The sequence below is a fragment of the Rutidosis leptorrhynchoides genome, chromosome 7 (assembly GCF_046630445.1).
Source record: "Rutidosis leptorrhynchoides isolate AG116_Rl617_1_P2 chromosome 7, CSIRO_AGI_Rlap_v1, whole genome shotgun sequence".
In the NCBI taxonomy this organism is placed as follows: Eukaryota; Viridiplantae; Streptophyta; class Magnoliopsida; order Asterales; family Asteraceae; genus Rutidosis; species Rutidosis leptorrhynchoides.
The window spans coordinates 16,019,634-16,080,581 of record NC_092339.1 but is presented as its reverse complement, the minus strand read 5'-3'; the positions used below and the strand labels follow the sequence as shown (position 1 = coordinate 16,080,581).

Genomic DNA, 60,948 nt, shown 5'->3' with positions numbered 1-60,948 from the left:
CTTTATAGTAACACTCCTGGTATCAGAGCAACAACATCTAGTAATATTCAAACTAAGAATGAACAAGGATATGCAAACTAATTGTGTATTGATTGATGAAATGTTTACAACCTACACTTGCTTAAATACATCACAAATCACAAACATAATGATTAACACACCATAACACACCAACTAAGCCACAGTAGTAAAGCTACTTTACACCTATCATACATGTGGAAATGAATCACTCAACATGGGCAAAAGTGTGCCAACAATAAAGCAAAATACCAAATTAATTAAAAGCAAATGAATCAAGATGGACACTTTGAGTTGGCACCAATATTTTAACACTCCCCCTTGGTGCAAACTCCCGATCAACAATCCCTAACGCCTCTCGAAATTCTATGAACTTGGCCTTCATTAGAGCTTTAGTAAAGATATCGGCTACTTGAGCATTCGTCCTTACATTTGCTAGCTCGATCTCCCCGCTTAGAACCTTTTCACGAATAAAATGATATCTCATTTCAATATGCTTAGTACGAGCATGAAAAACTGGATTCGAAGCAAGCTTGATTGCACATTCGTTGTCACATCTCAGTTTGACAACATAATCTACTGTTTCAAGTATGTCACCAATCAACCTTCTTAACCAAGTACATTCTTGAGCCGCCATTGTTGCAGCTATGTATTCCGTTTCCGTGCTAGACAAAGCAACAACATCTTGCTTCTTGCTACACCATGAAATAACCGCGGAACCTATGTTAAAACAGTAACCCGAAGTTGAATGGCGATCATTTGCGTCTGCCATCCAATCTGCATCCACGAAACCATTTAACAAAACATTATCACACTTCTTATACCACAAGCCATGACCTATTGATCCTTTCACGTAACGAAGGATCCTTTTTGCTGCATCAAGATGAACATTAGTTGGACATTGCATAAATTGTGAAACAGTGCCAACCGAGTAAGCAATTTCCGGCCTTGTGATAGTTAGATAAATCAAACTTCCAACCATTTGTCGGAACAACTTCACATCCTTGAGCTCTTTTCCTTGATCTTTCTTCATTTTGAGGTTTGGTTCCATTGGAGTTGTCATAGGCTTTGACTCCCCCATGTTGAAACGTTCCAAGAGACTTCTTGCATAATCCCTTTGAGAGATAAAATACCCGTTTTCTAATTTATCAACTTCCAAGCCAAGAAATCATCCAATCTCCTCCAGATTCTTCATTTCAAAACGAACCGAAAGATCATCACGTAAACGAGAGATTTCTGACTCGTTTCCTCCGGTGATAATCATGTCATCAACATATAATAACACCAAAACATGGAAACCTGATTCTTTCTTTACAAAGAAACTAGAATCCGCATCAGAAATCTTAAAATCACAAAAGACAAGGTATTGTGCAACCTTACCATACCAAGCTCTCGGAGCTTGTTTCAAGCCATAGAGAGCTTTCTTCAACCGGCACACATATTCTGGAAATTGATTTGAAATGAACCCAATAGGTTGTTCCATGAACACCTCACGATCAAGCTCTCCATAGAGAAAAGCATTCTTCACATCAAGTTGCCACAATTTCCACCCTTTGTAAGCCTCTAGTGAGATTACTGTTCTCACCGTTACCATTTTAGCCACGGGGCTAAAAGTTTCCTCATAATCAAGCCATAACTTTAACAAAAGCCACGAGCCACCAACCGGGCCTTGAACCTATTAATGGTTCCATCCGAGTTCTTCTTCAAACGGTAGATGTGATGACCCGGAAATTTCTGACCAAATTTAAACTTAATCTTTGTATGATTAACATTTCCGATACGATAAGCAAAGTCTGTAAAACTGAATCTCAAAATTTTTGAACTACTTTCATATATTCAAATATCTTTCGGTTGTTCTTGATGATTTGCGAACAATTATATGTATATAGATACATATATATATATACTATAACTTGAAAACGTAACAATGTATTAATTGTTTGATACCGTACATTAAACTTATTGGTTTAAATATTTATTTGAATATATATGATAAGTTGGAATATTAATTGTATGAATAACTTGCGACGTATATTTAAAACGTGTTTATGAATGTTGAAAATATATATTAACTTGGTCATAAAATGATTTGTTATTATATATATATTAACAAATAGCGAGACAATGATTTATAGAAGTAAATGACCAAAACACTCGAAAGTTTAAGATACACTTTGAATGATATAGTTTATTGATAATTTAAGATTATATTTTGTCAAAGGTACGAGTCACAAAACGTAAATTGCGAGTTTTCTAAGCGTACGAAAATGCGTTCGAGAAACTGAAACCGGGACATAAGTCGAGTGACAACGTACGAGTCATCGGAATGAAAATTACAAGTCAACTATGCACATGAATTTAATATAATATATAATTAATTATTTAAATTATATATATTATATTTAAATATGTCGACAAACAAAACAACAAATGATTGTGAGCTGGATCAGAGGGTCATGCGATCGCATGAGAAATAGGCATAAAACCCATGCGATCGCATGGGGGTCAGAAATCAGAATTCTTCTATAAATTGGACAGTTTGTCGACACTCACACACATATATCTCTCCATCTATGCTCTCTATATTTATTATTATTATTATTATTTATTATTATTATTATTATTATTATTATTATTATTATTATTATAATTATTATAAATCTTATTATTATTATTATTAGTGTTAGTATTATTATTAGTATTATTATACATAAAATACTACGACGAGGTCATGAGCAAGTTATTTTCAAAACAAGCTTTTCGAGCGGGATAGAGCTAAGGAAACTATGGGCTATAGCTATGGAGGTTATGGGTAATGTACGTGGGTATTATTCGCAAGTCTAACCTAGTGTTTATCATCTCTGTTGCGTCTACATACTTTTCCTGCAATATTGAATCACAATATTGATACGTGAGCATTCATATCTTATCTTTTATATATTAATTATGTATCCATGTCTAGTGCTTGAGTATATATATTTATGCATGCTTGTATGCTAAATTTCGTCATTAAACAGTTTATAATGAATCACGAATTAAATACATATATTACTGTTAAAAGGTATATGATATACATGTTTTTGGAAAGCTGGCGAAAAATCAATAACTTTTCATTTAGAAATCGCGTAATTTTGATGAACGAATTAAAAGATATGGTCAACTGAATTATGATTGACGTTAATTGGAATTGCTTTTGAATCTGCAATTAATATTTAAACAACTTGTTTGTAAGATTGATAAATTGAATTTTTGAATATTACCAACCGAGTAAATGAATCCTTATATAAGGTACGTCTCGTTTTGTTGAACTATTGCCAAAATTAACTTTTTGAAACGACTTTGGATAACTTTTGTATGTCGATCTCGAGCATTAGGATTGTTGTAACATCCTCAATCGGGCCTAGATGTAAGATTACAAAATTGCCCTTAAGTTAGTATTGTGTTATTATATCTTTTATTTTTATTAAATGTTTATGATTAAATAATGATGTGGTTAGGACCAGTTTGTGACAAGGGTCACAGAACATGTTTGTTTATTTAATTTGGAATTCGTTTGGGTTGCTAAATGATGTACGAAAGATATCAGATAACTGATAAATACCCGTGTGTTGCACAGTGTGGGAATTAAACCCCTTTAGATGACTAGTGCAACTCATTTTCTTGCATTTTCTAGATTCTTCCCAAAACAACTCATTCTTCATCTTCTCACCTACACCAAAACCCTAATCTATAATCCTTGTTCTTGAGCTCGAATCTTTCTTACTATCTTGTTCCTTGTGTTTTACTGATTCTATCAAGGTAAGATTTGTAGCATTTCATGCTCTAATTTGTGAGAAATTTGAGTTTTTGTGTTAGTTTTCATAAATTGTGTATTTTAGGTCAAAGTGGTTAGATTTGATGTTGTTTGAGTCCAAATCTTGTGGGTTTATGTTTCTTAATGTATAGTGTCTTCGATTTGGTCAGTTTTGAGGTCTTAATCGAGCTCTAGAGCAAGAATTGGTCGATTTTGGGTGAAACCCGTCACTTTGCTGCTGTTGCAGCTGATGAACTACCTTCGGCCGATGGTCGTTGACCATCGACCGATGGTGAGGGACGATCGGCCGGTGGACAAGACCATCGACCGATGGTGTATGACTTCTGACCAGCGGATGTAATTTTGACCATCGACCGATCGGGGGAGACCATCGACCGATGGTGTGTTGACGATTGGCCGATGGATGGGACCATCGACCGATGGTCTTAGACAGTGAAAATATTATTAAGTGTTGAGTTTTAGCCGTTATGCTGCTATTTTGATGATTTTGATGGTGTTAAGCAAAAAAATTTTAGCGGACAGATTTTTCTGACAAAAATTTCAGTATTGTGTTGTTTTGTGCTGTTTTGTGCTATCGGATAGAAACTAACTTGTGTATATGTTTTTCTCAGGAGAAAAGGAGAAAGAGAAGGTTCAGTGATTAAATAGCTGAATACCTTCTCGTTTGCTGGTATTGGTGAGTCGGACTAACTGGAGAATATAGTATATAGAAGCATGTTATATTATGATTGCCATGCTTGTTAGATATACTTATTGTTGTGGATAGTTAGTACCTTGTGATGACTGCATGTTGGTTGATGCTTGTCTGCTGGAGCCCAGTGCGTCCCTATTGTGTGGTAGCCTCGGTAGGAGAGATCAACCTGCGGGTTGGGTTCCTCTGTGGTAGCCTAGACAGCCGTGGTGTATATATATGTGAATGACGTGTCCGTCGCGTGTGGATTATGTATATACATATGGTGGTGGAGGAACTTCTGGTAAGCCCCAGTCCAATCAGCTGGTGGTTAATGGTTTGGCCGAGCCGCCAGAGTCTCTGTAGATGGCACTTGGGTGATGTTTGTGTGTTAGACTATGTGACATGATTAGTATAACACTTGTGTATGCTATGGCCTGTAGTTAGTCGTACTCACTTAGCTTCGTGCTAATTCCCCTCCATCTCCTCCCTGCAGGTTATTAGCTTTTGTAGATGTCGCATTTTGGGGAGAAGACAGGCATGGCGATGTTATGTTTGACAGGGTTAACTCTGATGTGGTCTTTTAGAATATGAACCGTGTACTTTTGAAAACAGAATGTATTTACTTCTTTTCCTATTAATATGTAATTTGTTTTAATGACACGTGACATCGGTTTGTACAGATGCTGATATCGTATTTAATTAATATTATGCTTCCGCCACGTATATATAAAAAAAAAAAAATTAGCGGTGTCACAATTGTGATACACTATGACCTGACCTAGCTTGATAGACATTTATTGACCAACATATGTTCTCTAGGTTGAGATCTACGGTTATTTGGTAATCCGAGTTTCGGTCACATTTTGGTGAACGACTTTATATGCTGCTAAGGTGAGTTTCATTTGCTCCCTTTTTAATTGCTTTTGCAATCTATATTTTTGGGCTGAGAATACATGCACTTTATTTTAAACGCAATGGATACAAGTACATACTAAATTCTACACTGAATTTGAACCGAAAATCCCTTAGCTTTGGTAACTAGTAACTGCCGGTTATAAGAACTGGTGGGCGCGAGTACTTATATATGGATCCATAGGGCTTGACATCCCCGTCTGTTCCAGGTATAGAAACCCTAGCCTGAACTATAAAACAGACGTATGCTATTTGAGTTTAGTACACGTTGGTTTGCGTGTATTGTACATGTTGGTTGCATGTATGTTAAAACAGGGGTACTTATTATAACGTTAAAGCTTAGTTACCAGGGTGCTCAATCTTGTAGAATATTTTGATAAATGTTTCTGGATGAAACAACTGAAATCTTGTGATCCACCTTTATATACAGATTATGCGAAACACTAAAACTATGAACTCACCAACCTTTGTGTTGACACTTGTTAGCATGTTTATTCTCAGGTTCCCTATAAGTCTTCCGCTGTTTGCTTATATGTTAGACAAGCTATGTGCATGGAGTCTTACATGGCATATTTTTCAAGGAAACGTTGCATTCACCAAATCATCACCATGTATCTTATTTTGACTGCATTGTCAACGGAACTACTATTGTAAACTATTAATTACGGTGATTGTCTATATGTAGAAATTATCAGATGTCGAAAACTTTTGATTTAAATATTCATTTATGGTGTGCCTTTTCAAAAGAATGCAATTTTTACAAAACGTATCATATAGAGGTCAAATACCTCGCAATGAAATCGATGAATGACGTGTTCGTCCATATGGATTTGGAGCGATCGTCACAGTTGGTATCAGAGCGTTGGTCCTAGTGAACCAGGTCTTGCATGAGTGTGTCTAACTGATAGTTGTTAAGATGCACTAGTAAGTCTGGACTTCTGAAATGTCCCGTTCTTATTGATTAAAAACGTTCCATATTAATTGATTTCGTTGCGAGGTTTTGACCTCTATATGAGATGTTTTTCAAAGACTGCATTCATTTTTAAAACAAACCATAATCTTTATTTCATAAATAAAGGTTTAAAAAGCTTTACGTAGATTATCAAATAATGATAATCTAAAATATCCTGTTTACACACGACCATTACATAATGGTTTACAATACAAATATGTTACATCGAAATCAGTTTCTTGAATGCAGTTTTTACACAATATCATACAAACATGGACTCCAAATCTTGTCCTTATTTTAGTATGCAACAGCGGAAGCTCTTAGTATTCACCTGCGAATAAACATGCTTTAAACGTCAACAAAAATGTTGGTGAGTTATAGGTTTAACCTATATATATCAAATCGTAACAATAGACCACAAGATTTCATATTTCAATACACATCCCATACATAGAGATAAAAATCATTCATATGGTGAACACCTGGTAACCGACATTAACAAGATGCATATATAAGAATATCCCCATCATTCCGGGACACTCTTCGGATATGATATAAATTTCAAAGTACTAAAGCATCTGGTACTTTGGATGGGGTTTGTTAGGCCCAATAGATCTATCTTTAGGATTCGCGTCAATTAGGGTGTCTGTTCCCTAATTCGTAGATTACCAGACTTAATAAAAAGGGGCATATTCGATTTCGATAATTCAACCATAGAATGTAGTTTCACGTACTTGTGTCTATTTTGTAAATCATTTATAAAACCTGCATGTATTCTCATCCCAAAAATATTATATTTTAAAAGTGGGACTATAACTCACTTTCACAGATTTTTACTTCGTCGGGAAGTAAGACTTGGCCACTGGTTGATTCACGAACCTATAACAATATATACATATATATCAAAGTATGTTCAAAATATATTTACAACACTTTTAATATATTTTGATGTTTTAAGTTTATTAAGTCAGCTGTCCTCGTTAGTAACCTACAACTAGTTGTCCACAGTTAGATGTACAGAAATAAATCGATAAATATTATCTTGAATCAATCCACGACCCAGTGTATACGTATCTCAGTATTGATCACAACTCAAACTATATATATTTTGGAATCAACCTCAACCCTGTATAGCTAACTCCAACATTCACATATAGAGTGTCTATGGTTGTTCCGAAATATATATAGATGTGTCGACATGATAGGTTGAAACATTGTATGCGTGTCTATGGTATCTCAAGATTACATAATATACAATACAAGTTGATTAAGTTATGGTTGGAATAGATTTGTTACCAATTTTCACGTAGCTAAAATGAGAAAAATTATCCAATCTTGTTTTACCCATAACTTCTTCATTTTAAATCCGTTTTGAGTGAATCAAATTGCTATGGTTTCATATTGAACTCTATTTTATGAATCTAAACAGAAAAAGTATAGGTTTATAGTCGGAAAAATAAGTTACAAGTCATTTTTGTAAAGGTAGTCATTTCAGTCGAAAGAACGACGTCTAGATGACCATTTTAGAAAACATACTTCCACTTTGAGTTTAACCATAAATCAAAGTTTATCATAGTTTTTAATTAACTAACCCAAAACAGCCCGCGGTGTTACTACGACGGCGTAAATCCGATTTTACGGTGTTTTTCGTGTTTCCAGGTTTTAAATCATTAAGTTAGCATATCATATAGATATAGAACATGTGTTTAGTTGATTTTAAAATTCAAGTTAGAAGGATTAACTTTTATTTGCGAACAAGTTTAGAATTAACTAAACTATGTTCTAGTGATTACAAGTTTAAACCTTCGAATAAGATAGCTTTATATGTATGAATCGAATGATGTTATGAACATCATTACTACCTCAAGTTCCTTGGATAAACCTACTGGAAATGAGAAAAATAGATCTAGCTTCAAAGGATCATTGGATGGCTTGAAAGTTCTTGAAGCAGAATCATGACACGAAAACAATTTCAAGTAAGATTTCCACTCGAAATAAGATTGTTATAGTTATAGAAATTGAATTAAAGTTTGAATATGATTATTACCTTGTATTAGAAAGATAAACTACTGTAAGTAACAAAGGTTTCTTGATCTTGGATGATTACTTGGTATGGATTTAGAAAACTTGGAAGTAAACTTGCAATCTTGGAAATATTCTTGATTTTATGAAACTAGAACTTTTAGAATTTATGAAGAACACTTAGAACTTGAAGATAGAACTTGAGAGAGATCAATTAGATGAAGAAAATTGAAGAATGAAAGTGTTTTTAGGTGTTTTTGGTCGTTGGTGTATGGATTAGATATAAAGGATATGTAATTTTGTTTTCATGTAAATAAGTCATGAATGATTACTCATATTTTTGTAATTTTATGAGATATTTCATGCTAGTTGCCAAATGATGGTTCCCACATGTGTTAGGTGACTCACATGGGCTGCTAAAAGCTGATCATTGGAGTGTATATACCAAGAGTACATACATCTAAAAGCTGTGTTTTGTACGAGTACGAATACGGGTGCATACGAGTAGAACTGTTGATGAAACTGAACGAGGATGTAATTGTAAGCATTTTTGTTAAGTAGAAGTATTTTGATAAGTGTCTTGAAGTCTTTCAAAAGTGTATGAATACATATTAAAACACTACATGTATATACATTTTAACTGAGTCGTTAAGTCATCGTTAGTCGTTACATGTAAATGTTGTTTTGAAACCTTTAGGTTAACGATCTTGTTGAATGTTGTTAACCCATTGTTTATTATAACAAATGAGATGTTAAATTGTTATATTATCATGATATTATGATATATAATATATATTAGTATGATATATATATATACAGTTAAATTTCGTTACAACGATAATCGTTACATATATGTCTCGTTTCGAAATCATTAAGTTAGTAGTCTTATTTTTACATATGTATTTCATTGTTAATACACTTAATAATATATTTACTTATCATTTAACATAATTAACCAAGTGTATCAATATCTTAATATGATTCATATGTCCTAGTAAGACGTTGTTATAACGATAATCGTTATATATATCGTTTTCGAGTTTCTTAAATTAATAGTCTCATTTTTATGTATATAAATCATTGTTAAAATACCTAATGAGATACATACTTATAATAAAATCATGTTAACTATATATATAACCATATATATGTCATCGTATAGTTTTTACAAGCTTTAACGTTCGTGAATCACCGGTCAACTTGGGTGGTCAATTGTCTATATGAAACCTATTTCAATTAATCAAGTCTTAACAAGTTTGATTGCTTAACATGTTGGAAAAACTTAATCATGTAAATAACAATTTCATTTAATATATATATAAACATGGAAAAGTTCGGGTCACTACAGTACCTACCCGTTAAATAAATTTCGTCCCGAAATTTTAAGCAGTTGGAGGTGTTGACGTATCTTCTGGAAATAAATGCGGGTATTTCTTCTTCATCTGATCTTCACGCTCCCAGGTGAACTCGGGTCCTCTACGAGCATTCCATCGAACCTTAATAATCGGTATCTTATTTTGTTTAAGTCTCTTAACCTCACGATCCATTATTTCGACGGGTTCTTCAATGAATTGAAGTTTTTCATTGATTTGGATTTCATCCAACGGTATAGTGAGATCTTCTTTAGCAAAACATTTCTTCAAATTTGAGACGTGTAAAGTGTTATGTACAGCCGCGAGTTGTTGAGGTAGCTCCAGTTGGTAAGCTACTGGTCTGACACGATCTATAATCTTGAATGGTCCAATGTACCTTGGATTTAGTTTCCCCCGTTTACCAAATCCAACAACGCCTTTCCAAGGTGAAACCTTAAGCATGACCATTTCTCCAATTTCAAACTCTATATCTTTTCTTTTACTGTCCGCGTAGCTCTTTTGTCGACTCTGGGCGGTTTTCAATCTTTGTTGAATTTGGATGATTTTCTCGGTAGTTTCTTGTATTATCTCCGGACCCGTAATCTGTCTATCCCCCACTTCACTCCAACAAATCAGAGACCTGCACTTTCTACCATAAAGTGCTTCAAACGGCGCCATCTCAATGCTTGAATGGTAGTTGTTGTTGTAGGAAAATTCTGCTAACGGTAGATGTCGATCCCAACTGTTTCCGAAATCAATAACACATGCTCTTAGCATGTCTTCAAGCGTTTGTATCGTCCTTTCGCTCTGTCCATCAGTTTGTGGATGATAGGCAGTACTCATGTCTAGACGAGTTCCCAATGCTTGCTGTTATGTCTGCCATAATCTTGAAATAAATCTGCCATCCCTATCAGAGATAATAGAGATTGGTATTCCATGTCTGGAGACGACTTCCTTCAAATACAGTCGTGCTAACTTCTCCATCTTGTCATCTTCTCTTATTGGCAGGAAGTGTGCTGACTTGGTGAGACGATCAACTATTACCCAAATAGTATCATAACCACTTGCAGTCCTTGGCAATTTAGTAATGAAATCCATGGTAATGTTTTCCCATTTCCATTCCGGGATTTCAGGTTGTTGTAGTAGACCTGATGGTTTCTGATGTTCAGCTTTGACCTTAGAACACGTCAAACATTCTCCTACATATTTAGCAATATCGGCTTTCATACTTGGCCACCAAAAATGTTTCTTAAGATCCTTGTACATCTTCTCCGTTCCAGGATGTATTGAGTATATGGTTTTATGAGCTTCTCTAAGTACCATTTCTCTCATATCTCCAAATTTTGGTACCCAAATTCTTTCAGCCCTATACCGGGTTCCGTCTTCCCGAATATTAAGATGCTTCTCCGATCCTTTGGGTATTTCATCCTTTAAATTTTCCTCTTTTAAAACTCCTTGTTGCGCCTCCTTTATTTGAGTAGTAAGGTTAGTGTGAATCATTATATTCATAGATTTTACTCGAATGGGTTCTCTGTCCTTTCTGCTCAAGGCGTCGGCTACCACATTTGCCTTCCCCGGGTGGTAACGAATCTCAAAGTCATAATCATTCAACAATTCAATCCACCTACGCTGCCTCATATTCAGTTGTTTCTGATTAAATATGTGTTGAAGACTTTTGTGGTCGGTATATATAATACTTTTGACCCCATATAAGTAGTGCCTCCAAGTCTTTAATGCAAGAACAACCGCGCCTAATTCCAAATCATGCGTCGTATAATTTTGCTCGTGAATCTTCAATTGTCTAGACGCATAAGCAATCACCTTCGTCCGTTGCATTAATACACAACCGAGACCTTTCTTTGATGTGTCAAAATAAATCACAAGATCATCATTCCCTTCAGGCAATGACAATATAGGTGCCGTAGTTAGCTTTTTCTTCAATAATTGAAACGCCTTCTCATGTTCATCCTTCCATTCAAATTTCTTCCCTTTATGCGTTAATGCAGTCAAGGGTTTTGCTATTTTGGAGAAATCTTGGATGAATCTTCTGTAGTAACCAGCCAATCCTAAAAATTGACGTATATGCTTCAAAGTTTTTGGGGTTTCCCACTTTTTAACGGTTTCGATCTTTGCCGGGTCCACCTGGATACCTTCTTTGTTCAATATGTGACCGAGGAATTGAACTTCTTCCAACCAAAATGCACACTTTGAAAACTTAGCGTACAGTTTTTCTTTCCTCAATACTTCTAGCACTTTTCTCAAATGTTCTTCATGCTCTTGATCATTCTTTGAGTAAATAAGTATGTCATCGATGAAAACAATGATAAACTTGTCAAGATATGGCCCACACACTCGGTTCATAAGGTCCATAAATACAGCTGGTGCGTTAGTCAATCCAAACGGCATAACCATAAACTCGTAATGACCATAACGCGTCCTAAAAGCACTTTTTGGAATCTCATCCTCCTTTACTCGCATTTGATGATATCCAGAACGTAAATCGATCTTCGAATAAACCGACGAGCCTTGTAGTTGATCAAATAAGTCGTCATTTCTCGGCAGTGGATAACGGTTTTTGATGGTAAGTTTGTTCAACTCTCTGTAGTCAATACACAACCTAAATGTACCATCCTTCTTCTTGACAAACAAAACAGGAGCTCCCCATGGTGATGTGCTTGGTCGAATGAAACCACATTCTAATAGTTCTTGCAGTTGGCTTTGCAGTTCTTTCATCTCGCTGGGTGCGAGTCTATAAGGAGCACGAGCTATTGGTGCAGCTCCTGGTACAAGATCTATTTGAAATTCAACAGATCGATGTGGAGGTAGTCCCGGTAATTCTTTCAGAAATACATCAGGAAATTCTTTTGCGACGGGAACATCATTGATGCTCTTTTCTTCAGTTTGTACTTTCTCGACGTGTGCTAGAACAGCATAGCAATCTTTTCTTATTAGTTTTTGTGCCTTCAAATTACTAATAAGATGTAGCTTCATGTTGCCCCTTTCTCCGTACACCATTAAGGGTTCTCCTTCTTCTCGTACAATGCGAATTGCATTTTTATAACATACGATCTCTGCTTTCACCTTCTTCAGCCAGTCCATGCCAACTATTACATCAAAACTCCCTAACTCTACTGGTATCAAATCAATCTTAAATATTTTGCTACCCAGTTTAATTTCTCGATTCTGGCATATATTATCTGCTGAAATTAATTTACCGTTTGCTAATTCGAGTAAAAATTTACTATCCAACGGCGTCAATGGACAACTTAATTTAGCACAAAAATCTCTACTCATATAGCTTCTATCCGCACCCGAATCAAATAAAACGTAAGCAGATTTATTTTCAATAAGAAACGTACCCGTAACAAGCTCCGGGTCTTCTTGTGCCTCTGCCGCATTAATATTGAAAACTCTTTCGCGGCCTTGTCCATTTGTGTTCTCCTGGTTCGGGCAATTTCTAATAATGTGGCCCAGTTTTCCACATTTATAACAAACTACATTGGCATAACTTGCTCCGACACTACTTGCTCCGCCATTACTCGTTTCGACACCATTTGTTCCTTTCGTTCTGTTAACCCCTGGTCCGTAGACCTCACACTTCACCGCGCTATGACCATTTCTTTTACACTTGTTGCAAAATTTGGTGCAGAACCCCGAGTGATACTTTTCACACCTTTGGCATAGCTGCTTCTGATTGTTGTTGTTATTACGGTTGTTATTGTTGTTGGGATGATTGTTGTAGTTACTGTTGTTGTTGTTGTTGTTGTTGGGCCGTTTGTTGTAGTTGCGATTGGTGTTGCGATTGTTGGGATAATTGTTGCGATTATTATTGTAATTGCTGTTGTTGTTGTATTGGTGATTCTTATCACCGTTTTCCTCCCACTTTCTTTTGACTTGCTTCACATTGGCCTCTTCAGTCGTCTGTTCTTTAATTCTTTCCTCAATCTGGTTCACTAGTTTGTGAGCCATTCTACATGCCTGTTGTATGGAGGCGGGCTCGTGTGAACTTATATCTTCTTGGATTCTTTCCGGTAATCCTTTCACAAACGCGTCGATCTTCTCTTCCTCATCTTAGAACGCTCCCGGACACAATAGGCACAATTCTGTGAATCGTCTTTCGTATGTGGTAATATCAAATCCTTGGGTTCGTAACCCTCTAAGTTCTGTCTTGAGCTTATTCACCTCGGTTCTGGGACGGTACTTCTCGTTCATCAAGTGCTTGAATGCTGACCACTGTAGTGCGTACGCATCATCTTGTCCCACTTGCTCTAGATAGGTATTCCACCATGTTAACGCAGAACCTGTGAAGGTATGCGTAGCGTACTTCACTTTGTCCTCTTCAGTACACTTACTTATGGCAAACACCGATTCGACCTTCTCGGTCCACCGTTTCAATATGATCGGTCCTTCGGTTCCATCAAATTCCAAAGGTTTATAGGCAGTGAATTCTTTGTAGGTGCATCCTACACGATTTCCTGTACTGCTAGATCCAAGGTTATTGTTGGTATGTAGCGCAGCCTGTACTGCGGCTATGTTTGAAGCTAGAAAAGTACGGAATTCCTCTTCATTCATATTCACAGTGTGTCGAGTAGTCGGTGCCATTTCCTTCAAAATAGTCAAATGGAACAAGTTAATCATACAGAATATTATGAGTAGTTAATAGTATTTCGTAGCATAATATGAACTCATTTATAAAAGCTTTTTCTTCATATTAGCGTTTTATAAGTTTAAATTTGGGTAGTACCTACCCGTTAAGTTCATACTTAGTAGCTAATATACAATTCAACTACTACAATTCTATATGAAAAACTGATTATAATAATATTTCGCGTTCAAACTTTTATACAATATTTTACAAACTTACAATACCGCTTATTTTACATAAAGCATGAAATATAGCACACAATAACTTTGATACAAGATAGTTGTGAAGATAATTCTAGCTAGTACACAAGTGGTTCAGCAAAGGCAATAAAGACACGTAATTCATACGTCCAGAAACAAGTCATGCATTCTGGTTTTACTAGGACTACTTCCCATCCTTGATCTTGTGGAACATAACCGTTATGGCCGTTGATAAGACAGCGTGTTGTAACGTCGTCAAAGGGACGAGGGTTACATAATGACCAACAGTCTCGTAATAACCTAAAAACCTCATTTCTTACCCCAATTACCGACTCCGTCACTTGTGGGAACGTTTTGTTTAATAGTTGTAGCCCGATGTTCTTTTTCTCACTTTGGTGAGAAGCGAACATTACTAACCCGTAAGCATAGCATGCTTCTTTATGTTGCATGTTAGCCGCTTTTTCTAAATCATGAAGTCCTATATTCGGATACATTGAGTCAAAATAATTTCTTAACCCGTTGCGTAAAATAGCATTTGGGTTCCCCGCAATATATGCGTCAAAGTAAACACATCGTAACTTATGGGTTTCCCAATGTGATATCCCCCATCTTTCAAACGAAAGTCTCTTATAAACCAAGACATTCTTGGAACGTTCTTCGAATGTCTTACAAACTGATTTCGCCTTAAATAGTTGTGCCGAGGAATTCTGACCGACTCTAGACAAGATTTCATCAATCATGTCTCCGGGTAGGTCTCTTAAAATATTGGGTTGTCTATCCATTTTGTGTTTTTAAACTGTAAAATAGACAAGAGTTAGATTCATAAAAAAAATTACTTATTAATACAAGCAATTTTTACATATATCATAAAGCATAAGCACACTATATTACATATATTACACCACACGAATACAACTATCTTATTCCGACTCGCTCGTTTCTTCTTCTTCTTCGGTTTTGGTTCATTTTTCCAAGTTTCTAGGGATATATGATGTTCCCCTAATACGAGCCGTCGTTTTCCACATTGGTTTAGAAAAACCTGGTGGTTTAAAGGTTCCCGGGTCATTGTTACAACTTAAGGGCTTCGGGGGTTGACGATACATATAAAGTTCATCGGGGTTGGAATTAGATTTCTCTATTTTTATGCCCTTTCCCTTATTATTTTCTTTTGCCTTTTTAAATTCAGTTGGGGTAATTTCTATAACATCATCGGAATTCTCGTCGGAATCCGATTCATCGGAGAATTGGTAATCCTCCCAATATTTTGCTTCCTTGGCGGAAACACCATTGACCATAATTAACCTTGGTCGTTTGGTTGAGGATTTTCTTTTACTTAACCGTTTGATTATTTTCCCCACCGGTTCTATTTCCTCCTCCGGTTCCTCCTCTTCCGGTTCTGATTCTTCTTCCGGTTCCGACTCTTCTTCCGGTTCCTCTTCGGGAACTTGTGAATCAGTCCACGAATCATTCCAATTTACATTTGACTCTTCGTTATTATTAGGTGAGTCAATGGGACTTGTTCTAGAGGTAGACATCTATCACATAATATCAAACGCGTTAAAAGATTAATATATCACATAATATTCACATGTTAAAAATATATAGTTTCCAACAAAATTTGTTAAGCAATCATTTTTCAAGTAAACACGGTCGAAGTTCAGACTCACTAATGCATCCTAACAAACTCGATAAGATACACTAATGCAAAATTCTGGTTCTCTAAGACCAACGCTCGGATACCAACTGAAATGTCCCGTTCTTATTGATTAAAAACGTTCCATATTAATTGATTTCCTTGCGAGGTTTTGACCTCTATATGAGACGTTTTTCAAAGACTGCATTCATTTTTAAAACAAACCATAACCTTTATTTCATAAATAAAGGTTTAAAAAGCTTTACGTAGATTATCAAATAATGATAATCTAAAATATCCTGTTTACACACGACCATTACATAATGGTTAACAATACAAATATGTTACATCGAAATCAGTTTCTTGAATGCAGTTTTTACACAATATCATACAAACATGGACTCCAAATCTTGTCCTTATTTTAGTATGCAACAGCGGAACCTCTTAGTATTCACCTGAGAATAAACATGCTTTAAACGTCAACAAAAATGTTGGTGAGTTATAGGTTTAACCTATATATATCAAATCGTAACAATAGACCACAAGATTTCATATTTCAATACACATCCCATACATAGAGATAAAAATCATTCATATGGTGAACACCTGGTAACCGACATTAACAAGATGCATATATAAGAATATCCCCATCATTCCAGGACACCCTTCGGATATGATATAAATTTCGAAGTACTAAAGCATCCGGTACTTTGGATGAGGTTTGTTAGGCCCAATAGATCTATCTTTAGGATTCACGTCAATTAGGGTGTCTGTTCCCTAATTCTTAGATTACCAGACTTAATAAAAAGGGGTATATTCGATTTCGATAATTCAACCATAGAATGTAGTTTCACGTACTTGTGTCTATTTTGTAAATCATTTATAAAACCTGCATGTATTCTCATCCCAAAAATATTATATTTTAAAAGTGGGACTATAACTCACTTTCACAGATTTTTACTTCGTCGGGAAGTAAGACTTGGCCACTGGTTGATTCACGAACCTATAACAATATATACATATATATCAAAGTATGTTCAAAATATATTTACAACACTTTTAATATATTTTGATGTTTTAAGTTTATTAAGTCAGCTGTCCTCGTTAGTAACCTACAACTAGTTGTCCACAGTTAGATGTACAGAAATAAATCGATAAATATTATCTTGAATCAATCCACGACCCAGTGTATACGTATCTCAGTATTGATCACAACTCAAACTATATATATTTTGGAATCAACCTCAACCCTGTATAGCTAACTCCAACATTCACATATAGAGTGTCTATGGTTGTTCCGAAATATATATAGATGTGTCGACATGATAGGTTGAAACATTGTATACGTGTCTATGGTATCTCAAGATTACATAATATACAATACAAGTTGATTAAGTTATGGTTGGAATAGATTTGTTACCAATTTTCACGTAGCTAAAATGAGAAAAATTATCCAATCTTGTTTTACCCATAACTTCTTCATTTTAAATCCGTTTTGAGTGAATCAAATTGCTATGGTTTCATATTGAACTCTATTTTATGAATCTAAACAGAAAAAGTATAGGTTTATAGTCAGAAAAATAAGTTACAAGTCGTTTTTGTAAAGGTAGTCATTTCAGTATAAAGAACGACGTCTAGATGACCATTTTAGAAAACATACTTCCACTTTGAGTTTAACCATAAATCAAAGTTTATCATAGTTTTTAATTAACTAACCCAAAATAGCCCGCGGTGTTACTACGACGGCGTAAATCCGATTTTACGGTGTTTTTTGTGTTTCCAGGTTTTAAATCATTAAGTTAGCATATCATATAGATATTGAACATGTGTTTAGTTGATTTTAAAAGTCAAGTTAGAAGGATTAACTTTTATTTGCGAACAAGTTTAGAATTAACTAAACTATGTTCTAGTGATTACAAGTTTAAACCTTCGAATAAGATAGCTTTATATGTATGAATCGAATGATGTTATGAACATCATTACTACCTCAAGTTCCTTGGATAAACCTACTGGAAATGAGAAAAATAGATCTAGCTTCAAAGGATCCTTGGATGGCTTGAAAGTTCTTGAAGCAGAATCATGACACGAAAACAATTTCAAGTAAGATTTCCACTCGAAATAAGATTGTTATAGTTATAGAAATTGAATTAAAGTTTGAATATGATTATTACCTTGTATTAGAAAGATAACCTACTGTAAGTAACAAAGGTTTTTTGATCTTGGATGATTACTTGGAATGGATTTAGAAAACTTGGAAGTAAACTTGCAATCTTGGAAGTATTCTTGATTTTATGAAACTAGAACTTTTGGAATTTATGAAGAACACTTAGAACTTGAAGATAGAACTTGAGAGAGATCAATTAGATGAAGAAAATTGAAGAATGAAAGTGTTTGTAGGTGTTTTTGGTTGTTGGTGTATGGATTAGATATAAAGGATATGTAATTTTGTTTTCATGTAAATAAGTCATGAATGATTACTCATATTTTTGTAATTTTATGAGATATTTCATGCTAGTTGCCAAATGATGGTTCCCACATGTGTTAGGTGACTCACATGGGCTGCTAAGAGCTGATCATTGGAGTGTATATACCAAGAGTACATACATCTAAAAGCTGTGTTTTGTACGAGTACGAATACGGGTGCATACGAGTAGAACTGTTGATGAAACTGAACGAGGATGTAATTGTAAGCATTTTTGTTAAGTAGAAGTATTTTGATAAGTGTCTTGAAGTCTTTCAAAAGTGTATGAATACATATTAAAACACTACATGTATATACATTTTAACTGAGTCGTTAAGTCATCGTTAGTCGTTACATGTAAATGTTGTTTTGAAACCTTTAGGTTAACGATCTTGTTGAATGTTGTTAACCCATTGTTTATTATAACAAATGAGATGTTAAATTGTTATATTATCATGATATTATGATATATAATATATATTAGTATGATATATATATATACAGTTAAATGTCGTTACAACGATAATCGTTACATATATGTCTCGTTTCGAAATCATTAAGTTAGTAGTCTTATTTTTACATATGTATTTCATTGTTAATACACTTAATAATATATTTACTTATCATTTAACATAATTAACCAAGTGTATCAATATCTTAATATGATTCATATGTCCTAGTAAGACGTTGTTATAATGATAATCGTTATATATATCGTTTTCGAGTTTCTTAAATTAATAGTCTCATTTTTATGTATATAACTCATTGTTAAAATATCTAATGAGATACATACTTATAATAAAATCATGTTAACTATATATATAACCATATATATGTCATCGTATAGTTTTTACAAGCTTTAACGTTCGTGAATCACCGGTCAACTTGGGTGGTCAATTGTCTATATGAAACCTATTTCAATTAATCAAGTCTTAACAAGTTTGATTGCTTGACATGTTGGAAACACTTAATCATGTAAATAACAATTTCATTTAATATATATAAACATGGAAAAGTTCGGGTCACTACAACTTCGACCGTGTCTACATGTTAAATGTTTTGCTTATCATTTCTTGTCGGAAATTACATGCTTATCATTCTTAAGTCTAGACACGTTTTCCTGCATTTATTGCATAAATAGTGTATAGATGAAAATTCATATCTTAGCGTATCTGTTACTGTAAACTTTTCCTGACACCTTCCGAAAATTTCTCCGTGATTTATGGAATTTGGTATTATATATACATACGTAAATTATGTATTGAAGAATACCAAACTAAATTCTATAATCTAATTCATATCAAAAATCATCTCCCTAATTATACAAGATAGATCCGGTATATAGTTTAAATTCCTTAAACTCCGACAGCTATTCCGATATGGATATTCACCTGAATTCCGAAGACAGTGTAACCGGAATGGATCAACCAATCAGCCATCACCTATTCTGGATGAATTGGGGATGGGTTCGTAGCCTGCTTAGTCATTGGAGACAATAAGAAGGTGATCCCTTCCATCCACCACATTGCCCTCTTGGCGAAGAACCTGAAGCACTTACCGGCGAACCTGTTCGTAATACCATTTTCTCTCTCATTTCCAGAGTATCTAGTCATGATTATATACTATCTCACATTCTAAATCTTATTCGTCCGCTCGTCTAAACCGACAATCATCCCGGTGTAATAGAAGAAGTCAACGAGCTTCGCGCTCGGGTAGTGACTTTAGAGAATATGGTGCAAGGGTTACAAGCACCAGCATCATCACCGGCATCAACAGTACCACCATCATCAACACCAACAGTATCATTACCACCACCAACAACAACATCCACATCCCACACCTCAACATCACAATCTGTACCTCGAACATCAACGTCATACCCACCATAGATACCAAGGAATACCAACAACAACAAACGATGAAGTATTGATTCATAACTTCATCAAAGAAATATTCTGCAGAGAATATGTAGTTTCTAAAAGTTTTAGAGGTTATATATTCTAGTCTTATTCGAAAACCAGATGAGATTAATATTATGTTAACTCATTAAATCCATGATTACATCTAAGGAAACTATATATATAGGTATATTTTCATAAAGATTGTAATTAAGAAAATTATTTTGTACAAACTGTTAATGGTGAGAATATTTTAACGGGTAGGTAATACCCGAGGGATATATAAATTCACAATTAATATGTTACATTCTTCGACTTTGATTCAACAAATCATCAACTATACTCACTACTTTCATAACAATATATATTCTTTTATAAAAATCAAAGCAACCATCCTCATCCAAATTTGATTATATATTTTGATTTTGACAAATCAAAATTCAAGTCAAGATTTAACAAAAGACATCATTCTTAGATTCCTATATCTTTCGAAGCTATACTTTGACTTCAAAACTGTGCTAGAACATCATAGAACCCAGAAAAGTATTTGTATCATTCAAATTCCTAGAACATCATATGAATATTAACGATTACAATCTATGTTCAAATCCCTCGAAATTCCTGAAGACACTTCAAATAATGAATCATCGAGATGATGATCCAACCACATGTTACCGCAGTCATGTACCTGAAAAACCCTCGAAATCAAAGTCATAGTTTAACACGTATCCGTGTCAGACCCTTTGGCATTTATTAGCTAAAATAACTTTTCAATCCCTTTTTAAAATAGACAGTTTTGTCACCACTCCAGCAAATCACCTTCAATTGTTCATTCGAATAAGCCTTATTATAACGATTACCCCTTCATCATTGTTACCAGGGAACCTTTCATATTCCACCACATTAGCATTAAACTTATCAACAACTTCATTGATCATTAAGCCTCTCCGAAAAATCGCGATAATTATTCATTGAAACTCTATCAAGTACCCATATACAACTTGTAACAACAATTGTCATACCAACTACTGGGAATTAGCAAATCAGTATTTTGAATTTCGTAGCAATTTTTCGCCAACAGTTATATATATACATATAACGTTTACCTTCAAGACTTACAGACTTCAAATGTGAAGTTTCTGAAAAACACCTTAAACCGCGAACTAGTTCTCGAAATCTTGAAAAATGCTGATGAAGTAGCAAAAACAGTAAACGACCTTAACAGTAAAAAGTTTGATGATAAAGGATAGTGCTGGCAAAGCTCAGAAAAAGAGAAAGTTTGGAACTGGAAAACGGATTGAGCAAAGTATTAAGGAGGCTGAGAATAAATCACAAGGACGAAACCTGCCTTCAAAGAATCCAAATGATTCAGTATCTGCTGAAGCCATTAACGAATACCTTGCTTCCGAATCTAAACCCTTGCGGACAATATTCTTCATCATCCTCTGATATTAGAAATTCTAAGATATCATCGTATCTTTCATTATAAATATCCTCCGTATTTCTGGAGATAATTCCATAATCATTCTTATCGGAAATCAATTTTCTCCTTATGATATCTGTGTTACATCATAAAAGAAACTATTTTAGTTTCTAAATTCTGAAACCTTCGAGTTTAAAATATGAATATTTTTGAAGTGGTGTTGGGAGCTGAAGCATGAGTTAGTATAATATAATGACACTTGATCAACGTGATTATATTACAGTAAGTCATGCTGAGTTTCTAAATGGAACGTGATGATTCACAGATCATAACGTCATCATGTGCTATGTCATACGACTCTTGTATTCTAGTTAATCTCTAAAATATCAAGAAAATATTTCTTGATGATTCTGTCTTTTCCAGGGTATTCTGGTAATTTAACAAATCAAGATCGTGCCATTACCATTTTCTTCTTAGAACATTAACAATGTTCATTCTGAAATTCATATCTGCGAATTCTGGACCATTACAAGCAATGCTTAGTCCCAAGAAGAAGAAACGAAGGGATAAAACTCCAAAATAGAAATTGGGGTATAAATCGCAGCAAATAAAAGAAAGCATTAACTGGGGATGACAATAATTATAGAAGACAGAAGCAGGAACTTTGAAATATAAGGGAGAATATAAAGCCCGATAACAACACATAAATTACAAACCGTGTATATCAATGTTTATCGCAACATAAAGACACGGGAGAATTAAAAGCACTATAACCCCAAGGGCAAAGTCAAAGTAAGCAGATTCCTCCGGTGGTAGATGAAAAAGAAGAATGACAGATATGAAAGTTAGGAGTATATCAAGAATCAGAACTGGATGAAGCATTTTTCACAATCTTTTGAAAATAGGAAATGAGGAAGAAGATGTAAGAGTGATGAAAATAATGAAACGGAAGAGGTCAATTTATAGCGAAATATCAAACATAGCAATCGAGGCAAATTACGCATTTAATCAAAAGAAATCTTAATTTCCTTAAATTCCGAAGAATCAAATCTTATTTAGATTATGAAGATTTTCTATTCCTTAAATTATGAAAATCAATCGTTAATACGTCAAGAGTTAAGACGAATCTCTATTCTTCATTTCACTCTTTTACGATAACTTCTCTCATATGCTTCGAATAATCGGATTGTTTTATCCATATTATTCAACGGTGATAAAACTCTATTTATCAACACATATACGTCATGAAAACATTTTTATTGTTAGTCATGACGACCTCACTCAAATTTCGGGACGAAATTTATTTAACGGGTAGGTACTGTGATGACCCGGAAATTTCTGACCAAATTTAAACTTAATCTTTGTATGATTAACATTTCCAATACGATAAGCAAAGTCTGTAAAACTGAATCTCAAAATTTTTGAACTACTTTCATATATTCAAATACCTTTCGGTTGTTCTTGACGATTTGCGAACAATTATATGGATATAGATACATATATATATACTATAACTTGAAAACGTAACAATGTATTAATTGTTTGATACCGTACATTAAACTTATTGGTTTAAATATTTATTTGAATATATATGATAAGTTGGAATATTAATTGTATGAATAACTTGCGACGTATATTTAAAACGTGTTTATGAATGTTGAAAATATATATTAACTTGGTCATAAAACGATTTTTTATTATATATATTAACAAATAGCGAGACAATGATTTATAGAAGTAAATGACCAAAACACTCGAAAGTTTAAGATACACTTTGAATGATATAGTTTATTGATAATTTAAGATTGTATTTTGTCAAAGGTACGAGTCACAAAACGTAAATTGCGAGTTTTCTAAGCGTACGAAAATGCGTTCAAGAAACCGGAACCGGGACATAAGTCGAGTGACAATGTACGAGTCATCGGAACGAAAATTACAAGTCAACTATGCACATGAATTTAATATAATATATAATTAATTATTTAAATTATATATATTATATATATTATATATATTATATTTAAATATGTCGACAAACAAAACAACAAATGATTGTGAGTTGGATCAGAGGGCCATGCGATCGCATGAGAAATAGGCATAAAACCCATGCGATCGCATGGGGGTCAGAAATCAGAATTCTTCTATAAATTGGACAGTTTGTCGACACTCACACACATATATCTCTCCATCTATGCTCTCTATATTTATTATTATTATTATTATTATTATTATTATTTATTATTATTATTATTATTATTATTATTATTATTATTATTATTATTATTATTATTATTATTATTATTATTATTATTATTATTATTATTATTATAATAATTATTATAAATCTTATTATTATTATTAGTAGTGTTAGTATTATTATTAGTATTATTATACATAAAATACTACGACGAGGTCATGAGAAAGTTATTTTCAAAACAAGCTTTTCGAGCGGGATAGAGCTAAGGAAACTATGGACTATAGCTATGGAGGTTATGGGTAATGTACGTGGGTAATATTCGCAATTCTAACCTAGTGTTTATCATCTCTGTTGCGTCTACATACTTTCCCTGCAATATTGAATCACAATATTGATACGTGAGCATTCATATCTTATCTTTTATATATTAATTGTGTATCCATGTCTAGTGCTCGAGTATATATATTTATGCATGCTTGTATGCTAAATTTCGTCGTTAAACAGTTTATAATGAATCACGAATTAAATACATATATTACTGGTAAAAGGTATATGATATACATGTTTTTGGAAAGCTGGCGAAAAATCAATAACTTTTCATTTAGAAATCGCGTAATTTCGATGAACGAATTAAAAGATATGGTCAACTGAATTATGATTGACGTTAATTGGAATTGCTTTTGAATCTGCAATTAATATTTAAACAACTTGTTCGTAAGATTGATAAATTAAATTTTTGAATATTACCAACCGAGTAAATGAATCCTTATATAAGGTACGTCTCGTTTTATTGAACTATTGCCAAAATTAACTTTTTGAAACGACTTTGGATAACTTTTGTATGTCGATCTCGAGCATTAGGATTGTGATACACTATGACCTGACCTAGCTTGATAGACATTTGTTGACCAACATATGTTCTCTAGGTTGAGATCTACGGTTATTTGGTAATCCGAGTTTCGGTCACATTTTGGTGAACGACTTTATATGTTGCTAAGGTGAGTTTCATTTGCTCTCTTTTTAATTGCTTTTTCAATCTATATTTTTGGGCTGAGAATACATGCACTTTATTTTAAACCCAATGGATACAAGTACATACTAAATTCTACACTGAGTTTGAACCGAAAATCCCTTAGCTTTGGTAACTAGTAACTGCCGGTTATAAGAACTGGTGGGCGGGAGTAGTTATATATGGATCCATAGGGCTTGACATCCCCGTCTGTTCCAGGTATAGAAACCCTAGCCTGAACTATAAAACAGACGTATGCTATTTGAGTTTAGTACACGTTAGTTTGCGTGTATTGTACATGTTGGTTGCATGTATGTTAAAACAGGGGTACTTATTATAACGTTAAAGCTTAGTTACCAAGGTGCTCAATCTTGTAGAATATTTTGATAAACGTTTCTGGATGAAACAACTGAAATCTTGTGATCCACCTTTATATACAGATTATGCGAAACACTAAAACTATGAACTCACAAACCTTTGTGTTGACACTTGTTAGCATGTTTATTCTCAGGTTCCCTAGAAGTCTTTCGCTGTTTGCTTATATGTTAGACAAGCTATGTGTGAAAGGACCCGTTCATATACATTATAAACGATTCACAATAGTTGATTACATTGCGAGGTATTTGACCTCTATATGATACATTTTACAAACATTGCATTTGTTTTTAAAAGACAATCTTTCTTTACATCGAAAATTGACAGGCATGCATACCATTTCATAATATCCACTATCCAACTATAAATTGATTTAATAATAATCTTTGATGAACTCAATGACTCAAATGCAACGTTCTTCGAAATATGCTATGAAAGACTCCAAGTAATATCTTTAAAATGAGCAAATGCACAGCGGAAGATTTCTTTAACACCTGAGAATAAACATGCTTTAAAGTGTCAACCAAATGGTTGGTGAGTTCATTAGTTTATCATAATCATTTATTTCCATCATTTTAATAGACCACAAGAATTTCATTTCCAGTTCTCATAAATATACGTCCCATGCATAGAGACAAAAATAATCATTCATATGGTGAACACCTGGTAACCGACATTAACTAGATACATATAAGAATATCCCCTATCATTCCGGGATCCTCCTTCGGACGTGATATAAATTTCGAAGTACTAAAGCATCCGGTACTTTGGATGGGGTTTGTTAGGCCCAATAGATCTATCTTTAGGATTCACGTCAATTAGGGTGTCTGTTTCCTAATTCTTAGATTACCAGACTTTAATAAAAAGGGGCATATTCGATTTCGATAATTCAACCATAGAATGTATTTTCAATTACTTGTGTCTATTTCGTCAAACATTTATAAAAGCGCATGTATTCTCAGTCCCAAAAATATAAAGGGTAAAAAGGCAAATGAAACTCACCATACTGTATTTCGTAGTAAAAATACATATAACGTCATTGAACAACTGCAAGGTTGGCCTCGGATTCACGAACCTAAATTAATTATATATATTTATGTGTTGGTCAATATTTGTCTAACAAATTAGGTCAAGTCATAGTGTACCACAATCCTAATGCTCGAGACTAATATGCAAAAGTCAACAAAAGTAAATTTGACTCAAAATAATTTCCAAAAATCTATACATGATTAATATATAGCTTAAATATCGTTGTTTTATATTTTTAAATATTTTTAGAAGATTTATTAGAGTAAATAATATAATTTATTTATTAATAAATAAAATTTTATATTAAATTTATATAATAAAATATACTTTTATATATATTAAGTAATAAAATTTATAGGGTTCATTTAATATCATAAAGATAATATGATAGGTATTATTAAAGTAAGTTATTACACGTAGTAAAATATGTTTGTATCACATATTTATTTGATAAAATAATATCTATAATGATAGTAAGTAAAAGTTGTATTATTTTGTAATAATAATAATTATTATAAAAATATCAATATTTATAATTACTAAGATGACATTAGATAAAACGATAATTCTAATTATGATAACTTTAATATTTACGATAATTTTTAATATTATCTTTAAAATAATAATCCTATTTAAAATAATAATAATAATGATATTTTATAGTAACAATGACATTTCTATTAAAATGATAATTTTTGTTAAAATGATAGTTTTAATACTAACGATACTTTTAATAATAATAGTAATGATAAAAATAATAAGAACGATAATTTTATCTAAATCAATATCTTATAGTATTTTAATTTCATCATGATACTCTTACTCATTATTTCCTAATCGTTTCATTTAATAGCTTTTAATCGTCTTTTATATCGTGTTCATAATAATGATAATAATAGTAATCAAAATAATTAGGTGTTACAAATATTTGTTTTAATTACACTAATATTAATAATGATAGTTACTATAACATTATTAACGATAATACTAATAATTATCTTAATGATAATATAGTAATAATAATAATAACAATAACAATAACCATTTTTAAATAATGATATATATATTAATAATGATAATAATAATAATAATAATACCAATAATAATAATAATAATAATAATTGGATAATAATAATAATACTAATTATAACTTTAACGATAATAACGATAGTAATAATAAAAAAAATAATAATTTTTAATGATAAATCCCTTTTATTGATAAAGATAATAATAATGATAATAATAAGATAAAACTAGAACGACGATAAAAACGACGATAATAATAATCATTTTTAATAAAAATATCGAAAATTCAATTGATTGTAACTTCTAATCCGTTCATCGAAACCATTCGATATCTAAAGGAAAAGTTCTTAATTTTTCGCTAGCTTTCCAAGGACATGCATATCTTATACCTTATCTCAACCGCAAATGTAACTAATTCAACATTCAACCTAACCTGTCTAAGGGCAATATCAAAAGTACAAGCATGCATAATCCTAAATACTCGAGCACTAGTCAGGGATACACTATTAGTATGTAAAAGTTAAATTATGAGTACTCACGTATCAATATTGAGATTCAATATTGCAGGAAAGGTACGTAGACGCAACGGAAATGATAAACACTATATTGACCTCACGAGCATACCCATGAACCATACTCAATCACCTCCATAGCTATAACCCATAATTTCCTTAATCATATCCCACTCGAAAAACAATTTCGAAATCACTCGGACAGCACTCCGTCGTAATATTTTATGTATACTAATAATATCTTGAAATAATACGGAGTAAATATATATATGTAAATCGATTGAGAGAGTTTAGAGAAAAATATTTTCAAGTTTCTATGAAATAATGAAACCTATTGAATTCTATTTATAATAGATTTTTGAATTATTAAAGTGAATTATTAAAGTATGAATTATTAAAGTGAATTATTAAAGTATGAATTATTAAAGTGAATTATTAAAGTATGAATTATTAAAGTGAATTATTAAAGTATGAATTATTAAAGTGAATTATTAAAGTATGAATTATTAAAGTGAATTATTAAAGTTAAAGTAAAGTAAAAATAAAATAAAGGTAAAGTTTAAGTATAGTAAAAGTATAAAACTATGTACGTATAATACGCGTATAAATATATATAATATTAATTTAAATCGTTATATATATAAAATAAAATATAAATATCGTTATCTTTATCATACTAGTTAAGTAATGAGTTGTCAAAAGTGGTTCTAGATATTTATAAAAGTTATATACGTTTTAATAATAAAGTTCTTTTTAAACTGAAAACGTTTTTGTACGTTTGAAACTAAATAGATCAATCGAGTCTTTATGAGATTCAATCTTCCACTATCCTTTGTCTAGTTCTCAATGATTGACAATTTGTTCTTATTTATAAATCACTTTACCATTTTCCGAATATTGTTAAAATGAAAAGATTTCTCAAATCAACGTGGGCCTTTCAACAGAGACTTGTAATCATAATTCAATATATCTGATAATTCAATCATTTGATCTTATCTTCTAATTTCATTGATAAACATTTTGAAACAGATACAATCATATAAAGTATTTAATCTAATATTTTGTTTACGTTTCAAGTTATAATATATATACACATATACATATATAATCATATTTGTTTAATGGTTCGTGAATCGTTGGAACTTGGTCGAGGTTGAATGAATGTATGAACATAGTTTAAAATTCTTGAAATTTAACTTAACAAATATTGCTTATCGTGTCGGAAACATATAAAGATTAAAGTTTAAATTTGGTTGGAAATTTCCGGGTTGTCACAATGTGCATGGAGTCTTACATGGCATATTTTTCAAGGAAACATTGCATTCACCAAATCATCACCATGTATCTTATTTTGACTGCATTGTCAACGGAACTACTATTGTAAACTATTAATTACGGTGATTGTCTATATGTAGAAATCATCAGATGTCGAAAACCTTTGATTTAAATATTCATTTATGGTGTGCCTTTTCAAAAGAATACAATGTTTACAAAACGTATCATATAGAGGTCAAATACCTCGCAATGAAATCGATGAATGACGTGTTCGTCCATATGAATTTGGAGCGATCGTCACAGTAGACCCATTTGCAAGTAACCGGTTTACATGCTTCCGGTTTCTTGAAAAGTTCCCAAGTTTCATTCTTTTTCAATGCATCAATCTCCTCTTGCATTGCTTTTCTCCAATCCAGAGAATCTTTAGCTTCTTCACAACATGTTGGTTCTTCGGTTAAGTCACCTGAAAAGAAACAAGTTGTGACTGTGTTCACCTCATAGTCACTTAGATGTTTTGGTTGTCTCTTTTCTCTTGTTGACCTTCTAACTTGAGTTTGTACTTCTTCACTAGGTGCCTCTTCTTGAATTTGAGAACCGCCATCGTTCTCACTTTCTTCTTGAGTATCAATACTAGGAAACATAAATTTGTAATCTCTATTTTCTTCACCATTTTTGTTTGATTCAAAAAATTGAGAAGACACTTCATCAAATACCACATCTCTTGAAGTGGTAAACTTCTTTGTTTCTTGATCCATACACCTCCAACCTTTCCTGTGAGAATCATAACCAACAAAAATACACTTTCGAACTTTTGAGTCAAGTTTGGTTCGGTTAGCTTTAGGAACATGAACATAACAAATAGAACCAAACACCCTAAAATAGCTTACATTTGGCTTTGACCATAAGCTAGCTCAAAAGATGATTTTTGTGTACCTGGCCAAGATGGTAACCGATTAGACACATGACAAGCACATTGAAGTGCTTCTGCCCATAGCTCCCTAGACAACCCTTTGTCATGTAACCAAGATAAGCATATTGAAACAAGGTAAGCAATCTTTCTTTCTGAAACCCCATTTTGTTGTGGAGTATCCGGACAAGTCATTTGGCGAGAAATACCATTTGTTTTACAATAAGTAAAGAAATCATTTGACATGAATTCTCCACCATTATCACTCCTAAGAGCTTTTACCTTTCTCCCAAATTCGGATTCGACCGCTTCTTTGAACTCTATGAACTTTGATAAGGCTTCACTCTTCTGCTTTAAAAACTTCACCCAAGTATACCGAGAATAGTCATCAATTAACACCATGACATAGCAATGACCGCTATAACTTGGTGTTCTTGTTGGTCCCATCAAATCCGTATGAATCAAGTCAATTAAACCTTGTTTTCGGTTTGTTAACTTCTTATATGGAAGCCGGTGCGACTTTCCATATTGACATCCTTGGCATATCACCTCTTCACGAACATTCTTGAGTTTAGGAATTCCATCAACTAGCTTATGTGAGAATATCTTTTGCAATATTTGATATCCCACATGGCCTAGTCTTGCATGCCAAATAGCTCAGTTGTCGGTTTGGCTTGTTTTCTTCACATAAGCTTCACCTGCGGACAACACAAACAAAGAACCTTTCTTTTCTCCCGTGAAAAGAACATCACCCACAATCTCCTTGACATTCTCAAGGACTTTCACATCCGTTGGACCAAAAAGAACATACTTCCCGGATTCGGTAATTTGGGGTACCGAAACTAAGTTCTTGGTCAATTTAGGAACAAGATAAACATCTTCCAAAGTAAATGTATCATTATTAACATCAATAATAGCATTACCTTCCTTTTTCACCAGATGAGTTGAGTTGTCGGCCGTGATTACAACTCGATTTTGATTGTGATCTCTAACGTCATGAAGAAGAGTTCCATCACCGGTCACATGATGAGAGCAACCCGAATCAATAATTCATTGATTCTTCTTGACAACCGTATCAATGGTAAAACATTGCTCCCATTTGACTTCATCATCATCGTTGCTTGAACAAGCCACGTTTGCTTTTGTGACTTTGGAACGACAATATCTCTTGATGTGACCAACCTTCCCACACTTGTAACATGTAGGAGGTTTCTTCTCATAGTTACCTTTGTAACTGGTTTGCTCTTCTTCCTTTTCTTTGCTTGAAGAACCTTTCTTGTGATTCTTTCCCTTTGAAAACAAAACTGCGTCATTTTCAAATCCTTTAGCCATTTAATTGGCCAAAGCTTCTTGATTAGAGAGTAAATTCTCCAATTCTTCAACCGAAGGTTGAGTAGCCCACCCCTGAATAGAGGTTATGAACGGGACATACTCTTTCTTCAAACCGCGAATTAGATATCTTCGCAAACGAGCTTCACTAATTTTCTCTTTGTCATCAATCTCTGAAATTTCAGAACATAGATTTTTGACCCGTAAGAAATATTCGGAAACACTCATACCTTCTTGTCTTGAGATTGCTAACTCGTTTTCCAAGAATTGTAACCTTGCGGTGTTTTTCTTAGAAAAGAGTTTCTCAAGAGTATCCCATACTTCTTTTGGAGAAGTAATATCACGAACGTGTTCAATGAACTCTTTGCTAATTGAAGTTCTCAATGCAAAGAGAGCCTTTCCACATCGTACCTTCCATTTTCTTCTTGACTCTACATTCTCTAGAGTTTCTATCGGAATTATGGCTTCACCTCCAGACACAAGTTCCCATAGATCTTGACCTTGAAGAAAAGCCTCCATACACATCTTCCAATACTTGTAGTTGTTGCCTACAAGTTTCTCCATTCCATTGACCATACCACCATTGTTTACATACTTCCATTTTTGATTAGCAAGAAACTAGTTTAGACTTTGAGTAATTGCACACAAAGTTTAACTTAGGACTAAACTTATAACCAAGTTTATAACGAAGCTCTTGATACCATAAAACAAATTTAAAGACTTTCTAGTAATAGAAGTTTAAGTAAACTAAGAATGAACAAGGATATGCAAACTGATTGTGTATTGATTGATGAAATGTTTACAACCTACACTTGCTTAAATACATCATAAATCACAAACATAATGATTAACACACCATAACACACCAACTAAGTCACACTAGTAAAGCTACTTTACACCTATCATACATGTGGAAATGAATCACTCAACGTGGACAAAAGTGTGCCAACAATAAAGCATAATACCAAATTAATTAAAAGCAAATGAATCAAGATGGACACTTTGAGTTGGCACCAATATTTTAACAAAAAATATGTTTTTGATTAATATCTTTGATTTTTTTTTTCTTCTTGTCATTATAAGGTAAAACTATATTTTAAAACATGTTTTCTGGCTTTGTAACGTTTAGAAGTGAAAATGAGATAAAGTTTTGATGACAAAGTGTTAATCCTTACCCAATTGAACACATATGCTTCTTCAGTTTTGCGGTTTTGACAACTAAATTCCTCTAATAATTAACATACGTAGTACCATTTATTCTCTTAAACTACTTAGAATAGGTATTAACACCATGTTAGAGCTTAAAAGCAGCTATCTAAATTAAAATACCTTGCATTAGATATTACTAATAAACTTGTAATTTTATCTTTTCAAATCATTGAGGGAGAAGCTATACAGTTAACTATAAATAACGATATTAACTTTTCATATGATTCCAAAAAATACAGAGCGTCATCAAAAAAAATAATCTTACTTCTTTAAGTAACTATATTCAACCAAAATCGAACATGATTCACAATACATAAGTAAACTTCTGTGTTTTACATAATATAATATAAGTTCGAAGAACTTCTCAATAAGACTTCATATAAGTCACATAAAAATACACAGTTCTTATAAATAATACGTACCAGGGCCGGTCCCGAGTTTTCCAGTGCCCTGAGCGAGGCCGTAAAAAAAAGCCCATATGAATTTTTTTTTAAAGGTGAAACTTCCCTTAACTACTACTATAAACTTGTGTGTCACCTTAAATCTATAAGTTATTGCTTAAAGAAGTGACAGAATATTTAAAAGTAAAAATAAATAAATATTTACTCAAATACTCAACTTAAAATAAGCAAAGCATTTGAGGTTCAATTAGGTCCTTTCGTTGTCTTGTTTGAGGTTAAGTATCAATATATAGAGATATGTTTATCGTGCATTCAAAATATGGAGATATGTTTATCGTGCATTCAAAATATGGAGTCACTCAAATGCACCAATGGAGATCAATTAGTAAACAGATCGAGTTGACGTTGAAAACATATGAAGTTGGATGTTGTCAAATTTAGTAACTTTTTAATTGTAGCTTTGGAGAGTAATATTACGAGCACTCTATTTCCCCACACCTTGTGAGTTTTGAATGTATTAAGCCTTTTGGGACTTGGGTTGAATAAAATAACCATCTTTAAAAAAAAAAATTAATGTGCAAAAAATTCAAAATCAAAAGAATTTTATGAGATATTAACCCACATCGGTGAATGACAAAAAATGTTGGCTGTATAAATTACGCCTCACATTAAGTGCAATACTTAATCGAACAGTTGAGATAATATGACTTCAGGTTATTGGGCTTAATTAGAAAAAGTTAGGCTGGTACTGGGTCGAAATCTGGGTCCCTAAAAATTATAGGCCATGTGCAAATGATCACCTTGCACTAGTCTTGGGCCTGGCTTGATACTATTTACAGTCGTAATAGTTACAACTAGTAAAGTTGGCGGGCCTTTCGGATTGCATATTCATATTTAACGTAGTGCCTTTCGGATTGCATATTCATATTTAACGTAGTGAATGTATTTACATAATTAAATAATTAAAAACACGTTGTTGCGGGTGTAGTATCGGATTGCATATTCATATTTAACGTAGTGTTATGTATTTTCATAATTAAATAATTAAACACACGTTGTTGCGGGTGTAGTATAGGGAGGGGACCATCGATATAATGTCGTTAGTTTGAGTTGTTTATTACACGTGTATGAAAGATAGGCCGAAATATTTAGCGTATAAAAGATAGCTCTAAATATTTAGTTTTTTTTTTTAAAAAACGTCCGTTTCGCGCATAGTTAGTATTTTCATAATTAAATAATTAAACACACGTTGTTGCGGGTGTAGTATAGGGAGGGGACCATCGATATAATGTCGTTAGTTTGAGTTGTTTATTACACGTGTATGAAAGATAGGCCGAAATATTTAGCGTATAAAAGATAGCTCTAAATATTTAGTTTTTTTTTTTAAAAAAACGTCCGTTTCGCGCATAGTTAGTCGCGTTGTGTTCGTAAGATTTTTTCGAGTTGAACAGTGACGTCAGAAAAATTTAATTCGCGGCGAGCGGGAAGATACGCCTTGTTAAAAATTTGGGTGGAGTTAAGGGTGCGTTTATTTGCCTCTTAATGAAATGGTTCAGTGCTGAATGTTGAACCATTCAGCATTCAGTGCGTTTGTTTTTGACCTCTGAATGACATATGGTGCTGAATGGTTCAGAATTCAGTGCTGAACCATTCAGAGATGAAACACTCTCTTAACCATTAAGAGCCTAAATTTTCTCCTCAAATCATATCCTGAATACTTAACTAACACGTATATTGAATATTTTATTCATGTTACACTTTGATAAGGTACTTTTACTCAATTTATATCATTCATTCTAAATGATTATCAAACAGCATATTTTCATTCAGAACAAACTTTATTCAGAGGCTTTGAATCATTCAGATTCTGAACCATTCAGCGCTAAATTATTCAGTTTTATCAAACGCACCCTTAGTATTATGTTAATTTGAGAGTTCACATTCTAACCCCTAAACTTGGCCTCCATACACAATTTTGACCCTAAATAGTTACCACTTCTACTCCTTAAATGTAGCTGACTTTACTTAAATTTTCCCTAGTCAATACTACAACCACTAACATGGTAAACGACCAAATTTTTGGTTGTTAATAGTATACATGGTTAAACGACCAAATATTTGGTTGTTAATAGTATACATGGTAATAATAATAAGCATTTCTTCATTAGAGATGCAATTAAACACCCAAACAAATCATATTTATACAACATATGTCTGTTTGATTTTATAAACTTTTTAATTCAAACATGAAATGCGATTATCTAAAAATCTATCAACACTATTATGTATTTTTTATGTAAATTTAAATTCAATCTAGCATCATAATCAAATTCACCTGAAGTTAGTAATATTAAAACATAAACAGACATGAAAGGTTAGGGAGAAGATGTGTAAATAAACATATATCAAGGGCTAATATGCAACAAAATTTACTTCTCGTTACGCAGACACAAAAACGTAAAAAGAGTTCGAGTTTCAGAAAGTAGAGAGAGAAACTGCGTGTGTAATCGTAAGAAACCGATCAAAGAGAGAGAAGCATAGTTCGCCGGCGTCCGATTCCGTCTGCCGGAGGTTGCAAATTCAGGCTCCGAAATCATAAATGCTGTGGAGCAATTGCACTAAGAAGGAAAAAAATCGAAAATTCGAAACCAAAAAATCATTGCTGTTGTAATAGCAAATTGTGGAATTAAAGACTTGAGCTTTATGAATCTTGAGTTTGATAGAGCTATAATGAGGTCAGAATATACAAATTTTGCTTAAATCCTTTTCAGTTTTATAGTTTTGGCCCCCAATTGTGTATCTGTATTTAGAAATTAGTGTTGGGGGATTGTGATTAAAGTTTTAGTCTTTTTGTTAATTAGTTTCATTTTCAGTTGTAATTTTGGGACTTGAAGGATTTGTGTAATTGGGTGTATTTTAAATTAGTGCTTTGGGGGTTTATATGGAGATTGAGTTATGTAAGTTTAAGTAATAAAATTAAGTATTTTGTGATTATGGTTAGGGTTTGTGTGCCATTAGGATGGAATTAAAATAAGATGGGGGAATTTTTATTTTGGAGGGAGAGTTAGTTAGTAACTGTAGTTTTAAGTAAGCAAGGTTAGTTATTTCCCACATGATTTGTTTTGGAAGATGGGGTTTTGTAAATGCGGTAGAACCCTAATTTAGTTCGCGGAGTTTTATGGAATTTTAATGTTGAGAAATGCAACCGCCGCCGCAGCGTTCATGGATCAAACTTGTGGACATTAAAAGTCGGTTGAATAAGAAGCTTGGGTTGGAAAGATTTAAACAATATCTTGATTACTTGAATCGTTTTCTGAGTTTGAAGTTAGACAAAGCTGAGTTCGATAAGCTTTGTTTAAGGACGCTCGGGAAAGATAACATCCAACTGCACAATCAGTTAATATGTTCGGTATTAAAGAATTCATGTATAAGAGCTTCACATGGTATTAATGGTGATCCTTTAAAAACAGATAAGGCAAGAAACGGGGATGGAGATGTTTTGCCTCCATCACCACATAAGGCAAGAAACGGGGCCCGTGATCGAAGAGTTGGGGACCGCAAAAGTGCTCTCAGGCCAAATGGGGCGACAAAGTTTACATCTTTATTATCACCCATTTCACAAACGGATGATATTTGTGATGTTCTGGAGAATGGGGATCTATCTTCCCCTAATCATCAAGAAATCATGCAACTTGCCAAAAAAGGGCAGACCAAATCACTGGATAAAAAAGATGAAAAACATGAAACTGGAAATAGTTGTAAGTTTGTTGGTGAGTTGCATATTGACGGTTTGTTAGATACGACAACATTAAAGGAACGTATGGAGCAGATTACTTCAGTTCATGGCCATCAACAGGTGTCGTTAGATTGTGCCAACGTGATGAACAGAGGATTAGATGAGTATTTGAAGGGTTTAATTCGGTCTTGCACTCAACTACATGAAGTTCGATCCATTCACGAGCCAACAACAAGCGGGCCCATCAAGTACCCGACTCATATTTATTCAAATGGTGTTAGACAAAGTGGCGGCTGGCCTTTGAATGTAATGCAAGCACATGAACCGGAACACAAATGTGTAGTAACGTTGCTAGACTTTAGGGTTGCAATGGAGCTCAACTGCAAACAGCTTGGGGAAGATGGGCTCATACATCTGGAGAAGATTTGTACACATAGTTTTGAAAAATAAAATGGTTTCAGGGCAAAGATGTCAATATCTTAAACGGGCCCTGTTTATGGCCATAGAGTGAGGCGGTTTATTGCAAAATGATCAAAGAGGGCCATGTCAGCGATCGACAAGAAATCGATTTGAAAGTTGAAGAATGAATGCCAATGTACGGTTGCCTTGTTGTATGATTAGCATATTTCTGCTTCTTGTGTAATTTAGTTGATGAGATGATTTTAAAGAGTTTTGTAGGAATAATGTGTAGCTTGGTACTTGATTAAACAGTTGAAAATTACATAATCAGCCGTTATTTGTGTATGTATATTCAACATTAGGCATTAATTTAAATATCAAATATTAATGACACATTTCCTAGTTTCTAATGAGGCATATATTCCTCTTTTAAAGTAAGTTGTTAATTTGTTATTTTGATTCTGATTCTGTCATATTATGTACTATAATAAAGTGTTACAAAAGTAAGACTTTTTTCAAGAAATTTAATTTGTCATCAAGGTGATGAAGATATGTTGTTATTAATCACTCTGGTTATATGTTAACACATAACTTGTACAATAATGGAGTTTAGGGAGACTCATTCAGTCCTTATGTCAGATGTTTAAGGTACGTTCGCCTGTTTGTGCGCTACCGATTATTGTTTGTATTATTCGTAACATATTTGCACTAACGATGTTGTCTTCTTGCAGAACATGAATTTTGGTTTATACCTTTTAGTTTTAAAGATCAACCAGCTAAACAGTGCATGCTTCTGGTCAAACGCTTGCAGTACGATATTCGGTATTGCTTTCATGTTTCTTGTTTATTGTTTATTACCACTTTGAACCATGTGCTATATGAAGTATGTAGTGTGTGTCTGGATATCTCTGTAGGTCTGCTCGTATAGCTCAAATTGCTTGAGCGAGCTGTCTTTTTTGGTACTAATGTCTAAGAATAATATCAGGTTTCATATCATTTCCTGTGGCTCTTAATCTATTATAGGCTTATATATATTTGAGTAGAGGGGTCTAGTTTTACTAATCTTTGTGAAGCTGGGTCAATTTGGGTATGCATTTTATTTCAAATGGGTCAAGTCGGTAGTTATGAAAGTTTAGCCAAATAAGGAAAGGGGTTAAATTATACAGATCAAAATGGTTTAAAACTTACCTGGAGCATACTATATTATTAGTATTAACCACCTCATAAATTACTTTATTATGAACCAGTTAATACGGAGTACATCTTTTTGTGATCTTATTATTTACTTGAGATCCCCGTGTTGTTGGTCCAGTGGTATGGCCCATACCTCTTTGTTGGAGGTTGGGAGTTCAATTCCTAGGGTGGCAACATTGCACACATATTCCCTTGATCTTGAAATCCACCCAAGGCCGTCTTTCGCACATCGCGTTGCGGGGGCAGCGGGGAGGGGGTTTTACCGGCCATGCCCTCTTATTGGTCCGGGTTTCCTCCAGAGCAGTAGTTGGGGGCAGGTTATGCAAATGCGGGAGATGATCGCTTGGGTGGTTTAGTTAGTCAGTCCCCTTGGGTGGCCCTGAACTGCTGTTCTAAAAAGAAGTATTATTTACTTGAGAAACTAAATATTAATAGTATTTTTTATCATATCTTACCTAGCTCATTGACCCAGATGACCCGCCTATTCTGCCACCGAGAACCATTCAACTTGAAGGTGGACTTGGCTTATACAAGGTCAGGGTTATCAGCTTGGATCACATTTGAAGAGACTGTAACATGATTTTTATCACTTTTACGGAGTTATTATCATCATCCCAAATTTGTCTCAGATAATGCATGTCATACCCCGTCCTAATCCATTTGGACGAAGTCACCAACATCTGGTCCCATTGCGATAATCGACTCCAAATAATGTCTTTAAAATGAGCAAATGCACAGCGGAAGATTTCTTTCATACCTGAGAATAAACATGCTTTAAAGTGTCAACCAAAAGGTTGATGAGTTCATAAGTTTATCATAAAACAATAAAATTCATCATTTTGATAGACCACAAGATTTAAATGCTGCATGGTACAAATGGGCCCGAATCCTATACCCACCTGTAATGTACATGCGATATCTTTTAAATACAGTACACATTTCTCGTGTACGAAATCCTTTTTCATAAATCTTAGTAACCGTACACATATCTCGTGCACAAAAATAACATACACATAACCTGTGAAAAAAAATCATTCTCTCAATACATAACATTCACTTTTCATTTCTTTCATAACTTGGCTTGGTAACCGACCTTAACATATAATGCGCATAATAATATCCCCAAAACAGAACATCTCGTCTGTATAATAATCATATAAACTTCGAAGTACTAAACACCACGCCCACTAGCCCTTCCGTCTAGTGAACATTCTGGGTGGGGGTGTTAAACCCGGCAGCTACCTTTAGGATTCGCGTCAATTAGGCGTGCACTAATTCTCAAAATTAGTGATGTTCCCTAATTCTTAGGTTACCAAACAATAATAATCAGGGGAAAAATATTCATATCAATTGTGGCAATTATTACGTCCACATAATTCAATGGTGGCAATTATCACGTCCACATAATTCATTCGAGGAATGTTTTGCTTGTGTCTATCTCGTCAAACATTTATAAAAGCATTTCATGTATTCGCAGTTCAAAATGTATTTCAAAAGCATTTAATAAAGCAGTTGTAAAAGTAGCGCATGTATTCTCAGTCCTAAAAATGTAAAGAGTAAAAGGGAGCAAATGAACTCACAATAATGTATTTTGTAGTAAAAATACATATGACGACACTGAACAATGCAGGGTTGGCCTCGGATTCACGAACCTATATCATTTGTATATTTATATTAACACATATAATGGTAATCGAACAAATTTATATATTATATCTTAAATTATATAACTTATATTTTTAGTTTATATATTCATTTAAATTAATTAATATTTTGATAGTTTTCTTTGTATATGTGATTAGTATTATGTTGAAAATCAATAATTTGTTATATGTAAATATTTATATAATTAGTGCTAATACCATTATTATTTTATGTTATACTAATATATTATGTATCAAATATATTTTTATATATCTAATATTTCTTAGATAAATAATGTTAATAATAATAATAATAATAATAATAATAATAATAATAATAATAATAATAATAATAATAATAATAATAATAATAATAATAATAATAATAATAATAATAATCTACTCTATACCTTAAAATAGGGTTTTTTTTTTAGGTAATAACTATTTTAAAACACCCTTTAATGACCATTAGATCAAATCAAGTATTTACAACACCATACCCCTTCATTCAATGGACAAGATTAATCTACCAAACATATTAGCTAATAAATCCTCATTTTAAAGATAATATGTCTAATATACCCCCTTACACTATAAACTAACGGGATCAAAACACAAAATTAGGGGTCCTTGCATATTACTTCATTTCATTTATCAAAGCAAAACGTATGCAACACTCTCCTCTCTATTCTCGCATCATCCCTACCATCGCCTTCAGTCTAAGAATTACTTAATCCAGTCGATATGTTCAAAAACCGCAAAAACCTCCCTATCCAGTCGATATGTTCAAAACCTCCATACAATCGCAGAAAGCAACCTTAAAGATTTCGTCCATTAGGGTTCGTGATTTAGGGAATTGCCGAAACATATGAGATTATTGTATCTAATTTCAGCAAATCGAGAGCATTAGGGTTTGCGTTTATACTTTTTGATGTTCAATTCTGCCGATTATGATTTGTAGCTATCATGACTCCGATTTCTTCATCATCAATATCAGGTTTGGAAACTATAGATTAATTATTTTGATTTGTGAAATTGTTTTAATTCCTTATTTGAATCTTTTTTTTTTTTTTTTTGAAAGGCCCTTATTTGAATCTGAATCGGGATTGCCAACAGTTAGTGGATTAAACCTTTATATTTACCTTTATAATCATTAAACCTTTCAAATCTAAGATTTTTCGATCGATTTATTGATCTAGGGTTCAACTGAACATGAATACATGTCGTGATTGAATTCATATAGGACATTTTCAGATAAGTTAAAGGAAAGCTTGATTCAAAATACAGTCTAATTTATTATATAGTTTTTCATACAGGTCTATTTAGAAGAGGCAGAATTTGATTAAACTGTTTATGGGTTTGTAAATATTGAAAGTGATTTTGTGGTTTTTATTAATCAGTCACTTAGTTAGATTGATTTTGTGGTTTTTATTAATCAGTCACTTAGTTAGATTATTTATTTATTAATATATGGGTTTGTACGATGTAGTGTTCGAATGTGTTTTTTTCTATTTAAAGTTGTTAAGTTACATGATTAGGTGTTATGTATATTTTTAGTTTAGTATTTGGCAGGAATTTTTCTAAGTTAGTATTTGGTTGTTACGATTTCGAAGAGTTATACGATTAAGAGGTATACGATTAAGAGGTATACGATTTCGAAGTTTAGGGTACGTAATTTAGCCATTGATATTTAGTTTGTGTAGTTAGGATAGAATTTGTTTGATCAATTTTGATTGCTATATATGGGAGTTAATCAAAAGACACATTCCTTCTTTCATTCACAATTGTTAATCGTAGCTTATTTGTAAATTCCATTGTAGTTACCTAATTAAGTTGCATGGAATGGTTAATTCTGCGACAGGTAATCCTAAACTTGATGTACAACTATTGTCATTGTTTTATAATAAATGCATATTAATTGTATAATCTTGCATAATTTTAATTTTATATCAAATACGCCTAAAACATAATCACAATTATTTGTGATTTGCATGAAAAATAAAATCTACAGCCATAATACAATTATTCTGCACTATTTTTGGTAATTATATGCTCCTCATTAACTCAAAGAAATCTTTACAATTTTTAAAAAGATCATTCAACCCACTATATATAGATATGCCAATTACCTTCTATTCATCACACATTCAATCATTTGTTAAAATCGTCCAAATAATGGACAATATAGTGCAGTTCATTGACTTGAACAATTTACATTCTGGAATATTAAATCCTAATGTCCGAGTCAAGGTTTGGGCAATAACGAGAAAAACCTTTTGGAAGACTCCGGCTAATGTACTTTTTTGGAGGTTGTGCTAATTGATCAACGGGTACTATCATCATTATGTTAATCATTATGTTAATGTATATACCTAATAAATGTTATTACATATACCTTCACATGTTTCCAATCCATGTTACAAATGGTCACTAATAATTATTTTAAATAGGGACATAAAATCTTTGCATCCATCAATCGGAGTTTAATACCAGTGTTTGAAGGTATTTTAGGTGAAGGTCATTTTTTTGACATATCGGGTTTTAATGTGGTTCCATACGAAGATCGTTATAAGTTGCTAGATCACTTGTGGAAGATCCAGTTTCTACTTCACACCAACCTTCAGCCATGTCCACCTTTTAATCTTCCAAATGACGGATACCTTCCTGTTAATTACCCTAACATCCTTTCGTCGGTATTAGATCCAACTCTTGCTTTTGGTATGATTTCTATATTTCCTTCTAAAATATATAGATACAATCCAATTATATTGTATTATATTAAGCGAAATAAGAATATACTGTTTTATATTTTTTTAAATTTAGATGTTGTTGGACAACTGGTCGAACTAAGACATCTACGTGTGGTTATTGTGAACGGACACCCTATGCAATTTATTCGATTTACTCTCCAAGATTTAACATATGTTTGAAATTTTTATGCTACTGATGTTTGAAATTGAAAACAACAATTTTAAAAAGTCTTAATCCTATGTGTGTATGCATGACAGTGGTCATAGGATCACAGTTTCGTTTAGTTCGACCAATGCGGTACAACTGTATGATTATGCTACAACTCATGGAGATGATGCAGTTCCAATAATCTGCTTGCTTAACAACTGCTTCATTAAAGAGTGGGAAGGTAATCACATTTATATTTATATAATGCCTTATAAAATTCTCATTTTCAATTACATATAATTTAGACCTTTAACCATTACAACAGGTTAAATTCAACTTAGCCCCTAATGTAATTGTTTCTAATAGGTGGTCTTGTTGTTACTAACCACGTTTGGGGTACTCGCCTTTTCATCAATGAGCATATCGACTCTATAGTTGACTATACGGCAGTGTAAGACATATTATATAATTTTAAATCTTTTCATTTTCAGACTTATATATTTCATAAACAATCGAATTACTAATAACTCTTATATTTATAAATATAGTCTACAAAACCTTGGTGGTGAAGGTTTCGTTGATGGTGTGAATGAGCAAAATGGTGGGGTTGTTTTTCTTGAAGATTAGAGCAATGAAGGCAATGATTGACCAAAATAAAGCCGTCCTATAAATGAAGTTTCATTTTCATTTATATTTTTAACATTTTGCTTTGATAATCTCATTGTTATTTTATTCTGAAACGTTTATCTATTTTTTTTAGTTATCATTTATATTTATATTATATTATATATTTATATTTATATATATGGAAGAATTATTGTAAATCTAAATCATATTTTTTGATTCATCTTTCATTAAATCTAATATTTGTAAACTAAATTCATATATATTGCAGGTTGCCAACCAGCAAGACATCAATCGTGGTAGAACTTAATTAAAATTTATTATTTTCAATTTATCTTCATTTTTTGTACAACTGCTTAACTAACTATTATTAGCGTCTTCATATTAACTTGTTATAATTTTTCATGAAGATCCAATTAACTTCAACAAACAATATAATGATTGGTTTGTTGAACATCATCAACGTATATTACACCTTCGTAGAAGATTGATTGGAGAATTCATTGAAGACGACATTCTACCGATTGTCGAAAACATATTATCACATTTCTATACTATATTCAATATTAAAAAAATTGCTTCAAAAGTTGATGTCTTTAGTATTCTTTATGGTACATGGATGTCTCCTGCTCTTCTGTCTACAATGTGGGTTGGTGGATTTCGTCCAACTGATATGCTAAAGGCAAGTACACGAGACTTTTACTTTAACTATTTTATTATTAATTATTAATTATAATATATAAACTGTTCATCTTAACACCTTTACAATACTTTAAATTCTATATTAACAACCATTATCTAATGTTTGTCTGTGGCAGTTAATCAGCAACCATATCGAGATTTTTGGACCTCAAATTGAAAAAATGAAAATTTTGAATTCTGATATCATGAACGAAGAGATTGCACTAACTACAAAGTTTACAAATTTAGAAGCCAACATTTCAAATACTTTAACTGGCAAAGAATTTGTGAATAAAGGTGATGAAGCAACAATGTCAAGTTATGCCAACTCTATGTCATCTTTAGTCGGAAAGTTTACTATTATGCACAACTTTTTGAATGAGGTATTATAAATAATAAACATTATACTTTTCATAAATTTTATGAATAATTATACAACTACATGCATATGCTACAAAATATATTGTTTGAACCCATGATAGGCTGACGAGTTACGCCAAAAGACAATATCAGGGATGCACAAAGTACTAACAACAAGACAGAGAGTTACTGCATTATTCGCAATTCATGATCACCTCAAACGATTGTCTACATTGTCGAATATGTTGCTAAATACAACGACGATTTTAGATGAGCATCGACAACTATTGAATCAATATCTTTCAACTACCTCAACAAATAAAAAAAGAATTATCTATATGCAACATGTTTCGTTTATTTCTAATAATTTTCATAGATTTCCATACTATTATAATTTGCAGCGAGTAAAAAACATTACATGGTATTTTGTTACAATACTTTGTTAACAAATATTTCTGTCGTATTTAACACATTCTTTATCTTTTAAAATCATAACTACATAAACCCGCGAATTCGCGGGTCTTTAACTAGTAATAATAATAATAATAATAATAAGTAAGTAAATAAATAATTAAATAACTACCTCACAGAAGTAGCTCTAAAAAAAATGATGTCGCTGCTCGGGCTTGAACTCGCGACCTCTCGATCACCCACAACCTCCCCTAACCATTCTGCTATTTCTGTTTATATGTTTTATTTTCCAACGAATATACATATAACCCGTACTCCTGTTTCTTTCTTCTAATCTCCTTATCATCTTCATCATCATGTATCATCCATTCGCTAGTCATCATTATACTATTAACCATCATCATCATCATAATCTTAATCATCAATATCATCATAATTATCTAACTTATATTATCATATCGTCATATCATATTTATTATCATTATCATCATCTTGTATCAACGTCCACCATCATTAACAACTTGCTATCGTTCTCATAATCGAATCATCATCTCATTATCATAAACACAATCGTTCATTATCTTCATCATAACGTTTTCATCTTCAAATAAGTAACAAGTGTGATTTTGCTATGGCCCAAGAATGAAAATAGCCCAACAATGTAAACATTTATGCGGCCCAAAAAGAAAGTTCCATTAAAATCACGGCCCAAGTAAAATCAATGGATGGATGTTGTGAGGTCGTCCAGTCTAAACGGAAGTATAGCAGTCAACAAGCAGATAAAAATAAAAGAGTTCCGATTTCTTTACAGCTCATACTATCACTCAACATTTTCTTCATTATTTTTTTATATCATTATCATCCTTATTGATCAAACACCATTATCATCTATTAAGAGATTATAGCAGCACGTGCAAGACAGATTGTCTCTGAGGATATAACATGAATTATTTGCAGACGTATGATTATACAAAAGATCATTCCAATCTCGACGTGGGGACCGTCATAGAATATATAAAACACTACGTGACAGCCCATCTAACTTGACAATGCGTTAGGAACAATTTCAAGTCTTAATTTGAAAAGCAAAGGTGCTTAATCATCAAGGGCCACATGAATTGTTAAACAATTAATTTGTCTGCCACAATTGTTTCATTACCTAATGTGTTAAGACATATGGCCAACTTATAATATTTATTTACAACTTTTTACATCTTTATAAGTGGTGGTTTTCTTGATTTATAACACAAACGAGCTGCAGGTTATAATAATAACCGTAATATTAGAAGTGGTGGCGGTGCAAATAGAGATAGAAAACAGCTCGTGTAGTAATACCAAGATGGCAATTGTTATGGTTGGTGCTAAACCTGAGTTAGAACAGAAACACCGTTGTAGTTAACAGTAGTTCACAACGTCCCCTTATTGTTGCAGGTGGATTTTACAGTGACTAGTAGCAGCAACAATAATAGTAGTAGCTGTGGTTGTGGTTTGAATCAAAGGAAGAAGTAGCAATAGTAGGCTTTTTGGGTTTCTTACTTGGTTATAAACAGGAAATAGAAAGGAGTTGTGGTGTTGTTTGAAGGTGAAGTGGGTTGCAGAGGTGGTGATAAAATGGTGGGTTTGTTGGTGGTGATATTGTTAAGGTGATTGTGGATTTGGTTTGGTTATCACATATCACAGAATTCGAGGTGATATAGGTTTCCAATTGTGTGTTTGTGAGGGTTTATGACTGGTGATTTGATAGCTCACAATTTACGTTCAAAGTGATGGTGATTCATGGTGATGGCGTGATTAATGGTTGTTGATGATAATTGAAGGTGATTTTTAAGTTCACCAGAAACTTAAGATGGTGAATGTAAATCTCTATAACTCTCTCCACCTCTCTCTCTGTAATGTAACATATGTGCATATCAAATATAAAGGGGATATGTGGTGACGTCAGTGATAATGGTAATGGAGAATGATTCGTTTAACTCCTGAGGTGATTAATTATATCAAATTTGTCGATTTCTCTTTAATCAGACAACAAGGACAATTAATTTGATTTAGTGGGGTGGTTAATTCTGTCAGAGAATCAATCAAGAATAGAGAAAGATGAAGAAAAAGATATAAAATTAGATGTCGATACGTAACAGATTTTTGGATTGTTCTTCTGCTATGGATCGTGATATCTACTGGATTGGAACATAAAGCAAAAAAATGCTATAGCCTGATAACGATTGAAAACATAATACATAGTTTATTTGTATTTATATACGGTATCTATATATTTCTATATATGTATTAATATCTAAATCCTTTTATATTTGATTATATATATGTAGTTATACTTATATATTTGTATATTTATATATCCGTTTGTGTATCTCTGTTTTATTAAATTTCTGTAATATTAATTTATGATATCAATCTACTAATAATTTTAATAAGAATAGGAACTAGTAATAATAGAAATATAATATTGATAATATTAATAATAATTCCATTAACAGGATATTAATAATAAAAGTAAAAGAAAATAATAATAATAATAATAATAATATTATTAATACTAATAATAATACTAATCATAATAATATAAATAATAATAATATAACGATTTATGTATTTATTTATTTTCATATCAATAATTACTAATATAGATGTTAATATTGAAAGTAGTAATAATATTACTATATCAACTATAATTTAGCTTGTAACTAAACTTATTATATTAATGTTACATTTTATTATTTATGTAATATGTATACCAACATAAATTGAATCTTTAATATTCAAACATTACAATTCATATGTATTTACAAGAAATTGTTCGTGAATCGTCTTGAATCGTCAAAAGTTAAATGAATTCATGAAAAATAGTTCAAACATTTTGAGACTCAGCTTAATAGACTTTGCTTATCGTGTCGGAAACATATAAAGATTAAGTTTAAATTTAGTCGAAAATTTCCGGGTTGTCACAGTACCTACCCGTTAAAGAAATTTCGTCCCAAAATTTGAGTGAGGTGGTCATGGCTAACAATAAAAATGTTTTCATGATGAATTTGAGTTGATAAATAGAGTTTTATCATCCTTGATTAATATGAATGAAATAATTCGATTACTCGAAACGTATGAGTGAAGCTGTCACAAAAGAGTGAAATAGAGATTTGACTTTTGACGTAGTCAGGGTTAAATTTAGGAAAATAAGGTTCGTCTTAACTTTTGACATTGTCTCGATTGAATTCCGGAATTCAAGGGATTTAAAGAACATCTATGAAATCTATAAGATCTGATTCTTCGGTAAATGAGGAAATTAGGATCTCTTTAATTAAATGCGATGATCTGCCTCGATTGTTCTGTCTGGTATTTCCATTATAAATTTACCTTTTCCGTTCCATTAGTTTTCACCACTTCTATACTCAATTTCCAAATTCAAAAGATTGTGAAAATGCTTAATCCAGTTCTAATCCTTGTCCTTATCCTTACTATCGCTTCTGTCATTCTTCTCTTTCATTTATCACCAGAGGAATCTGTTTACTTTTATGATTACCTTGGGGTTATAATGTTTTTAATTCTCCCGTGTCTTTATGTTGCAATACGTATTGATATACACGGTTTGTAATTTATGTGTTGTTGTCTGGCTTTATATTTTCCCTTATATGTCGGAGCTACTTGCTCTTGTTTTCTCTTCCCGACCTTAAGTAAAGCAATTTAGACGTCTCGGATTCATAGGTATGAAGTTTCGAATAATCATAATATACTTTGCAGAAAGCAAAGGTAATAGCACGATTTGATTTGTCAAATTACCAGAATCTCTGGGGATGGAACTATCAAGAATATATTTTCTTGATATGTTCGGAGGTTAAGTTAGAATGAAAGAGTTATGTAACATGGTACATGATGAGGGTGTGATCTACTGTGAACCATCATCACGTTTTATTAGAAACTCAGCATGACTTACTGTAATATAATCACGTTGGCCAAGCGTCATTATATTATACTAACCCATGCTTCAATTCCCAACACTTCTCCACAATTCATTCATAATTTATACTTAGATTTTACAGAAGTTTTCAATATAATGAAATACAGAAAACACGAAGAGGTAGATAATTTCGGACAAGAATATTTATGAAAATATCCTCAGAAATATCGAAGATATTTATGATGATATTTTGGAATTTCTAAGTTCGAAGGTTGATGAAGAAAATTTTTTCGCAAGATATTAACATGACTTCGGAGTAAGATATTCTCTAAAGATTTTCATCGGATCCAGAATTATCTGGATTCTTTGAATATAGGGTTTGGTCCTTGTATCTGTCCTTGGTCTCCTTCATGGTAAGCTCAATCCGTTTTTCAGTACCAAATTTTTCTATCGAGCGTTCCCAATATTCCATTCTTTATCATCAAACTCTTGGCCGTTTTTGACCATCTACCATTTTTCTGTTTCCTCTGCATTTAATGCTACGATATCTGAATCATCGGTTATCAATCCGAGGGGTTTCAGGAGAATTGTGTTTTTAGATGATTAAATGCTGATGGTAATATGGTGGAATATAAAAGGTTCCCCGGTAACAATAAAGGGCACGCATATATATCGAAGTTATAATAAGGCTGTTTTGAATGAAAAGTCAAAGTTGGCTCGTTGAAGCTGTGATAAAATTTGCTAATTTGGAAAGAGATTGCAAAATTATTTTGGGTAATAATAACACTAAAGAAATTTGCACAGATACGTGTTAAACGTTTTCTCAGGTTCCGAGTATTTTTCAGGTGCATAACTATATGCATCAATCTTTTCTTCCATAGATGAAGTGCGGTTGGTTGATCCTCTCTATTGAGGTGTCTTCAAGAATTATGAAAGGTTTGAACGCATATTGTAATCGTCAAGATACAAATGAGGTTTAAGATGAAATCAAGTGACAAACTTGAAGAATTGTTTAGTTTCATAAGTTATAATCAATATTTTAATTCATTTTAATTGTTCAATGTTATTAGTCCACAGTCGATAGTCCACAGTTAACAGTCCAATAATTCATATATAGTTTTTAATATATAATATTCGAATTAATTAATACATATCGGGACCCGTGTACATGTCTCAGACTCGATCACAACTCAAAGTATATATATTATTATAGAATCAACCTCAACCCTGTATAGCTAACTCTCACATTACTGCATATAAAGTGTCTATGGTTATTCCAAATAATATATATAGATGCGTCGATATGATATGTCAAAACCTTGTATACGTGTCCCGATATTTAAAGTGCGTAAAATAAATAACAGAAATTAAATGACAATAAATAAAATTGCGAGAATTTATATTGCGATAAATAAATTACGATAAATAAATGTTAATAAGGAATTAACTGTTAGCTAGGAACAGTTAGCTAGGACTTTGTTAGCGTGTATTCTTAACAGAATTTCTCATAGTTAATTTGTTTGTTTCTAACAAATTTTATTTTTTCCAATGTTTTCTTCATTATGCCACTTGTTGGATTCCGATAGGTCAAAATCCAAATATGAAATTGAATGAAAATGGTTATTCTGCAGTGAACGGATACGTATATCGGTGGTTGTAAGTAGGATAATAAATGACTTGTTGAATCAGCTTCGACGAATGTATAGTGCAATTTATTAAGGTGAAATCTAAACATTCCTCGGGTATTACCTACCCGTTAAAATATTTTCACCATTAACAGTTTGTACAAAAGAATTTTTAATTACAACATTTATGAAATCATATATACATATATATTTTCTTCATATGTAATCATGGATTTAATGAGTGAATATGATATTAGACTCATTTGATTTACCGTTAAAACAAGAATATATAATTTCTAAAACATTAGTGATTACATAATCGCCATGAAGAACGAAGATAATTGATGTAGAACGATATAACAGTGATTATACTCGAGGTACAGAATGAGATGTTGAGATATGGATTGTTGATGGTACTGGTGCTGTTACTGATGGTACTGTTAGTGCCGATGATGTTGCTGAAGCTGGTAAATTTTGCACCATATTCTCCAAATTAATTACACGAGCGCGAAGTTCGTTGACTTCTTCTATTATTTCGGTTGGATTGTCGGTCGGAACGAGAGGATGAATAAGATCTAGAATTCGAGATAGTATATAATCATGATAAGATACTCTGGAAATGAGAGAGAAAATGGTATTTCGAACAGGTTTGTCGGTAAGTGCTTCAGGTTCTTTGCCAAGAGGGCAATAAGGTGGGTGGAAGGGATCACCTTCTTCTTGTCTCCAATGATTTAATAGACTACGAACCCATCAGATGAATTGAGGATGGCTGATTGGTTGGTTCATTCTAGTGACACTGCTTTCGGAGCTTAAGTGAAACTACATATCGGAATAGCCGTCGGAATAACTATCGGAATAGCTATCAAAATCTGAGGGACTCGAACTGGTTGAGGGATTCATCTCGTACGATCAAATAAAGTATTTTCGATAAGAAATAGATTATAGGATGTAGTTTAGTACCCTGCAATACATAATTTACATATGTATATATAATACTAAAATTCCATAAGTTACGGAGGAATCTACGGAAGCTGTCAGGCAAAGGTAATAATAACAGATACGCTAAGATATGAATTTATCTATACACAGTCTATGCAATAGAGGCAGTAAGACGTGTCTAGACTTTAAGGATGATAAGCAAATAAATTTCGACACTAAATGATAAGCAAAACTTTTGACATGCAGACACGGTCAAAGTCCAGACCCACTATTGCATCTAAACAACTATCAGTTAGACACACTAATGCAAGACCTGGTTCACTAATACCACCGCTCTGATACCACATGTCATACCCCGTCCTAATCCATCTGGACGAAGTCACCAACATCTGGTCCCATTGCGATGATCGACTCCAAATAATGTCTTTAAAATGAGCAAATGCACAACGGAAGATTTCTTTCATACCTGAGAATAAACATGCTTTAAAGTGTCAACCAAAAGGTTGGTGAGTTCATAAGTTTATCATAAAATAATAAAATTCATCATTTTGATAGACCACAAGATTTAAATGCTGCATGGTACAAATGGGCCCGAATCCTATACCCACCTGTAATGTACATGCGATATCTTTTAAATACAGTACACATTTCTCGTGTACGAAATCCTTTTTCATAAATCTTAGTAACCGTACACATATCTCGTGCACAAAAATAACATACACATAACCTGTGAAAAAAAATCATTCTCTCGATACATAACATTCACTTTTCATTTCTTTCATAACTTGGCTTGGTAACCGACCTTAACATATAATGCGCATAATAATATCCCCAAAACAGAACATCTCGTCTATATAATAATCATATAAACTTCGAAGTACTAAACACCACGCCCACTAGCCCTTCCGTCTAGTGAACATTCTGGGTGGGGGTGTTAAACCCGGTAGCTACCTTTAGGATTCGCGTCAATTAGGCGTGCACTAATTCTCAAAATTAGTGATGTTCCCTAATTCTTAGGTTACCAAGCAATAATAATCAGGGGAAAAATATTCATATCAATTGTGGCAATTATCAAGTCCACATAATTCAATGATGGCAATTATCACGTCCACATAATTCATTCGAGGAATATTTTGCTTGTGTCTATCTCGTCAAACATTTATAAAAGCGTTTCATGTATTCGCAGTTCAAAATGTATTTCAAAAGCATTTAATAAAGCAGTTGTAAAAGTAGCGTATGTATTCTCAGTCCTAAAAATGTAAAGAGTAAAAGGGAGCAAATGAACTCACAATAATGTATTTTGTAGTAAAAATACATATGACGACACTGAACAATGCAGGGTTGGCCTCGAATTCCCGAACCTATATCATTTGTATATTTATATTAACACATATAATGGTAATCGAACAAATTTATATATTATATCTTAAATTATATAACTTATATTTTTAGTTTATATATTCATTTAAATTAATTAATATTTTGATAGTTTTCTTTGTATATGTGATTAGTATTATGTTGAAAATCAATAATATGTTATATGTAAATATTTATATAATTAGTGCTAATACCATTATTATTTTATGTTATACTAATATATTATGTATCAAATATATTTTTATATATCTAATATTTCTTAGATAAATAATGTTAATAATAATAATAATAATAATAATAATAATAATAATAATAATAATAATAATAATAATAATAATAAGTAAATAAATAATTAAATAACTACCTCACAGAAGTAGCTCTAAAAAAATGATGTCGCAGCTCGGGCATGAACTCGCGACCTCTCGCTCACCCACAACCTCCCCTAACCATTCTGCTATTTCTGTTTATATGTTTTATTTTCCAACGAATATACATATAACCCGTACTCCTGTTTCTTTCTTCTAATCTCCTTATCATCTTCATCATCATGTATCATCTATTCGCTAGTCATCATTATACTATTAACCATCATCATCATCATAGTCTTAATCATCAATATCATCATAATCATCTAACTTATATTATCATATCGTCATATCATATTTATTATCATTATCATCACTTGTATCAACGTCCACCATCATTAACAACTTGCTATCGTTCTCATAATCGAATCATCATCTCATTATCATAAACACAATCGTTCATTATCTTCATCATAACGTTTTCATCTTCAAATAAGTAACAAGTGTGATTTTGCTATGGCCCAAGAATGAAAACAACCCAACAATGTAAACATTTATGCGGCCCAAAAAGAAAGTTCCATTAAAATCACGGCCCAAGTAAAATCAATGGATGGATGTTGTGAGGTCGTCCAGTCCAAACGGAAGTATAGCAGTCAACAAGCAGATAAAAATAAAAGAGTTCCGATTTCTTTACAACTCATACTATCACTCAACATTTTCTTCATTATTTTTTATATCATTATCATCCTTATTGATCAAACATCATTATCATCTATTAAGAGATTATAGCAGCACGTACAAGATAGATTGTCTCTGAGGGTATAACATGGATTATTTGCCGACGTATGATTATACAAAAGATCATTCCAATCTCGACGTGGGGACCGTCATAAAATATATAAAACACTACGTGACAGCCCATCTAACTTGACAATGCGTTAGGAACAATTTCAAGTCTTAATTTGAAAAGCAAAGGTGCTTAATTATCAAGGGCCACATGAATTATTAAACAATTAATTTGTCTGCCTTAATTTGAAAAGCAAAGGTGCTTAATCATCAAGGGCCACATGAATTATTAAACAATTAATTTGTCTGCCACAATTGTTTCATTACCTAATGCGTTAAGACATATGGCCAACTTATAATATTTATTTACAACTTTTACATCTTTATAAGTGGTGATTTTCTTGATTTATAACACAAACGAGCTGCAGATTATAATAATAAACGTAATATTAGAAGTGGTGGTGGTGCAAATAGAGATAGATAACAGCTCGTGTAGTAATACCAAGATGGCAATTGTTATGGTTGGTGCTAAACCTGAGTTAGAACAGAAACACCGTTGTAGTTAACAGTAGTTCACAACATCCCCTTATTGTTGCAGGTGGATTTTACAGCGACTAGTAGCAGCAACAATAATAGTAGTAGCTGTGGTTGTGGTTCGAATCAAAGGAAGAAGTAGCAATAGTAGGCTTTTTGGGTTTCTTACTTGGTTATAAACAGGAAATAGAAAGGAGTTGTGGTGTTGTTTGAAGGTGAAGTGGGTTGTAGAGGTGGTGATCAAATGGTGGGTTTGTTGGTGTTGATATTGTTAGGGTGGTTGTAGATTTGGTTTGGTTATCACATATTACAGAATTCGAGGTGATATGGGTTTCCAATTGTGTGTTTGTAAGGGTTTATGACGGGTGATTTGATAGCTCACAATTTACGTTCAAAGTGATGGTGATTCAAGGTGATGGCGTGATTAATGGTTGTTGATGATAATTGAAGGTGATTTTTAAGTTTACCAGAAACTTGAGATGGTGAATGTAAATCTCTATAACTCTCTCCACCTCTCTCTCTGTAATGTAACATATGTGCATATCAAATATAAAGGGGATATGTGGTGATGTCAGTGATAATGGTAATGGAGAATGATTCGTTTAACTCCTGAGGTGATTAATTATATCAAATCTGTCGATTTCTCTTTAATCAGACAACAAGGACAATTAATTCGATTTAGTGGGGTGGTTAATTCTGTCAGAGAATCAATCAAGAATAGAGAAAGATGAAGAAAAAGATATAAAATTAGATGTCGATACGTAACAGATTTTTGGATTGTTCTTCTGCTATGGATCGTGATATCTACTGGATTGGAACATAAAGCAAAAAAATGCTATAGCCTGATAACGATTGAAAACATAATACATAGTTTATTTGTATTTATATACGGTATTTTTATATTTCTATATATGTATTAATATCTAAATTCTTTTATATTTGATTATATATCCGTAGTTATACTTATATATTTGTATATTTATATATCCGTTTGTGTATCTCTGTTTTATTAAATTTCTGTAATATTAATTTATGATATCAATCTACTAATAATTTTAATAAGAATAGGAACTAGTAATAATAGAAATATAATATTGATAATATTAATAATAATTCCATTAACAATATATTAATAATAAAAGTAAAAGAAAAAAATGATAATAATAATATTATTATTAATTATTAATACTAATAATAATACTAATCATAATAATATAAATAATAATAATATAACGATTTATGTATTTATTTATTTTCATATCAATAATTACTAATATAGATGTTAATATTGAAAGTAGTAATAATATTACTATATCAACTATAATTTAGCTTGTAACTAAACTTATTATATTAATGTTACATTTTATTATTTATGTAATATGTATACCAACATAAATTGAATCTTTAATATTCAAACATTACAATTCATATGTATTTACAAGAAATTGTTCGTGAATCGTCTGGAGTCGTCAAAAGTTAAATGAATTCATGAAAAATAGTTCAAACATTTTGAGACTCATCTTAATAGACTTTGCTTATCGTGTCGGAAACATATAAAGATTAAGTTTAAATTTAGTCGAAAATTTCCGGGATGTCACAATGCAGGGAGTATCACTTCGGTAAAATGTAGGCTTGAACTACTACTTGTGCAAACGGAACTCGGCTCATTCTCACTCTACAAACTACTATTGCCTTGAGGTCATATGGGGTTTACCTGTATTTTTATTTACTGTAGTACACCATTACATATCTCGCAGAAGTTCAATAAAGATCCAAACTTTAGGGCATTAGCAGGCATTGAAACCTAAAAATGGCCTCATAGACGGTGAACTTGTACGCATTTTGGCTCGGCTTGTACCTAAGGTACAATGTCGTGTGGTCCACTGAAATAACAATAGTTTCAATGAAATGTGGCAATTTCGATCCAGTTACTTATAAATTGGCCGACTTGGGTATTTGTGATGACCCGTCCAAATCCATTTGGACGAATACATCATTCATCGATTTCACAGTGAGGTACTGACCTCTACATGATATGTTTTGTAAACATTGCATTCTTTTGAAAAGGCACACCATAATTGAATATCAAATTCTAAGGTTTTTGACGTTTGATGATTTCTACATATAGACAATCAACGTAAATAATAGTTTACAATACTACATCCGTTGATAATGCAATCAAAATAAGATACATGGTGATGATTTTGTGAATGCAACGTTTTCTCTAATAAAGCATGTATGACTCCATACACATAGCTTGTATAACGTATAAGCAAACAGCGGAAGACTTCTAGGAACCTGAGAATAAACATGCTTAAAAGTGTCAACACAAAGGTTGGTGAGTTCATAGTTTTAATGTTGCGCATAATCTGTATATAAAGGTGGATCACAAGATTTCAGTTGTTTCATCCAGAAACGTTTATCAAAATATTCTACGAAATTGAGCACCCTGGTAACTAAACTTTAACGTTATTATAAGTACCCATGTTTTAACATACATGCAACCAACATGTACAATACACGCAATCCAACGTGTATTAATCTCAAATAGCATACGTCTGTTTTATAGTTCATGCTAGGGTTTCTATACCTGAAACAGACGGGGATATCAAGCCCTATGGATCCATATACAACTACTCGCGCCCACCAGTTCTTATAACCGGAAGTTACTAGTTACCAAAGCTAAGGGATTTTTGGTTCAAATTCAGTGTAGAATTTAGTATGTACTTGTATCCATTGTGTTTAAAATAAAGTGCATGTATTCTCAGCCCAAAAATATAGATTGCAAAAGCAATTAAAAAGGGAGCAAATGAAACTCACGCAAAATCAGTTTTAGTAATTGTATCCATTTACTAAAACAGTTATAAAAGCACTGCATGTATTCTCAGCCCAAAAATGTAAAGAGTAAAAGGGATCAAATGAAACTCACCTTAGCAGCATATAAGGTCATTCACCGAAATATGACCGAAACTCGTAATGCAAAATAACCGTAGATCTCAACCGAGAGAACATATGTTGGTCAATACATGTCTAACAAGCTAGGTCGGGTCATAGTGTATCACAATCCTAATGCTCGAGACCGACATGCAGAAGTTAACAAAAGTCATCTCAAAATTCAACCTGACCCAATATGATCTTTAAATCTATACATGTTTATTAACATAGTATAAGTCTTGATAATTGAACGAATTTATAGTTTATCAAACTCAAAATATTATTTATTTCAGGAGCTATATTATATTTGAATTATCATGGCAATCGAACATGTTTTATTATTTCACATAGTTTTCCAATACTTGTAAAATCAGATTATAGTGTTTATAAAGCTTTAAAACATGATAAGACAGTCAACTTTGACAATTGATCAACAAAACAAAACGTGCCTTATATAGAAATTCATTTACTCGATTAATAATATATAAAAATCCCATTTATCAATCTCATAGACAAGTTGTTTAAATATTAATTTACAGTTTCAAACACAATTTCAATTAACGTTAACCATAATTCAGTTGACCATATCTTTTAATCTGCTCATCGAAATCACGTGATTTCTAAATGAAAGTTATTAATTTTTCGCCAGCTTTCCAATAACATGCATATCATATACCTTATATCAGTAGTATATGTATTAAATTCGTGATTCATCGTAAAACTATCTAACGACGAAATTTAGCATACAAGCATGTATAAACATATATACTCGAGCACTAGACATGGATACACTATTAATATATAAAAGATAAGATATGAATGCTCACGTATCAATATCGTGATTCAATATTGTGGGAAAGTACGTAGACGCGACGGAGATGATAAACACTAGTTTGACCTCACGAGCTATACCCCCGAGCTATACCCATAAACTCCATAGCTATAACCCATAATTTCCTTAGCTCTATCCCGCTCGTAAAACTCATTTTAAAAACATGCGAGCAGAACCTCGTCGTAGCATTTTATGTATAATACTTAATAATAATAATACTAATAATAATAATACGATTAATAATAATATTAATCTTAATAATAATAATATTATTAATATATATATATATATATATATATATATATATATATATATATATATATATATATATATATATATATATATATATATATATATATATATATATATATATATATATATATATATATATATATATATAGTGTAGAGAGATCGAGAGAAAACAGATGAATGAATTCGGCCAGAAAACTGTAAGACCCGAATATTTATTTTGTATACTTGTTTATAAAAGACATACGAGAACGGGCTTCGTTTAATATTTATATTTAGTTAAAAAGCAAAAGAACCTGAAACTGACTACTTGCGCGCCGCGCGGGTCTGGTGCGCGCCGCGCCGAATCGCGCTGACAGAATCCTTTGTTTTTAATTATTTTAAATGAAGGGTAATTTGGTAAATTCACTTGGGGCCGGATTTGTGAGCCATATCAGTTGGTTTAGATCTAACTTTGGATCCATCATCTTCATCCATTCTTAGAGAGAGAGAGAGAGGTCTAGAGAGAGATTTGAGGTTTTGGTGAAGAAGAAGCTCGAATCGTTCAAAGTCTCGGGTTTTAAAGTCGTTCCTTTCGTTCCTAGCTACGTTGTGGTGGTATTGGTAAGCTCAAACTCCGAATTTCATTTATTTGATTTGATATTCAAGTTAGGGTTTTGAGTTAAATTGTTGTGTAACCCTTTTAGGTGATGAAATGGATTTATGGTGACTAGTTATTCTTGTCACTTAGCGGGTTTTGGGTTGGATGACGATTTGGCCTTGATTAGGCTTTGGTTTGGAGTTTAATCACTAGGTATAGTGATTATTGAAGTATTGGAACCCATTTAGGGTATTATGGTTGACTAATTGTGACTTTGGGTCAAATTAGGGTTCGGTGGTAATTATGACCCAATTGGCGATTTAATGATGTTTATAAACTTAAAATGGATTAAGTTGAAGTATAGAACCGAGTTAAATATGTTTTGGTGTCAAAACTTGTAAATCGTGAGATTTTGACCTTATGGGTCAAAATTAGGGTTTAAGTGTCAAAATGGGTATGACACGTGTTTAACACTTGAGTTCGGGTTTAATTGGCGTATTAGGACCATTCTCACTTGTGTTAGTGATTATTGGTTAGTTTTGGGCACGGTTTGTGCTTGGAAGTGCATTTGGGTCGCAATTGCACTAAGTGACGAATTAGGTTGATTTGTAAATCCACTCTAAGTGTATTGTTGTAATTGTGATAATGGAATAGGTATTTTCCATTGACGAGTGGCGGTTTACTTGGAAGCACTCTTCAAGACTTCAAGGTGAGTGATATTATCCTATGTACATATGTATGTGTAGGATGGGTGCGGGTCGGGTGGAGTGATTCTCGGCTATAGAGCTCACTTCACATGTAGGTGGACTTGATGGACTTTTGTATAAGCCCAATTGGCACGGTTGTGCGTTTGGTTGACCATCTTTGGCGAAGTACACGTTCGTGTGTACATTATCACACGTGATTGTGATTTGGATGTTGTAGCCCCGATGTGGTGGATTTTATAATCCCGTGACCGTGGGTTTGAGTTGGAGATGTGAATCGCGTGTGGTTTCGGATTCACGATGACGCGTGTGGTTTCGGTCATCTTATCAAATGAATCTCGTGTAGTTTGGATTCATGGTGACTCGTGTAGTTCGGTCATCTCATTGAGGTAGTAATCTCGTGTGGTTTCGGATTACTAAGGCTCGTGTAGTTCGGCCAACCTCGATGTTGTGAAGATAGTAATCTCGTGTGGTTTCGGATTACTAAGGCTCGTGTAGTTCGGCCAATCTTCATTGTGGTATTTGGTTCTCGGTATTGGGTTAAGGTGTTAACCTTGTTCGTTTATATTGTTATATATTAATGTATTGTTGTGTTGTAGCTAACCCTCCGGGTGTAGCTATTTGGCGTTGTTCACATCGTCGTTGGTGAACTTATATTGTTGTTGTATCTTTAGCACGTTGCTTAGAGATCGTACGGTATGCTTAGTGTAGTACCTTATATATGGATGCCTCGGTATGCGGTATTTGTTATTTTGTGGCGTGTCCATTTTATACATATATATGTATGTAGTATATTATCATTCACTAAGCGTTAGCTTACCCTCTCGTTGTTGACTCTTTTTATAGATTGCATGCGGATGGTGGCTCGGGTAAGCGCGAGGATTAGAGGACTTGCATAGTTTGCGTAGAAGGCTTGCTTTTGGATTTATTAGGATTGGGTAGCGTATCCCCAATCGCC

At 32.8% G+C, this 60,948-nt stretch overlaps 2 protein-coding genes across 2 annotated transcripts; both read right to left on the bottom strand.

Annotated features, from left to right (window-relative positions):
- Positions 1-274: 274 nt before the first annotated feature.
- Positions 275-31,665, bottom strand: LOC139858975 (uncharacterized). Its single transcript, XM_071847799.1, has 6 exons — positions 31,405-31,665; positions 31,032-31,260; positions 30,543-30,968; positions 30,314-30,434; positions 29,967-30,197; positions 275-1,133 (listed from the first exon to the last, which is right to left on the bottom strand). Exons 1-6 carry the CDS (start codon positions 31,663-31,665, stop codon positions 275-277), a joined length of 2,127 nt encoding a protein of 708 aa, XP_071703900.1.
- On the bottom strand, positions 31,666-32,226 carry LOC139858973 (uncharacterized). The gene has a single exon (XM_071847798.1). The coding sequence runs from the start codon at positions 32,224-32,226 to the stop codon at positions 31,666-31,668; it is 561 nt and encodes a 186-aa protein (XP_071703899.1).
- Positions 32,227-60,948: the final 28,722 nt, after the last annotated feature.

Coding starts and splice junctions, on each gene's coding strand:
- LOC139858975 (XM_071847799.1), bottom strand. CDS start 31,665: ATGGCTAAAGGATTTGAAAATGACGCAGTTTTGTTTTCAAAGGGAAAG. Junction 31,261..31,404: donor AATGTTTTACCATTGATACG/GTTGTCAAGAAG, acceptor CTGGTGAAAAAG/GAAGGTAATGCTATTATTGA. Junction 30,969..31,031: donor TTTGTTTGTGTTGTCCGCAG/GTGAAGCTTATG, acceptor ATGCAAGACTAG/GCCATGTGGGATATCAAATA.
- LOC139858973 (XM_071847798.1), bottom strand. CDS start 32,226: ATGGAGAAACTTGTAGGCAACAACTACAAGTATTGGAAGATGTGTATG.